At 36.6% G+C, this 72089-nt stretch overlaps 3 protein-coding genes across 3 annotated transcripts in view; 1 reads left to right on the top strand and 2 right to left on the bottom strand.

Moving 5' to 3' along the window:
- The first annotated feature begins 456 nt into the window (after positions 1-456).
- Positions 457-35781, top strand: top3b (DNA topoisomerase III beta). Its single transcript, XM_059337999.1, has 18 exons — positions 457-761; positions 9250-9381; positions 9885-9991; positions 10100-10174; positions 11348-11544; positions 14289-14445; positions 14774-14887; positions 16924-17014; positions 17919-18073; positions 19145-19250; positions 21219-21365; positions 23564-23737; positions 23883-24011; positions 25076-25225; positions 26221-26321; positions 31078-31279; positions 32616-32803; positions 34848-35781. Exons 1-18 carry the CDS (start codon positions 692-694, stop codon positions 35127-35129), a joined length of 2577 nt encoding a protein of 858 aa, XP_059193982.1. The 5' UTR covers positions 457-691; the 3' UTR covers positions 35130-35781.
- On the bottom strand, positions 3639-7283 carry LOC131975347 (interleukin-25-like). The gene is made up of 3 exons (XM_059338000.1): positions 7191-7283; positions 5484-5659; positions 3639-4065 (listed from the first exon to the last, which is right to left on the bottom strand). The coding sequence occupies exons 1-3, from the start codon at positions 7203-7205 to the stop codon at positions 3837-3839; spliced, it is 420 nt and encodes a 139-aa protein (XP_059193983.1). The 5' UTR covers positions 7206-7283; the 3' UTR covers positions 3639-3836.
- Positions 35782-43992: 8211 nt separating the features above from the next.
- LOC131974623 (endoplasmic reticulum mannosyl-oligosaccharide 1,2-alpha-mannosidase-like) overlaps positions 43993-72089 on the bottom strand; it is a 35175-nt gene continuing 7078 nt past the window's right edge. Inside the window, 13 exon segments of the mRNA XM_059337016.1 lie at positions 43993-45221; positions 47202-47333; positions 49627-49821; positions 51118-51238; positions 55503-55693; positions 62492-62590; positions 62592-62681; positions 64429-64577; positions 65325-65504; positions 66991-67100; positions 69205-69335; positions 70672-70790; positions 71612-71711. Of these exon segments, the coding sequence (XP_059192999.1) occupies positions 44991-45221; positions 47202-47333; positions 49627-49821; positions 51118-51238; positions 55503-55693; positions 62492-62590; positions 62592-62681; positions 64429-64577; positions 65325-65504; positions 66991-67100; positions 69205-69335; positions 70672-70790; positions 71612-71711 (1848 nt within the window). The 3' untranslated portion in view covers positions 43993-44990.

Genomic DNA, 72089 nt, shown 5'->3' on the forward strand with positions numbered 1-72089 from the left:
CTTCTTCTTCTTCGTCTTCTTCTTCTATTTACTGACAGGTTAGCCTACAGCATCACATTTCACTGCTTTCTTCTGACCAAAGAACATTTATTCAGCTTCATTTATTCGCTCTAAACCAATTGATGTAATGTCCCTAATTCACATTTTCTTTAATGTAATGTAATGTAACGTAACGTAAGACACTGTGGTAGACTTTGTCCAGAATGAATACAATATCCAGAGAAACCATATTTATCAGACAGTAAGCAAGGTAAAACACCATTACTTTATACTGTCAGGGCTTTTAATTAATAACATTAATATGTTTCTAAGAGAAACTGATCCAGCAAAAAATAATCAAAATAAAAAGTGTTTACTATTATTTTGTATTTTTTTCTGCATTTATCTCTGTTCCACACTCCCGTCCAGTTGGTGGCGCTAGAACACGAACAAGTTGGTTTGCCAACCGCCAATAAACACCAACGAAGAAGAAGAAGGAGGAAGTGGCGTCAACTGTCATGGCGGCTGTCGCGGTTGAACTAAAGCCTGTAAACAAGCAATTGTATGTCAAATTAACCGTTTTTTCTCCACTGTGGAATGTTTGTTGTTAGTAGTAACTGATCGGGTTTGAGATAACAGCAGCAACGTCACGTCTTCAGTGGTTTTATTACCTGAGAGCTGAGATAGCTTAGCTGTTAGCGCTTCATCCAGGATGAGGTGTGTGTTGATGGTGGCAGAGAAACCTTCCCTGGCTCAGTCCATCGCCAAGATCCTCTCTAAAGGTCGGTACCAGTCTGTTACTGTGTAATGTTATTTATACAGTCTATGTATTTAATATGAACCCAAGTAAGACAGTCAAAGACGAGCCAGGCTAACAGCAACAGAGCAGGGACGTTAACGTCATCATGTCGCTTTTTTGTTGAATGCAGTGCTGGTGTTGGGAACCAACTGGTCCCAGGACTGGTGTTGGGAACTAACTGGTCCCAGGACTGGTGTTGTGAACTAACTGGTCCCAGGACTGGTGTTGGGAACTAACTGGTCCCAGGACTGGTGTTGGGAACTAACTGGTCCCAGGACTGGTGTTGGGAACTAACTGGTCCCAGGACTGGTGTTGGGAACTAACTGGTCCCAGGACTGGTGTTGTGAACTAACTGGTCCCAGGACTGGTGTTGGGAACTAACTGGTCCCAGGACTGGTGTTGGGAACTAACTGGTCCCAGGACTGGTGTTGGGAACTAACTGGTCCCAGGACTGGTGTTGGGAACTAACTGGTCCCAGGACTGGTGTGTGCAGCTGTTTTCTGCCTCATTTAGCAGATTCGTCACATATCTAATAAACATATGGGTGGTTGACGTGAAAAACAGAATAATTCAAAAAATATATGTCAAATGACATATAATTATATTCCCTTATATGTGAATAATTCAAAACTGAATGTGTCCATTTCTAATTCTTCATATATTTAGCATATTATTAACTTTTGGTGTGGTAGTCCTAAAATGTGTCCACCGGTGCAACAAAATAAAGAATGTCATTATTTAATTCAGAGAATGTTGGACAGATAAGATGGATAAGCCCAAGGCATATTACTTATGAATATTTTTTTTTTATCAATTTACATTATTTTCAATGATCAATCAATGTAAATTGATAAAAATATTCAGATCAACACTTAAACTGCGTTGTACCAAAGGACTACCTTAAGACGACCAGTTCCAACACTGCACGGAAATAGTAATATTATGAAAATATTTGAGCCAGAAGTGATCTTGTGTCCAGAGATTCTTCTGTCCTTCCTGATTCTGGAAGGACCCCTCTCAGTAACGGGGTGGTCACATTAATGCCTGTTTTATATCGACATAATGGCGTTGCTCCAGGAGGACAAAATGTAATGTGTCATAATAACTCTACATAGGGACCTTAACACTTATATCCTCTAGATTCATTAAGTAAACACTCGTATGACATGCATTCAAGTATTTTAATGTATTTAGATTCATTTTTCATTAAATTACAGTTGTTTTAAGATAAGTAATGCTACCTAGGACAGTTGCACTGGTGGACAAATGTCATGTTCGAAACAGAATATTTGCATAGTTGAAGAACGATACTCATTGTTTGCAGATGGATTAGATGTAGAAGAATAAACTGCATGTTAAAACATTAATTTTAATGAAATATTATCAAATTTTAGTAATATTTGTCACTGGGAACACAAAAAGTGAGCGTCACGTCAACCACCCATATACAATCATGGAAAAAATGATTAAACTGCCCTTGTTTTCTCCTTGCTTTCTTGTTCATTTTAATGCCTGGTACAACTAAAGGTACATTTGTTTGGACAAATATAATGATAACAACAAACATAGCTAATAAGAGTTTAATTTAAGAGCTGATATCTAGACATTTAACATGGTTTTTTGATAATGATTTTGGTTATAATCAATAAAACATGGAAAATGTCTCGATATCAGCTCTTCAATTTAACTTTTATCAGCTATTTCTGTTGTTATTATATTTCTCCAAACAAATGGACCTTTAGTTGTAACAGGCATTAAAATGAATAAGAAATGGAAGAAAACAGGTGGTCTAATCATTTTTCCCACGACTGTTTGAGGCAAATACCTATACTGAGTTTAGAGGGAGAATTCACAGATCAATATGAGTTATTCTAACTAAATCCTGGATTTTAAGATTGTAAACATGAAAGGGGGGTTGAGATGTAATGTCAGTTAAAACTAAAAAAGTCGCCTGTTTAAAATATCTTTATATTTGGCTTAATTTGGCTTCTTGTACACCTCATGTTATGTTGACGATCTTCTTAAAAAGCTGAGAATGAAGTTTGGATCTTATTTCTATAGAAAGCCTCTGCTGCTCTTGTACCAGTTCTTCATGCCAGAGATCTGCTCTCTGTTGGTGCATGTAAGATACGGCGTCTCATATCAATCCTAATGTTTCCAACATGTTAATGCTGAACATGTTGACATGTTTTCTTGTACTTGTTGTTATCTGTATTTTTTAAACTCTTGGCCAGCTCTATCTACAAACAAAAAATCATTGACATCAATGGGACTTCCCTGGTGAAATATTGGTTAAATAAAAAAAACAAGAAGTAGGAACATTATTTTTACTTGAGTACAATATACTACTCTTCCCAACCTGCTGAACTGCACTGTCTACTACTGTAATGTGTTGTAGTGGACTTAAGACTTGAATGAATCCAACACAATAAAATAAGTGTTTGAAAATTTTACATTGTAATAACTTTTAATCCTTACTTCTGCTAACTTCTGCAATGTGCTGAATTGGCACGATTGTAACGCCGCTATGAAATGTCAGCTAATGTTGCGACCACAATTTTGAGTTAGCATTGATACGCTAATGGCTACTCTTGTAGCTGTAACAAGCAGCGTCGCTAGCATCAGTTAGCCGCTAGCATCAGTTAGCCGCTAGCAGCAGTTAGCCGCTAGCTTTCGCTAATGACCGAATTTCACCGAATTAGTCTGTTTTTAATTGACAGGCACTTCCTGTTAAGTTGTTATTAACTCAACTTGTAATGTAGTTGGATTCAATTAATAATATTACGTGCAATCTGTTGCCTCAATTTTATTGAGTAGCTATTGTTTATCTTTTTGGTAAACAAAAACAATGAGTGAAATGGACCTTGTTGTGATTTTTATTTGTTGTTTTAATGACTTTTTAACATCAGGCTGTGGGACAATCATACTGGTACATTTAGATATGGTGATCAATGTGCATCAATAAATCAAATAAATGAAATAAATTATGAATTATTAAAAAAAAAAAGAATCCCATCTGCATCAAGTGAACCACTTGTTGTTGAGCAGTCCGTCCTGTTCAGCTGTGTCTGGAGATGGCACATATACAGGCTATGGTGATGAGCTCAAACTCCAGAGAGTAGCTGGCTGTGGGGAAGCAGGCGGGGTTCTTCTTGAGGACGGGCATCCTGAGGGACACGGGGATGGTCTCTAGACCGAAAGCATTGTCCAGACCCCTGCAGGAGTGGCTGGTGTGGCAGCTGGCCTCATGGATGACCTGAGGCACCCGGTTCAAGTCGATGTTCTCCCTGAGGAGAGACGAGGAGAAGGGAGAGAAAGAGACGAGCTTTTTATTCACTCATTTGTTCATTTAGTGGGTCAGTGTGGTAAGCATGCAGTTGTATATAGAGTTGTTCCGATTCCGATACTACCATCCATCCATTTTCCTCCGATTATCCGGGGCCGGGTCGCGGGGGCAGCAGGCTAAGCAGGGCCTCCTACCGATACTGTTATTGGAGTAATTTCCAATACTGCCAAAAATGCTGGCATCGGTATCGGCGAGTACTGGAGTCCAGGCACAGATCCAATGCCACGTCATTTATTAAATGAGTAATATCTTTACTGGTTTGCTCTGTTAAGCTAATGTTGTGGCTGCAATTTAATTTAAATATATTCCTAGATTTATTTATTTCAGTTTCTGTTGCACAACAGTTTTGTATACTGTTTTGTTAAAAAATAAATGGCATGAATTTGCTATATTCATGTTTAACAAAGGGTTTAACATGAGCCAGGCCTCACCACAATGATAATCATATCACAGTCATGCAGGTGTAGTATGATATTTATTTATAACATACTGGTATCGGATCGGTACTCAGTATCGGCCGATACCCACAGCACAAGTATCGGAATGGGTATCAGGAGGAAAACAATGGTATCGGAACATCGCTAGTTGTATACTTTATGACTGTAGCATCTTTCTTTACCAAATAATTGTATAATCTTCCATAGGATATCCTCATCTAAAAGATTAATGACTAAATCTGGTCTATTAGATGAAGTGTGCACTGTCTGTCAAGAGACGTGTTCGGCCTTAAAGAGGGATTTCTTCTATTGGATTTTTTGCCGATATCCGATATGACCATTTTTTTTACAACTCATTTAGCCGATTACCGATACAGATATTTTTTCCCGCGCAACTAATACCCACAATTAAGGCAAATTTGGCCAATTTCCCAATTGACATAATAAGTAAACATAACCTGTGTTCACTGGGGACATGTGAAAAGTGCAACTGTACAGCAATTAAACCCAAATTGAATAAAACTACATGTATCTTACTGACTGCTGCTTAAATTCAAATTTAACTTAAAACAGGAGCCCAATATTTGATGACTCAATCTGCACTGTGCAAACAAAATCACAAAAAGTACAAAAAACATAAGCAGCTTCAGTCCCTAATCAGAAGTTTATCTGAGCAGATGGGCTCAGACTACACTGCACAATTCTATGAGCTATGAACAAGGTGCAACTTTTACAGACTCTTTCATGATTAATGAAATAGAACAATGATGCTATGGCAAGTGGGAGCCCCACTATCTGAGAGTGTTTACCAACAGCCCCAGAGAGCCTTAACAAAAGATCAGCTGACCTGACATAGAAGATGATAAACCCCCGTAGTTGAGACTGTAGGAGAGAATAAATGATCTGTTGGATGTGTACTCACACGTAGCTCCAAGTGGCGATGCTGCGTTCGTTGATGCGTCCCGGCAGGCTGACCAGCTGGCTGTAGTAGTCCTGCAGGCTGTATGTGCAGAGGGATTCGTCCATACACTGGGTGCCCAGTGGCAGCGCCAGGCACTGGTGGAGGGCCAGCAGGCACACCATGAAGACACGCAGCAGCTGCACACAGAGGAGACAGCTTAGTGTTCCTATGGACTCTTTTCTGTCAGTTATCTGGAGATATCTCATGTTTGAGAAAAACAATTGGGGTCGCGAGATGATTTCTGGGGGTCGCCAAATAATTTTGGAAGTCAGCTCATTTTGGTCATTTTGTTTATTTTTTTGGGTCATTTTGTGTCTTTTCTGATCATTTTGTGGTCAATGTGTGTCTTTTTTGGTCATTTTGTTTCCTTCTTTGTCATTCTGTGTCTTTTTTTAGTCATTTTGTGTCTTTTTTTGGTCATTTTGCTTCTTTTTTGGGCCATTTTGTTTATTTTTTGGGCCATTTTGTGTCATTTTTGGTCATTTTGTGTCTTTTTTTAGTCATTTTGTGTCTTTTTTTGGTCATTTTGTTTCTTTTTTGGGCCATTTTTGGTCATTTTGTTTATTTTTTTGGGCCATTTTGTGTCATTTTTGGTCATTTTGTGTCTTTTTTTTGGTCAATATCAAGGGATCTCACAGCTAGTATGGAGAGAAAAAATGATTATAACTATCCATATCTATTTCAGTGTGCTTATGGGTGATTAAGTATAGCATTAACATAGACTTAGCAAAATTTTCAATAAAACAATACTAGTGTAAAGCCCAGCAAATGGTTAAAAAATGCCAAAAACATACAACCATTTTGGTCATCCTTGTTTGAGTCCTTCACTAAGGCCCTTAATCATCCATGTAACCTGTTCACTGTGTTGTTTGGAGCGGCTAATCCAGATACTGTAAAAAGTAGTTATGAAGCTATTAAAGGCTATCTCCCTTTCAACATCGTTAGCCAGAAAGTTAATTCTACAGTCTTGTAAATCTGAAAGGGCTACAAGGCCTACATTTGAAATGTGGTTGAGAGAGCTGGGTACATAATATCTACTAAAGAGGATATCTTTTTTTAAATATTGCAACCTTTTCTTGATTTAATGTCTAAAAACTGAATTAGTGTTATTCTGTTGCTGTGCTATTTATGTTATACCCTTGTTTTGTATGTCTAATGTCAAAAACTCTGTCAAAAAAAACAAAAAAATAGTATTGTTTTTTATTTTTCAAATTTTTTTTAAAGAGATTTAAAGTGGCAAATCTGCGCGAAAAAAGTTGCAGATTTACGAGAAAAAAGTGTGAAAAAAAGCTACATTTTCTCCCAGATTGACCACTTTAACCCTTAATAGGGCACTCATTGAAATACTTGCAAATTCCAAAAATCAACCCTAGAGAATATTGGACGATATTACATACAGCCAGAATGTGTAAAAAAAAACATACGAAAATAATATTTTGAGAAAAAAGTTTACGAGATTAAAGTGGCAAATCTACGTGAACATGTATTATTCTGTGTAGCTCCACCAACTATCTCTAATTTGTATATATAATTTATATTTTTCTGTTATGAAAACAATAAAAATAATCATTCGAAATACAATAGGGACCTTACAGGTCGTTGCCTGCTCGGGCCCTAATAAATACACACACACAAAAAAAGCCAAAAACATAAATTTGTGTGTCTTACCGGGAGATGTTCCATTGCAGGTTCTGTCTGGAGGTGGATGTGATGGAGGCTCTGTCTTTCCCTTGGGGACGCTGAAATGTCATTTTGCTTGGAGGTTCCTCTATTTATATTTGGGGATGTGTTCGGGGGTTGTGACATATTAGTTTGTGTGGATATTCCTGTCATTAGCATTCAGCCTTGATGGAATAATTTTATTCATTTTATTCAAAGCTGACGTCAGCATGTTCTATTGAAGCCAGGTAACTAAGGGAGGACATCGCTATGTTAGGACTGATGTTAGGACTGATGTTCTTTCCTCCCACGCTGCCACTCTGACCTCAAACTGCACGTCTGACTCATCACATTGTGTAGTTTCTAGTTTTAGGAAGTTATAATATGAGCTCATTTTATGTATGCGTTTTTAAATGCATTTCAAAAGTACAACGAAATTAACGAGACATCTTTCCTGAGCACATTAGTAATGCATTATTTATTAACCCTCTGGGGCAGACCTGGGCAATGGGCGGCCCGCGGGCCACATCCGGCCCGTTGGCTGTCCTTGTCGTAACCGCAGTGCTTTTATTTTGAAAAAAAATAGCAAACATTATCATTAGCACTAGAGCTAACAAGCACTTTTACTATAGTTAAGACAACAAATATAGCCACTAATATATATGACAGAAGAAAATAAACTTTAACAAACCTTGTGTCCTGTCAGCCGCCATTATAGAAGCCTTTTGATACTTTATATCAACTTTATATGAATTACGACGCACTCGTCATTATTTACCGTTCGTTTTTTCATTTAACCGTTCTACCGGTTATTTCCTGTCACTACCTTTCAAAATTAAAGCACCCGTTTTACACTGGGCGGCACCTTTTCAAAATAAAATAAAATCACAACATTGTAAATTTTGGACACTTCCAAAATGATTTGGCGATCCCCAGAAATCTTCTCGCGACCCCAACTGGGGTCCCGACCCCAAGGTTGAGAATAGCTGGTCTAAACTGCTTCCCCGAAGGTAAAAGCTCAGATTGGCTGTACATGGGATGAGAGGAGTCATTAATTATCTTCTCAGCTTTACTTCGAATTAATTCATCATAAAGAACTCAAATGTTTCTGTGGCTTCTCGAGAATCTTAGAGGCCATGTTCACTGTTTTCTGCAGTTTGTTACTTCCTTTAATATTCAGGTTTCCGTACCACATGATCATATTAAATGATAAAATACTTTCCAACAGGCTCTTATACACTGTTTCTAAAATACTTTGACTCACTACTGTATGTACTGTTTTCTCCCTAGAAACTAGGGTTGTCAAAAGTATCAATACTCAAAAAAGTATTGATACTAAAACGTTGTATCCGGATACGATACTCATTTTCAAAAGTATTGATACCCCCAGTATACACAGTGTCAGTATACATAAGCATAGAGTTAATAAGTTTACATAAATGTTGGTGACTGAAAAGTGTTAGTTTCCCAGAATGAAACAGAGAAAAGTCGACCTGCAACCAAACAGCAACACACACAGCCAAAAATATTGTTCTAATTGTTATTGTTAATTGTATTTATTTATGTTTTGCACGACCTCAGACCTGAAGCTTGTTATCATAGTTGCAGTTTCTTTTTGCACAACTGTTTTTTATTTTAAGTATTTAACCTGTGGTTCTGTTCATTTTTACATGTTGCATTTTTCTTTTGGGGTCTTTGTTTTTACCCTTTTGGTATCGAAATTCATATCGAGTATCGAATATTTTCCTGAGTATCGGTATCGAGTTGAAAATGTCAGTATCGTGACAACCCTAGTAGAAACTTAAACGTTTCTTACATGAAAAGCTAACTTCCTCTTTTTGCAGCATTTTTTTCACCTTTCTAAACAAAATATTGCATAATTTCCAGTAAAAATGACAATGGAAAACAACATTTTGCTATTATTTTACATCATTGAGTTTGTATTTAAGCTTTAACATGGCCATTGAAATGTTCTGAATGTCCTAGGGGTCAGAGTCTTAAAAAATCCTCCACTCTTCAATGACTGTATTTACTGACTGCTACCTCATTTGTTCCTCTTGGTCTTAAGGAAACTGTACGAGTCGTAAGGGGCTGAATGGAGCGTGCTCAGTGCATGAATACCCCGGCAGCTTCCAGGGCCAGGCCGTACGCTTCAAGATGACTTCTGTTTGTGGACATGTGATGAGTCTGGATTTCATTGGTGGGTATCAGCTATATTATAACCCTCACTGGCAAATAGCAAACACCTTCTCCAGACCTTTGACTGACTGGTGGCTCCTTTTGGATGATTGATGAGGATTGGTAGATTATAATGTCAATCATTACTCTACAAAGTGGGTCACTTTGCGATAATGTTAGTCTACCAGTGGCCTGCTTTGTAGAGTAATGATTGACATTACAATCTACCAATCCTCATCCAATCATCCAAAAGGAGCCACCAGTCACGTCAAAGGTCTGGAGAAGGTGGGTAATTCTGAGGTTATTGAGGGAAAACTCTTAGTTAATGTCTTACTGGTTGTATCATAAGGCCATGCAGAATAAGGCATTAATAACTACTTAATAATGACTAATTGAGAGCCAATATGTTATGTTTGCATGCTAATAAGCAACTAATTAATGTTGAATATGTGTTCCCTAATCTAAAGTGTTACCGTTTCTTCTTAATTTCCTTCTAACCATTTAAGAGCTTGGTCCTTTTTCCAGGGAAGTACAACAACTGGGACAAAGTGGATCCTGCAGAACTGTTCAGCAAAGCTCCCACAGAGAAAAAGGAGGCCAACCCCAAACTCAACATGGTCAAGTTCCTCCAGGTCAGTAAGGTCGACCAACTAGTTGGTTTTCACAAGATATCAGCTGGATGTCAGTGTTTGGTGCCTAGTGTCTTGAGTCTTAACCTCTGATTTCTGGTGTCATGTCAGGTTGAAGCCAGAGGCTGTGACTACGTGGTTTTATGGTTGGACTGCGATAAAGAAGGCGAGAACATCTGTTTTGAGGTAATTAATACATTGCATTGTTATATTATTTTGTACATTTGTTCCCCAGTGAACCATCAACACCTACAATGTGCACAGAGATTTTTTTTTTACTTTATTGCCTTTATGCACATTTACAGACAATTAACATCACAAAGGAAAACAAATCAAAACATCTTGAGATTGGGTCTCATCTGTCACACAAATGGCACTGTAGAGGGTATTACACATATTTTATCTGGTTCTGTATTCCAAAAAATAATAATAAATAAATAAATAAAAAGGGCTAATTTAGATAATAATCGTGTACAAGAGTCTTAAGCAATATAGTCTGTAACTGGGCTCACCTCCTCATAAAAACAGGTACTTTTAGCTGTAATTGGGCCGTCATATATTCCATCATGTAGACATGTTTTATTTTCTGTAACCACTGAATGATCATGGGGAGGTCTTTCTTCATCCAATTTATAGTAATCATTTTTCTTGCAATCATCAACAAAATGTGTAATATACACTACCGGTCAAAAGTTTTATAACACCCCAATTTTTCCAGTTTTTTATTGAAATTCAAGCAGTTCAAGTCCAATGAACAGCTTGAAAGGGTGCAAAGGTAAATAAAAAAAGGTAAAAAATAATGTACATTTCAGAATTATACAAGTAGGCCTTTTTCAGGGAACAAGAAATGGGTTAACAACTTAACTCTATGGAGTCTTGGGCCATTTTGTCCATTTTTTAATTATTTCCATGTCTTTGTAAGTCATTTTGTGTCTTTTTTTTGTCATTTTGTGTCTTTTTTTTGTCATTTTGTGTCTTTTTTTTGTCATTTTGTGTCTTTTTTTTGTCATTTTGTGTCTTTTTTTTAGTCCTTTAGTCCAACATAAAATGTGATTTTGAATCTTTTTTTTACTTTCAAAACACTATCATGCTTAATAAAGAATTTTAAATGTTGCAAATGTGCATTCATTTCAGAGTACACTGAGACATTAAACTGCATCATTTTCAGTTCAATTCTGGGAAAGTTGGTGTGTTCTAAAACTTTTGACCAGTAGTGTATAACATTGTTCTGTGGTAAACAGGTGGTCAGGAAACACATCTAATAAAAATAACAAAGAGTCCATTGGAAGTTCTACTTCTGCTTTCACTTTTAATTTATATTGGCTTCACCGCTCAGTCACAATTTGTCTTGCTTCCCAGGTGCTTGATGCCATAGAGCCTGTGATGAACAAGGGGAACGGCAGGGAGCGGACCGTTTACCGGGCCAAGTTCAGCTCCATCACTGACACGGACATCTGGAACGCCATGAACTGCCTGGGAGAACCCAACCGCAACGAAGCCCTGTCAGTCGACGCACGGCAGGAGCTGGATCTGCGCATCGGCTGTGCTTTTACCCGGTACGCTGCATCAACTGGCCACATTGTGTTAGAACACACAACAGATTTGATGTTTTAGTCTAGACGGATTTCAGAATAAAGGCCTCCTATAAGAAGTGAGGAGCATTTATGGGTACAAGTCAGGAACCGGCCTACCTTACATATCTCAAGGGTGCTGAGTCCAAAAAAAATGGTTCCCAAGCGAAATTTTGAGTTTTTGACCTTCTCATTTGCATATCAAAATGGCCGCCAAATTGCCCATCTTGCTCAGTTGTTGGACCATTTCCCCTTAGTTTTTTTGTAAGTAGGCAATCAAGATGAGGAAATTAAGTTTCTGGATCTATAGTCTAGAGTCAGAGCAAGAATATAGTGGAGGCTCAGTGGCTTTTTTATGTATATATATATATATATATATATATATATATATATGCAAAATACCAACTTTTAAGGTGAGATTAAGCATTATTTGTCTCATTTTTTAAGGCTGACATAAATATTCAATCAATATCACTTTTAAATGTTCCAGTTGGTATTATGCATATATATATAAATATACATAAAAAAGACACTGAGCCTCCACTATATCCTTGCTCTGACCCTAGACTATAGATCCAGAAACTTAATTTTCTCATCTTTGATTGCCTACTTACAATAAAACTAAGGGGAAATGGTCCAACGACTGTGCAAGATGGGCAATTTGGTGGCCATTTGATATACAAATTAGAAGGTCAAAAACTCAAAATTTCGCTTGGGAACCATTTTTTTGGATTCTTCACCCTTGAAATATGTAAAGTAGGCCGGTTCCTGACTTGTACCCATAAATGCTCCTCACTTTCACTTTTTGGACCATTCCATCTAGACTATATGAGGGGCGATGACAACAAAGCTCAGGGGCCAGATTTCCATCAAAGACATTGTAATACATGATCCCATCCAACCCATTTTCTGTAATGGGTTGTCTTTACATTGGACAGCTCCCTGAGCTGTTGTTATCATTATGTATGTACATTTGACACCATCACATTTTTAATCAAAATGAAAGTATGTATATATATATATATATATATATATATATATATATATATATATATATATATATATATATATATATATATATATATATATATATATATATGTATCTATATTAGGATTTTTAGGATCCAAGGACTGTAGGTTGATTGGATGAGTTCTTGAGGATGCTGAAGGCAGCCATACTGTGGTTTTTGACAATGCTGACAACACTTCCAGGAAACATAAGCCGTGTTTCCACTAGGGGGGAAAAGTGGCCACTAAGAAAGTCTCAGGCCACGCCCTCTCAAATGTCCGCTCACTCTGCGTGTCTCCACTACAAGTTAGCCCCCAGAGGGATTTAGAGACTCTGGAGGTGACGTTTGGTTTTCACCGTCGCTAACTGTGCACAACGTCAGCAGCTGAAAGCAGCATGGCTAATTATGCACAGAGTCTCCTCTGATCATAAACATAGTGATTGTGAATTAACGGCATCACTAACTGTGCACAGAGTGTCTGGTGCTTGTTGTAAACAAACAGAGATCGCTAAGTGAACACCTCCTGCAGCAGCAGCACATACACACTGTACTGCTACAGAGCTAACTGTTAGCCTGTTAGCACATACACACTGTACTGCTGCAGAGCTAACTGTTAGCCTGTTAGCACATACACACTGTACTGCTGCAGAGCTAACTGTTAGCCTGTTAGCACATACACACTGTACTGCTGCAGAGCTAACTGTTAGCCTGTTAGCACATACACACTGTACTGCTGCAGAGCTAACTGTTAGCCTGTTAGCACATACACACTGTACTGCTGCAGAGCTAACTGTTAGCCTGTTAGCACATACACACTGTACTGCTGCAGAGCTAACTGTTAGCCTGTTAGCACATACACACTGTACTGCTGCAGAGCTAACTGTTAGCCTGTTAGCACATACACACTGTACTGCTACAGAGCTAACTGTTAGCCTATTAGCACATACACACTGTACTGCTACAGAGCTAACTGTTAGCCTGTTAGCACATACACACTGTACTGCTATAGAGCTAACTGTTAGCCTGTTAGCACATACACACTGTACTGCTACAGAGCTAACTGTAGCTAACTGCTGCTAACGGCGGCTCTTCTTAACAAGCCGGCCTCTGGCTCGTTAGCAGCACGTTAAGAAGAGTAAGAAGGAGTCGCTGGATTTGTCTCCAGTCGGTCTCTTGAAAAATAGTCTCTAAGGGGGTCTGAAAAGTCGCTAAATTTAGCAACAAAGTGGCTAAGTTGGGAACACTGCTTCACCGGCTTTTACAAATGGCGTGTGTTGTTGTCGTGTAGAGTACTACGTCACATCCTGCTTAGCGATCTATCCAATCAGCAACCAGGCTATTTCAGGAGAGAAAAAAGACCCTGCTCTTCTACAGGGACGAAAACAGTCCAGACAAAAGCCGGCTCCGGACTGCTCGTATTCAAATTAGGGGCGTTTTGCCCGGTAGTGGAAACAGCCCTATATTGCTCACCCTAGACCCAAACCCCCACACACTTAAAAAAACATAAGGGCACCAGAAATGATTATGATATAGTGTTACTTATGCAATACAGCATGTAAAGGTAACCACAGACTGTATGTTGGATTGTGATGAGCATCCAGTAATCAGAACTGAAAAGACACACGGTTGATTCTTTGCTTTACAAGTTTAATTTGAACCAATTGAAGGTATGAATGAATTGAATCTAAGCCTTTCTTTTGTTGGTCAAATGTTTTTCAGTTTCCAGACCAAGTATTTCCAGGGTAAGTACGGCAACCTGGACTCCTCTTTGATCTCATTTGGACCCTGCCAGACCCCAACACTAGGTTTCTGCGTGGAACGCCATGACAAAATCCAGTCCTTTAAACCAGAGACCTACTGGGTCATCCAGGCAAAGGTGAGTTTCATTCCTCCTGACACCGTGTCACTTAATGATTTTTTTGGTCATTTTTGTGTTTTTTTTTTTGTCATTTTGTGTCTTTTTTAGTCATTTTGTGTCTTTTTGGTCATTTTGTGTCTTTTTTTGTGTCTTTTTTGGTCTTTTTGTGTCTTTTTGGTCTGTTTGTGTCTTTTTTTGGGGTGTTTTTGTGTCTTTTTTGGACTTTCTGGGTCTTTTTGGTCTGTTTGTGTCTTTTTTTGGGGTCTTTTTGTGTCTTTTTTGGTCTTTTTGGTCAGTTTGTGTCCTTTTTTGGTCGTACTTGACCGACATGCTGTGTTTTGGTCAGGTGTTCAAAGGAAAGGACAGCCCACTGACCCTGGATTGGAACAGGATGAGGGTCTTTGACAGGGACGTGGGTCAGATGTTTGTCAACCTGGCCAAGACTTCCAGGGAGGCCAAGGTAAAAGCAAACTAAATATTTGTGATTATTTCATTTAATAACAATCTGTCTACAGTTTAAATATGTGAAATATAGCCTGGTGTGACTGACACTACTATAATTGTATCAATAGTTGATATATATTTAGAAAATTCCTAAATGCATTTCTCAAATTGTTGTTTTTAAATTAGTTTTGTTTGTCAATGCCGTAAAAAAGCTAATCTCACATTGGAAATAGTAGTTCAAGCCCTGCCCGTCAGCAGAAAGTTTAACCAGCATGTAGCAGCAGTTTATCTCCACATAATCCTCATATATTTCTCTGATTAAAAAATGTAAGGGAATCTAATCAGAAATTGTGATAACTGATGATGGGGTGATGAATAGATACATATTGGTGTCAAGTACAAATCAATTCACTAAGTCAAATATCATTATTGGTCTCAAAAATCCAGTACTGGTTAGGCCACTGTTTTTTATTTCCATTTTGCCTCTCATACTTTATGAAGGCATTTTTTTTGTATTATTACATAGCTAACTGCTTGGCTAAGTAGCTTGCTAAGCTAACTACTTAGCCAAGAAGTTAGTTAAGTAGTTAGCTTAGCAAGCTACTTAGCTAAATACTTAGCCAAGAAGTTAACTAAGAAGTTAGCTTAACAAACTACTGAGCTAAATACGTAGCCAAGAAGTTAGCTAAGTAGTTAGCTTAGCAAGCTACTTAGCTAAATACTTAGCCAAGAAGTTAGCTAAGTAGTTAGCTTAGCAAGCTACTTAGCTAAATACTTAGCCAAGAAGTTAACTAAGAAGTTAGCTTAACAAACTACTGAGCTAAATACGTAGCCAAGAAGTTAGCTAAGTAGTTAGCTTAGCAAGCTACTTAGCTAAATACGTAGCCAAGAAGTTAGCTTAGTAGTTAGCTTAGCAAGCTACTTAGCTAAATACTTAGCTAAGAAGTTAGCTGAGTAGTTAGCTTAGCAAGCTACTTAGCTAAAAAATGGATATGGGTCATTTTTCACCCATGTTGTGCATTAGAAGAGTAGTGGCACAAAAAGGGATTTTATTAAAAAATGAATAAAGGAAAACATAAAATTAGGATGTATGATGATCAAAAACAAACTAATTGAGGAAAACCTGGAATACTGAATGATGAAAATAATTTATTGCAAAGATATAGAACATAAAAACTCATACATATCAGGTCACTTTAGACCCATGTTGTGCATCAAAGGGTTAATATTATTGTTGAATGTTAAGACAGAAATGATAAGGAATGTTTTAACAGAAGAAAGGTTGAGTTGGGCTATAATCCTAAAAACGATCTAGGACATTTTGATTGTATAGACTAGAACAGGGGTGTCAAACTCAAATACACAATGGGCCAAAATTTAAAACTTGAATAAAATCGCGGGCCAACATTGAAGAAATAAACCTTTTAATATATACCAAACATGTTTTGCTTTAACATTAAATATGGAACCAGCAACGCTTATAAACATACAATATATAACTAAATAGTGCAGACATGCAAAATCAAATTTCAAAGAAAAAACACATCAATGTCATTAATTTATTAAATAAAAATAAATAAAAATTGTATGCCTCTTTTATATTTGCATCCTTCTGATTTAAATATCAAAATAAACTTTTTCAACAGGTTAATACATTTAAAAATAAAACAACAATAATAAATCTAGTTTTAGCGGTAAATGCGCCGTATAATACCGGCGGGTCAGCTTTTATAGTACAATAACAATATGATAATTTGATATTGGCTTGCGGGCAAATAAAATTACACTGCGGGCCAAATTTTGTCCCGCGGGCCAGAGTTTGACACCCCTGGACTAGAACATTAAAAATGATTTAAAATCAGCTTAGTCCTAGAATTTGTACCTTGGCACATTTCAAATATTAAGGAACCTTTAATAGCAAAACTTGGCTAGATAATTTGTATTAGTGGTGTGGAAGTTATCTTCCACTGCCTGATAACACAAAGGCCCATTCAACCAGAATAAACTCCCCTCTGATATAACTGTTCTGATCTGTTCCATCTCCTCATCCAGGTGGAGTCAGTGAGTAAGAAGGAGAAGGCGAAGCAGAGGCCCCAGGCTCTCAACACAGTGGAGATGTTGAGAGTGGCCAGCTCTTCCTTAGGTATGTTTAAATCAACATCAGCTGTCATCTCTTCTCTGGGTGCTGACTGAGTGAATATATGGGATAATGAGAATGAGTGTAAGCATGTAATAGTGTTTTGATATGCTGTCCCTGCTCTGTTTTAGGCCAAAAATGCATGCAACAACATGCATGTTGATGCCAAATACAAACACAATTCCTGTTACGAGGATCACCTCATTGTTGTTACTTTTTTTTATTCACAATAGAAAAAAGTGTAGACGAATCAGCCTTGTATTTAATATAAATAAAAAGACTTTCCATATATATATAAATATCACCCTAATTCAGACCAAGACCCAATAAGATCAAGTAAAAAGAACTAGTGCTACACTTTTATTGAGTGTGTAGGGAGAAGCAAGGTTATTATAGTTAACGAAAACTAACGAAATGTCGAAAACTTTAATTGAGAAAACCTTTTCATTAACTGATGTAAAAATAAAAGAATTTAAAAAAAAAAAACGATAAATAACTGAAACTGTATTATGTGGTTATAAAACTACCTAAAATTATAGTGGAAATATCCATTGTTTTTGTCTTTGTCAACTTTTTTCATACATAATCCTTTTGGTTGATATGACTTAATAACCTTATTGGGGCTGAGATGGATCAGACAAATGAAATAAAGGAAACATTTATTGTGACTTTTTTGAATCTGGCACCCAACAAATACCCCATTACAAAAAAACTAACACTAACACTAAACTAAGCATTTTCCCAAAAATAAAAACTAATTAAAACTAGCAAACTCACTCTAAAAACGAATTAAAACTAACTGAATTTGAAAACAAAAAATCACAACAAAATTAAAACTCAAACTAATGAAAAGTCCAAAACTATTACAACCTTGGGGAAAACAATCAAACAATCCTTGTGTGTGTTTCAGGCATGGGTCCCCAGCACACCATGCAGGTAGCAGAGCGCCTGTATACTCAGGGCTACATCAGCTACCCTCGTACTGAGACCACACACTACCCTGAGAACTTTGACCTGAAGGGGGCGCTGAAGCAGCAGACCACCAACCCCTGCTGGGCCGAGGAGGTGAGCTCCACTGGGACCAGTGATACTCTACATCAGCTGTTCTCAACCTTGGGGTCCCGACCCCAACTGGGGTCGTGAGATGATTTCTGGGGGTCGCCAAATCATTTTGGAAGTCAGCTCTGTGTTCATGTGTTAATGTGTTTTAGTCTTTTTTGTCATCTAATGTGTTTTTGGGGCATTTTTTGTCTTTTTATGGTCATTTTGTGTCTTTTTTGGTCATCTTGTGTCTTTTTTGGTCATTTTGTGTCTTTCTTTGTCTTTTTGTGTCTTTTTTTGTCTTTTTGTGTCTTTCTTTGTCTTTTTTGGTCTTTTTGTGTCTTTTTGGTCATTTTGTGTCTTTTTTGAGCATTTTGTATCTTTTTTTTTAGTCGTTTTGTGTCTTTTTTGATTATTTTGTGTCTTTTTGGTCATTTTGTGTCTTTTCTGGTCATTTTGTGTCTGTTTTTGGTCATTTTGTGGTTTTTTTTGGTCATTTTGTGTTTTTTTTTGGTCATTTTGTGTTTTTTTTTTTGGTCATTTTGTGTCTGTTTTTGGTCTTTTGTGTCTTTTTGGTCATTTTGTGTCTTTTTTTGGTCATTTTGTGTCTTTTTTGGGCATTTTATGTCTTTTTTGGTCATTTTGTGGCTTTTTGGTCATTTTGTGGCTTTTTTGGTCAATTTGTGTCTTTTTGTGGTCATTTTTTGTAATTTTGTGGTCAATGAGATTCTGAGATCTGAGAGAATGAGATCAACAACCATGTGTTATCCTGATCAATCAGAGAGTTCAAGGTTTTAAAGTTTTTTTAAGTTCAGTAGCCATATTCCACTGATTTCTTCACACATTTCCAGCTGCTAAATATTTGACACCAATAGTGTCAAAGTTTATCAATGTCAATGTAAAAGGAAATTAACAGTATATTTATACTTTGTTTGGCCACATACCTATTTACCATCTCACTCATTAATGCCTCACTCTTATGTCTGATGTGGCTGCAAGCAGCAAGGGACCAGGAGGGAGGTTAGATATGATGCTTGAAAGTTGATATGCATAAGTTACTCTAAAAAACAAAAAAATGTTTTCCCTCTCCACCAGGTTAAGGCTCTGCTTTCAGCTGGAATAAACCGACCCAGGAAAGGAGCCGATGCTGGAGATCATCCACCTATCACTCCCATGCGTTCTGCCTCAGAGGGGGAGCTGGGTGAGTCCTCTATCTTCTAATCCAGCTACATTTTAGAACCCCAACCAGCTGTTAGTGCTGTCTTCAACACTCCCCATTCATCCTGCAACACTTCACTTCAATTAATTATCTGTTCATGATTCTATTATATCATTTAAACCGATATCTACATCAATATCATACATACATATTTATTTATTGTAACAGTTTGTTTTACAAAGTTGGAAAAGCAATATTTAACTCAGCTCTGTCAGGTGAGTGTAGGGTAGGTTGGTTTTGTATGTAAATAGTTTTATGGCTACATGCTGTAATAGTGGGGCAGCTTAGCTAGAAATTATATAAGGATTGTGCATTTTATGATATAAGCGTCAAATTTGGTACATTTACACTAGCCAAAGACATATAGAACAAAATTAGATGTGGAGGCACGACGAATTTTCAATATGGCGGCCATCTTGAAAGTGGCGGCCATATTGAAAAGTCGTGACCGCCTGTTTTGAGATTAAATTTCACATTAACAATGGATAATAGGTGATAGAAACATGAAATTTGGTACAATTTTTGCCAGAGAAATGGGGAACATGTATAGGGATCAAGACTTTTCAATATGGCGGCCATCTTGAAAGTGGTCGCCATATTGAAAATTCGTGACCGTCTGTTTTGAGATTAAATTTCACATTAACAATGGATAAGAGGTGATAGAAACATGAAATTTGGTAACATTTTTTGCTTGAGAAATGGGGAACATGTAGAGGGATCAAGACTTTTCAATATGGTGGCCATTTTTCAAAATGGCCACCAGTGACAACTGTTTTTAGATAAAATTTCATATTAACAATAGATAATAAGAGATAGAAGCATCAAATTTGGTAGTTATGCTCAAAGACACAAAGGAAAAACAATACAGATATGGACCCATCATACATTTTTAATATGGCGACCATTTTGCAAAAGGCTGCCAGTGACAACTCTTTTTAGATCAATTTTCATAGTAATGATGGACACAAATGATATGAGGATATATGTTGGATTTACCTACTAAGCATAACATTTGGGAACCTTCATTTGAATTACTCATTTTTCAATATGGTGGCAAAGATGGCAGCCAACTACCAAAAATGTTCAAGATGGCTGGCATGCCTGGTCGCAATACAATACGATTGAATTTATCTTATTTGTATAAGTTTAGTTTACAACAAACAGACTGACCACTCCTACTCCAAAAAGCATTGACAGACCATATAATATGAGCTGAGACTAAATGAAAAGAGCTATAAACTTTCATTTAATCTATAATGGTCTTACTTAAATTGTGTCAGTATATATTACAAATGTCTGCAAACAGCCTCTACCATTGCTAGAAGAGAGAACCATGTCATGACAGGTGTGTTGTTCAAGGCCTGAGGATGAATAATATCACATGTGAAGTTGTTTGGCTGAACATTTCTGCAAAAAACTGCATATTGCACCTGCTCCAACAGGCACTGCTAATTAAATAATGAATAACTAGTGCAGTGCCCGTAGGAAGTATGTATTCGTATATTACATGCCACACTACAACGTCGTGTTGTCATGTTGTAACTGGCCCGAGCAGAGCGCACTGCAAATTATTTTTTTCTTACCAAAATAAAAAAAACTTTAGATTTAGAAGTGTTAGATAATTTATCTTGTTTTAACAGTTATTTCTTATTTTAAGCGTTCAACATGCTTATTTCTAGATTCAATAATCTTAATTTAAGAAATCTTTTCAAGGTAAATGATCTGTCCATGCAGCAAGATCATTTCCCTCAGATTTACTGTTTTAATCTTGTTTTTAGACACAGCTTTTTTACAGTGCAGTATGACAATAGTAAAGTCTAAAACACATAATTGTGGCTAAAGGCTATCTAGGTGGTCAGACAACAACACACCCCGACCCCCAAGTTCTTTGAGGGCCCCTCCATGTTCAGAGTATTCTAACCAGGTCCTTTCTCTTCCTCTCCTCCACAGGGAGCGATGGCTGGCGGCTCTACGACTACATCACACGCCATTTCATCGCCACTCTGAGTCAGGACTGCAAGTACCTCCAGACCACCATAGACTTCAGCATCGGCTCAGAGGCCTTCTCATGTACTGGCAAAACACTGATATCACCAGGTAAAGCCACATTCAGCTCACCTCTGGTACCAGGCTGCAGTTGGTGCTTTGTATTTGTATTTTTGTATTTATTTGTATTTATTTATTTGCACCATAGGAAAGGACAATTACAAAAAACAGGAATGAAACAAGAATAATAAGTGCGGGAGAGGTTAAAAAACCCTATATGGGCTTATAAAAAGCACCTCCCCAAGAAAGTATACAAAAATTAAAAAAATAAATCAACAACAACAATGAGAGAAAACAACAACAAATAACATAAAAAAAAGAAAGCAATACAAGTGCCGTTTTATAGCACACACACTAAAAAGTCAGAAATAAAAACATGTGTGTGTATAAAGGTAAAATAATTGTATTTGAGTGTATGAGCATGTATACGAGATAATAGTCAGGCGGCTTAGCTAAATGAAGGGGACACGTCAGACTAAAGCACAACTTTTTTTCCACATGCTCTCTTTCACTAAAGGTTTAAATTTTTGGTAGGAGCCACTTCATCAAGATTGCGGATTGGAGATGGCACCCATATAACGTCTATGAGAACCAATACATCTTTTTGAGTTTTCCTTGCTAGGCTAGCTTTCCATTCCATATCTCCTGAGATATTCTGACAAGATCATATTAATAAATGTTCATTATGACCTATTATTAATGTTGGTAGCCTTATTTAGTAGGGGTGTGCCATATCGTATCGTTCACGATAATATCGGTATATTTTTTTTATGGTTAAAAAAAAAGTGTGCATTCACACATTTATACAACTGAATACACCGAGCTGCCCTCCCCACTGCGCTTCAAAACAATTGAAGTCTGCGTGTGCGCACGAGCCGAATTAAATACTATGAACTAGTACGTGCATTATGCCGTTTGTTAGCCGCGAGCTAACATTAGCTAACAATTAAAGTTGTTTTAATCACAAAAAGCCACTTACTCCCTGTCGCTAAACACATGCAGCTTTCAAAATAAGAGCACAGTGTGTTAAGAGAATCCACCACAGAATTTACAAGAAGACTGTTAAAATAAGATGCCTTAAATAAAACATACAAGAACCTTTATTCTCCTTTACAAAATTATTAATCATTAAAATATGCCCCCGGAACCCCTAAATGGTTATTTTTATTATTTGCTCATACTCAAGAGTCAGGGGTAAATTATTTGTATTTGGCAACTGTTGAGATTTGCACTTCAAACTACATGTTAGATTTTTAATTATTTATACAGACTAAAAAAAATCATGTTTTCTATATCTTTTTAAGTATTTCCTAATATCGTCAAGAATATCGTTATTGCAAAAATAGCCTGAAATATCGTGATATTCTTTTAGGGCCATATCGCCCAGCCCTATTATTTAGACTTCATAGGCTGTTTTATCTTCATTCTAAGATTCAAAATAAGGTTTGCGGCTCCATTCTGACTGTGTTTCTCTTATTTTGGCCAACAATGGCTCTTCTGCTAGTAAAGGTTGCCGACCCCTGATCTGGATCTATCCATTGATTGATCCATCCCTCCACATCTCATTAACCTGATCTAATAAATCACTGGAGTTAGGAGAGACTTTATACATACACTACTGGTCAAAAGTTTTAGAACACACCAACTTTTCCAGAATTTAATTGAAAATGATGCAGTTTAATGTCTCAGTGTACTCTGAAATTAATGAATGCACATTTGCAACATTTAAAATTCTTAATTGAGCACGATAGTGTTTTGAAAGTAAAAAAAAGATTCAAAATCACATTTTATGTTGGACTAAAGGACAAAAAAAAGACACAAAATGACCAAAAAAAGACACCAAAAGACACAAAATGACTTAAAAAAGACACAAAATGACCAAAAAAAGACACAAAATGACTTACAAAGACATGAAAAGAATTCAAAAATGGACAAAATAGCCCAAGACTCCATAGAGTTAAGTTGTTAACCCATTTCTTGTTCCCTGAAAAAGGCCTACTTGTATAATTCTGAAATGTACATTATTTTTCAGTTTTGGTTAAGCTTACCTTTTTTTATTTACCTCTGGCAGTTCACCACTTACCTTTGTACCCTTTCAAGCTGTTCATTTGACTTGAACTGCTTGAATTTCAATAAAAAATGGAAAAAATTGGGGTGTTCTAAAACTTTTGACCGGTAGTGTACACTTGGTAATAGTTGTATTAATATGTTGCAACCTGATCCATGCTAAGTACCACTTCTCTTCCCAGGTTACACCACAGTGATGCCGTGGCAGGGCATCCCTCTGGAGGAGGCTCTGCCAGTCTGTGAGCGTGGAGACACTTTCACAGTAGACGAGATCAAGCTGGTGGAGAAGCAGACCAGCCCCCCAGACTACCTGACGGAGGCCGAGCTCATCACCCTCATGGAGAAACACGGCATCGGTACAACTCAGCAGAGCTTCTTTAACATAATTACACTTTATATTTGGTAACTGAAATTATTTGTAAGTGAGCAAGCAGTCTATTGAGAAAAATTGTGACCAGCTTTACAGATGTTTGCTCCTGACCTCTGACCTCTGCCCTCCAGGTACAGATGCTAGCATCCCCGTCCACATCAACAACATCTGCCAGAGGAACTATGTGACCATAGAGAACGGACGGAGGCTAAAGCCGACCAACCTGGGCATCGTCCTGGTCCACGGCTACTACAAGACAGGTCATTTACCTCATGTTATTCTACATCAGCTGACATGTATAATATATTGGTCAAGGTTATAATAGTTTGGGATTTTTTATTAGTCTCAGTTTTAATTTCATTGTGAATTTTTGTTTTCAAATTCAGTTAGTTTTAGTTAGTTTTTAGAGTGAGTTTGCTAGATTTAGTTCAGTTTTTATTTTGTGAAAATGCTTATAGTCTAGTCGTAATCCGCATAGGCCCAATAGCAAACCCAGAAATGTTGAGTACCCTAAAGTTTTATTGCAGAAATGTCATCTATAGGCCTAATGGATGGAATTTAACTTGGTTGCTAAAAGTTGCACTTTGGGCAATTTGCATTATTAGCATAATAAGACAATAATAATAAAGACACCACAGGTGAATAGGGTAAAAAATAATAATAATAGATATCACCATGAAACTTTCTCAGTTGATTACTTATGTTAAGAGGAGAAAAAAATGTATTGCATGTTTTTTGTATTTTAATGTTTACATATGCAAATGAGGCCATAACTCATCAAATATGCGCTCATTTGCATACAGACAAAATCAGATCGTTTGATTAAGTAATGCTCAAAATATTTTTTCCAAGAGTAAACATGTATACTTGGGGGTCTGAGTTGAGTCTGAGCTGGTGAAAACCTTTAGGGAACCTGGTCAGGAGGCAGTGTTGACCTATGGATGGACGGATTAAGAAATGAAGTGCCCCATGCAAAATAACTATATACAGCATGCACACACACACACACACAATAACTATATACAAGAACTATATACAATATGCAAAATAACTATATCCAGCATTATATTTAGTTTTTTTGTAATGGGGTATTTGTTGGGTGCCAGATTCAAAAAGGTCACAATAAATTTTGCCTTTATTTCCTTTGGTGTAGCTAGAAAATTGCTGAATCACCTTTGACACTATGTCTCATATACTCAACCCAGTTATTTAAAATCATGAGCCACATTATAAGTGACATTACCATTTATCTGTGTCTTTTTTAGAATGTTATTAAAATACTAATGATTGATTGTGTGTGTGTGTGTGTGTGTGTGTGTTGCAGATGCAGAGCTGGTGCTGCCCACCATCCGTAGTGCTCTGGAGAAGCAGCTGAACCTGATCTCTCTGGGGAAGGCGAACTACCAGCAGGTCCTGCAGCACACGCTGGATATCTTCAAGAGGAAGTTTCACTACTTTGTGGATTCTATCCCCAGTGAGTTCATTACAGCCACAGGAGCATCAAGTGCTTTAAGGGATTCTCTGCAAAAAGGGAAACATTATGTATATTAGAGTAACGGAGGGCAAAATCAATAAATAAATATATATATGTGTGTATGTATATGTATATGTGTATATATATAAATATATATATGTGTGTATGTATATATATGTATATATATGTGTGTATGTATATATGTATATATATATGTGTGTATGTGTATATATATGTATATATATGTGTGTATGTATATATATGTATATATGTGTGTATGTATATATATATGTATATATATGTGTGTATGTATATATATGTATATATGTGTGTATGTATATATATGTATATATATGTGTGTATGTATATATATATGTATATATATGTGTGTATGTATATATGTATGTATATATATGTATGTATATGTATATATGTATGTATATGTATATATATGTATGTATATATATGTATGTATGTATATATATATGTGTATATTTATGTATATATATGTATGTATATATATATGTATATGTATATATATATGTATGTATGAATATATATATATGTATGTATATATATGTGTGTGTGTGTGTGTATATATATGTGTGTGTGTATATGTATATGTGTGTGTATATATATATATATATGTATGTATATATATATATATGTATATATGTATATATTCTAGCTTCTTTGCAGCAACATCCATATTTGAAGCACTGCTATCATTATAGCTACATGTGAGTCTGAAAAAAGTGATATAAGCTGCAACTTGACTGTTTGGTGGAGGCAAACAACCACAAGGTGGTTGTTCTACTTTAATAAGGAGCCTCATACTTAGGTGTTGGTCTCTCTGGTAAAATGACAATAAAGTGAAACAGTAATGGGTTATTGTTTTAAAGAAGTGGGTAGCACAGGTGTAGTGCCAAGTAAACCAATAGAAACAGTTTTTCTCAGTCCTTCAGTCAATACCATGTGTCTGCTGTGTGTTCCAGGTATGGACGAGCTGATGGAGGTCTCCTTCTCCCCCATCGCTGCCTCGGGGAAGCCTCTGTCCCGCTGCGGCAAGTGCCACCGCTTCATGAAGTACATCCAGGTCAGAACAGTCAAAATACTGCTACTATTTGAAGAAAAGAATACTTTCAGATTTGATCATCATCTCTCTTTAAAGTGTGGGAACCAGCCCTTTGTAGATATAATCATAGGAGATGTTTGCTGCCACAGGCCATTATGGACCTGCACTTATATACACTTTATCAGTTCATGACCAGTCCTCACTACTACAGTTAACAGCCCAGTTAACAGCCCAGTTAACAGCCCAGTTAACAGCCCAGTTAACAGCCCAGGACAAGACCATGTGGTACCACTGCAATGGACAGCATGTGCATTCTCACTGTAAGAGTAACAGTATATGACTAATGTTAGGGTTTGCATAGGCCTCAGACCTGAGCACCACTTACATGGGTCTCAAGGTTCAAAAGTGTGTTAAAATGGCTATCAGAATGATAAATAATAATCACAAATAACTGTTAATTATATTACATGATATGACTTGGTTTACTCTAATTCACCTCTAGATGGGGCACCATTCTGTAAAACAGAGAAAAGACAGCCACTTTAACTAAATCAGTCTCATTAAATAATTACTACGCCTACTAAGATTACTAAACTATCAATTTGGAACTCTGATTAATAATTATAATCAATTTAGTGTTTGAGGGTTAGGGTTAGTTCTTTTCATAGAAGAGGTTGGCATCAATCATACATGTACAACATTAAATGACAGAGCAAAGACATTCAGCTGTCATTCTCTGAAAGAGAAACAATGCTGTTGCATTTAACATTAATTTTACAAATCAGTCCAATATGCACAAATCAAGGAAATCCATCTCACTTATGGTAAATTGACCTGCACTTATATAGCGCTTTTCTACTCACTTTGCGACCACTCAAAGCTCTTTACACTAAAGACAAAAAGCTACCATAAACGCCGCCACCTGCCACCATTGGGAATTCATTCTCACACTGATGAACGCAGCATTGGGAGCAATTTGGGGTTCAGTATCTTGCTCAAGGATACTTCAACATGTAGGCTGCCATGGTCGAGGATCGAACCACCAACCCTCTGATCAGACCGCTCTACCAACAGAGCCCCAGCACAAGGGCACTAGAGGCCCCTTGTTGAGTCTCTGTGACCTAATCTATCAATTGCAAAGAAAACACTTCTGCCTTAAGAGCCTATATAGTTGGCATAATAAAGCCCCTTGAGGTAAATGTGATATTAGGTTATATATAATTGACTTGGCTTGACACATGTTGCATACCCTGTCTTATGTAGCATTGTTCTCCAGCTAAAAAAGTAATTAGGTGGGATAAAAGGATAGGGGATATCTTGATGTTCTGCTTTTTTTATTTACTTGGCTTACACTCTGCTTAACAGGTTGGAAAGTAAGTTTTTGGCCTGGTGCAAGTGGTTTTAAAACATCTTAAAAATGAATTAGAAAAGATCCCTGATCAACTGTATCCACTAAGGCCGAGTGGGCATAATCCAAGGGGAAACCACCCTGCAAGTTTCATTTTTGTCCCTCTTTACACTGTGTTGATACACTTAAAGTCTCCATGAAATTAAATATACTTTTCCCCAGTCGTAATCCTGTAATCAAACAAGACTTTAGGTGCCTCGCTATCCGCACCAGTCATATAAAACAGCACTTCACTGTTTGTGTTAACAGCTAACAACGCAATACGGTGAAAGATGGGAAGATGTGTGGTTATCAGTAGGACAAAACAACTTTTTATAGAATCTGAGATAACAGTAAGAAACCAATATATTTGTTGCCACTTCACTTCCTCCTCTCGATCTATCAACAGTTGAGGAGCTCTGTGTGTGGAGCCATAGCTAAACTTTAAGCCTAAACTCTTTTTAGTGGTCTAATTAAATGCTAGGGATTGGATTTAAATCCCTCTTGTAACTGTACAACAAGGTTTTAATAGTTTTGGATTTTTCATTTGTTTTAGTTTTAATTTCGTTGTGAATTTTTGTTTTCAAATTCAGTTAGTTTTAATTAGTTTTTAGAGTGAGTTTGCTAGTTTTAGTTTTGTTTTTATTTTTTGAAAATTCTTGGTTTAATTTATTTTTTATTAGTTTTAGTGTTAGTTTTAGTTTTTTTGTAATGGGGTATGTGTTGGGTGCCAGATTCAAAGAGGTCATAATAAATGTTTCCTTTATTTCCTTTGGTTTATCATCTCAGCCCCAATAAGGTTATTAACTCTTACAGTTCTGGGTGTTTTGAATTTTGGTTCGAGTGTAGTCATCCTGGTATCAATAAATATATTTACCATGTGTTCCTGCATGTTCACTCTTTCTAATAGAAACACTGGATTATGTATGAAAAAAGTTGACAAAGATGGACATTTTCACTATAATTTTAGTTAGTTTTAGTTAGTTTTGTAACCACACAATACAGTTTCAGTAAATTGTTTTCTTAAAAACTCTAGTTTTTATTTCAGTTAATGAAAAGGTTTTTTCAATTCTAGTTTTCGTTATTTCGTTAGTTTTTGTTGACTATAATAACCTTGCTGTACAACCCTCAAATATTCAATTCCACTGTTTTGACGTCATTAAGTCACTAAGTCATTAAGTTTGTTTTTCTGTCTGGACGACATCATGTCTCTGGCCTTCACAGTTCCTCTCCAGAAAGAGCTTTAAAAGCTGAAGCTACCTGCTCCCTTTATTAGATCTTTCAACTGATGACTGGAACCACTTTAAAATCCATGAATGAATCATGAGGCTGCAGATCTTTTGCTCGTTGTTATTGTATGTGAATATGTGTGGAGCGTTGTGTGTGTGACTTTAAGTGGTGTACAAGGTCACTGTTGAGGTAAATTCACGTCACCTCTAGTGCTCCATGTGCTCTGACCATGGACATTTGGTCACATAACAGTTTCAAGGAACTTTGTCAGTGTCACTGTGTAAAACAGGCTAACGTACCACTAATGTTTGCTAGCTAGTTTCTTTACCTAATGGAAAACCTCATGAAAAACTGCCCTAAATTTTGCATTGAAATGAATGGGACGGCCGACAAAAAATGAGCGAAAAAGAACAATAATTGGAGATTTTTAAACGTCTACTTCTCCGGCATAATTTCACCTAGAGACTCCATTTAAACTTTAAACAGTAGACACAAGTCTTGTGTATCGGTGTATTAATCCACGTTTCGATAGGTCATATAGTTTTTTATCAATCCCTGTTCAATGACCATGATCATTTTTGGAGAAATTCTGAGATTATAATGGGTGTGTATTGCACGGAATGTTCATGTCACAGTGTGTGATGTCATCGCTCAGAGTGTAGAGCGAGAGAAAAAGGGCCACATGCTTGAATCTGGCTTGCTGCTCTTCTGTGTGGAGTTTGCATGTTCTCCACATGTTCTGATAAGCAATTCATTATGATGAATTAATTAATTAACCCATTAAGGCCTAAAACGCCTGGAAAACATGCCTGTAAAACCTCTGGGTTTTTTTCTGGAAGTTTTTCTGGAAATTCAACAGAAGATTTTTCAGCCTCTGTAGCAGATAGAAATGAAATTTGAGAGCTTTTACCCGTGGCTTTCATGAGTTTATTTGTCCAAACCTTCAATAAAGTTTTTTTTTTTTTAAATCAACAAACTCAGCAAATGTTACATTTGACTGAATAAAAAATCCTATGCATAATACTAATACATGCCACATACAAGTGTTTAACAACTCGATTCCAAGATTTGTGTATTTTAGACTTAGTATTATAAAGTAATGTTATATTTTAGTCTTAATATAATTTTATACCACTTTTTTACTTAATCACTATCTAGATAATAATTTCCCTTTCAAATAAACTTATGATTTCTATTATTTTTATGTTTAAATTAGTATATATATCCAAAGCAGACTGTGGTAAGTGCAATTACTGTTTGGTTTTGAGTTGGATTTTGTGGATTTTATATAATTATTTCTCTGAAATAAAGCAAAATTGAAATCTAAAACTTTGTCACAAGATAAAACAGTTTTCAACGAGTTCATTTTTAGTTATAACTCAATTTTCACCAAAAATGTAGTTACTGCAGTTAGACTTTGTAGGACAGTACAGCTCCAAACACACTGAAGCAGCCAGTTAAAGATCTGTGATGTCGGTTGGTGAGGACAGCCATTGTTGTTTCAACTGTCCACCAAGGTTATTATAGTTAACGAAAACTAACGAAATAACGAAAACTAGAATTGCAAACTGAAATAAAAATAAAAACTAGACTTTTTTAAAAAACAATAACTGTATTTTGTATTTTTTTTGTTGTATTTTGTGGTTACAAAACGAACTAAAATTATATGAAAATGTCCTTAGTTTTCGTTTTTGTCAACTTTTTTCATTCATAATTCAGTGTTTCTATTTGAACATGCAACACATGGTGAATATGTTTATTGAGACTGGGAACTAGAACCAAAATTCAAAACACCCAGAACTGTAAGAGTTAATAACCTTATTGGGGCTGAGATGAATAAACCAAAGGAAATGAAGGAAACATTTATTATGATTTATTTGAATCTGGCACCCGACATATAGCCCATTACAAAAAAACTAAAACTAATAAAAACTAAACTAAAACTAAGCATTTTCAAAAAATAAAAACTAAACCAAAACTAGCAAACTCACTCTAAAAACTAACTAAAACTAACTGAATTTGAAAACAAAAATTCACAACAAAATTAAAACTAAAACTAATGAAAAATCTAAAACTATTATAACCTTGCTGTCCACTGATGAAAAGTGAATGAAAGTGATTGATCCGTTCATCACATCAGATGTTAATGTTTCTCTGCAGGCCAAGCCCAGCAGGCTGCACTGCTCCCACTGTGACGAGACCTACAGTCTGCCCCAGAACGGAGCCATCAAGCTGTACAAGGAGCTGCGCTGTCCGCTGGACGACTTTGAGCTGGTGCTGTGGACGTCGGGGTCCCGGGGGAAGAGCTACCCGCTGTGCCTCTACTGCTTCAGCAACCCGCCTTTCAGGGACATGAAGAAAGGTAGGACACACGTCTTCACCTGCTGGACTCCTCATGTAGCAAAGAGTGCCTAGCTTTCATACTGAAAGATGGCGTACTCCCAAAACCAGAAAAGTACGTACGCAAACCAAGGTTATAATAGTTTTGGATTTTTCATTAGTTTTAGTTTTAATTTCGTTGTGAATTTTTGTTTTCAAATTCAGTTAGTTTTAGTTCGTTTTTAGAGTGAGTTTGCTAGTTTTAGTTTAGTTCTTATTTTTTGAAAATGCTTAGTTTTAGTTTAGTTTTTATTAGTTTTAGTGTTAGTTTTAGTTTTTTTGTAATGGGTATGTGCCTTTATTTCCTTTGGTTTATCCATCTCAGCCCCAATAAGGTTATTAACTCTTACAGTTCTGGGTGTTTTGAATTTTGGTTGGAGTGTAGACATCCCAGTGTCAGCAAACATATTTACCATGTGTTCCTGCATGTTGAAATAGAAACACTGAATTATGTATGAGAAAAGTTGACAAAGACGAAAACTAAGGACATTTTCACTATAGTTTTAGTTAGTTTTGTAACCACACAATACAGTTTCAGTTAGTTATTGTTTTAAAAAAAATCTTGTTTTTATTTTTATTTCAGTTAACAAAAAATGTTTTTTCAATTTTAGTTTTCGTTATTTTGTTAGTTTTCGTTAACTATAATAACCTTTACGCAAACTCACCAAGCCAGACTCAACTTGTTGTCCCAATTAAACATCACATTTTGGATCAAATATGCACCACACCTGACTCCAACAAGTTTTTTCTCCGGGGAGAGGGATCACTGTACACTGTATGTTTAAATTAGTATATATATCCAAATCAGACCGTGGTAAGTACAATTACTGTTTGGTTTTGAGTTGGATTTTGTTTTGTTATTTCTCTGAAATAAAGCAAAATTGAAATCTAAAACTTTGTTACAAGATAAAACAGACATCAAGGAGTTCATTTTTAGTTATAACTCAATTTTCACCAAAAATGTAGTTACTGCAGTTAGACTTAGTAGGACAGAATACATCAACCACAAAGTGCTTTAGGAAATCAGTAGACTGAATATTTTCATGGCCAGATACATTTCCTCTCTACTCCTGTTTTGAGGCCTTGTGTGTATTAGATTATTATCTCCTTACTTTTCATTCCCCATGAACATATTTAATGCATCGAGATATTTATATGGTAAAGACTGTATTTTTAGTAATAACAGATTTTCTGAGATGGAATTGACTCACAGTGTTTTCTACACATTTTTTTTTTTAGTTGATCTTTTAGTTTAGGTGATCTGATAGTAATGTCCTATCCTCCAGACGTCCTGAGCCTTCTGTCCTTCCTGTTTCCAGGTATGGGGTGTAATGAATGCACCCATCCGTCCTGTCAGCACTCTCTCAACTCTCTGGGCATCGGACAGTGTGTGGAGTGTGAAAGTGGTGTTCTGGTGCTGGATCCCATCTCTGGACCTAAATGGAGGATGGCCTGTAATAAATGCAACGTGGTGGTGCACTTCTTTGAACACGCACACAGAGTGCAGGTAATACTGCTACATGTTGTCTAATGTCAAGATCATTTAATCTATACAATGTCACATACAGAGTCTGAACAGGCCCAGAACAACATGCCTTTTATTGACTGATTGACTATATCTGGTGCTCTACTGAGCTTAGATGCAGCAGGATGGTGTGTGTATGTGGGATTAAGCCAAAGTTAGCGACAGTTTGTATAGGGCTGTTTCCACTACCGGGCAATACCCAGAATGAGGCGGGTCTCACTCGCTGAAACGCCCCTAATTTGAATACGAGCAGTCCAGAGCGGACTTTTGTCTGGACTTTTTTCGTCCCTGTAGTAGAGCAGGGTCTTTTTTCTCCCCTGAAAACAGCCTGGTTACTGATTGGATAGATCGCTAAGCAGGATGTGACGTAGTACTCTACGCCACAACAACACGCACCATTTGTAAAAAGCCGGCGAAGCAGTGTTGGCAACTTAGAGACTTTGTTGCTAAATTTAGCAACTTTTCAGACGCCCTTAGAGACTATTTTTCAAGAAAGCGACTGGAGACAAATCCAGCGACTCCTTCTTACTCTTCTCTAAGACTCTAAGAAGAGCCGCCCTTAGTGGCAGTTAGCTACAGTTAGCTCTGTAGCAGTACAGTGTGTATATGCTAACAGGCTAACAGTTAGCTCTGTAGCAGTACAGTGTATATGTGCTAACAGGCTAACAGTTAGCTCTGTAACAGTACAGTGTGTGTGTGCTAACAGGCTAACAGTTAGCTCTGTAGCAGTACAGTGTGTATGTGCTAACAGGCTAACAGTTAGCTCTGTAGCAGTACAGTGTGTATGTGCTAACAGGCTAACAGTTAGCTCTGTAGCAGTACAGTGTGTATGTGCTAACAGGCTAACAGTTAGCTCTGTAGCAGTACAGTGTGTATGTGCTAACAGGCTAACAGTTAGCTCTGTAGCAGTACAGTGTGTATGTGCTAACAGGCTCACAGTTAGCTCTGTAGCAGTACAGTGTGTATGTGCTAACAGGCTAACAGTTAGCTCTGTAGCAGTACAGTGTGTATGTGCTAACAGGCTAACAGTTAGCTCTGTAGCAGTACAGTGTGTATGTGCTAACAGGCTAACAGTTAGCTCTGTAGCAGTACAGTGTGTATGTGCTGCTGCTACAGGAGGTGTTCACTTAGCGATCTCTGTTTGTTTACAACAAGCACCACAGTTAGTGATGCCGTTAATTCACTATCACTATGTTTATGATCAGTGGAGACTCTGTGCATAATTAGCCATGCTGCTTTCAGCTGCTGACGGCAATGGTGAAAACCAAACGTCACCTCCAGAGTCTCTAAATCCCTCTGGGGGCTAACTGACTTTTTAGAGGGCGTGGCCTGAGACTTTCCCGGTGGACACTATCCCCCCTAGTGGAAACACAGCTTTTGACAGGGCCCAGATAAAATAGCTAGAGCGGCTCACATTCAAATTAGGGGCGTTTTGGCGAGGGAGACCCGGGTATTCAACCATAGTGGAGACTATTGATCTCATTGAAGTTTTTGGACAGCAGTGCAGCCTATTAGTCTAGATGGAATTGTCCAAAAAGTGAAAGCGAGGAGCATTTATGGGTACAAGTCAGGAACCGGCCTACTTTACATATTTACATATATATATATATATACATAAAAAAGCCACTGAGCCTCCACTATATCCTTGCTCTGACCCTAGACTATAGATCCAGAAACTTAATTTCCTCATCTTTGATTGCCTACTTACAAAAAAACTAAGGGGAAATGGTCCAATGACTGTGCAAGATGGGCAATTGGCCATTTGATATGCAAATTACAAGGTAAAAAACTCAAAATTTCACTTGGGAACCATTTTTTTGGACTCAGCACCCTTGAGGTATGTAAGGTAGGCCGGTTCCTGACTTGTACCCATAAATGCGCCTCACTTCTTATAGGACGCCTTTTTTCTGAAATCCGTCTAGACTATATGGCCTGGAGGAATAAAATATATGAGGCTTTGGATAAACACGCTCTTCCAGTTCCTCCTGGTCCTTTATTCTGCCTCTACGTCTCTTCTCTCTCTCAGGTTTCTCAGGAGAGCTGTGAGGTCTGTGATGCGTCTCTGGTCGCCGTCGACTTCAACAAGACTCGTACTCCACTTCCTGCCGGAGAGACTCAACACACCGGCTGTGTGTTCTGTGATCCGATCTTCCAGGACCTGGTGGAGCTCAAACACGCCACCATGAGGCACGCCATGTACCGCGGTGGGGGAGCGAGGCGAGGAGGACGCGGGCGGGGCAGGGGTCGCCGCGGCAACCTGAGAAAACCCAAAGACAAGATGGCTGCTCTGGCAGCTTACTTTGTATAGCGTCTCTGCTTCCTGTTATCTGCTCGTATCAGTTAATGGACTGTTTCATAACACTGAAATAAAATATGGACTTAAAATGTTTGTTCACCATCACGGACAAAGAGTTGATATTTATTATGTTGTCAGCTTTAAAAACTGTTTCAGAGACAAAAAAAGTCTAAATAGTTTTCTAACAGTTTGGCCTTTCATCTTAAATCCATAAATCCTTAAATCCTATGGCATGCAGTTATTGTGGTAACATTGACTTGTAACTTGTACAGCATGACACAATAAATGTACAATTTACCCAGATAACGTTTGGAAAGTTGATATGCTAACATGTTAGCAATAAGTTTGATTTTCCATAACTGATTTTAGTTTATATTTTCCTTTTTAATTTGCAGTAATGTTTCTCCATATCAAGCTTTTCATTTTCACTTTACATTTCCATATTTCCATTTTTCAATATTATTTGTCATACTTTGTAACAATAAATCGATAACTTGACTGGTCATTTGACCAAAAAACATGTGCAATCAATTCTGATTATTGATTGTTATGCAGAAATGCCATGCCACACATTGCCAAAATACACAGCTTTAAGGAAAGCATCAAATCTTTTTACATTTGAGAACCAGCCAACCAGTAGACTTGGCTTGGCTGACACTAGTGATGTGCCAATGAAGCCTCATGAACCTTTAACTTTATTTTCTGAGCTCACCAGATGCTTTATTTTTTTATTGATTTAGATGTGTTTTGTTGATCAGAGAGCTCCATCTAGTGGTCTCAGAAAATAAGGAAAATGGTTCATGAGGCTTCATTGGCACATCACTAGCTGACACACATCCCAGACCTGACCTCAGGTTTTCATTGAGAGGGCCTTTGAATCCTGACCACCAATAAACTCATTGAAATTTCATTCACAGGATGTATATAAGCAAAATTCAATTTTGGGGCCCTCTATTTCTGCCAATAATATTGATTGTTGATCATTCACACACCTACTATAAACTCATTGCAACAGTGTTGTTACATTATGCTATTGTCAGACTGATATGTCTTTACACATTTAAGGGGATGGCCCAGTTAATTACATAAATAATACCAATGAATGAATGAATCCAGGGTGTCACATAATATGGCTTTTAATCTCAAAATGTATCACATTCAACTACAAGAGTGAACTGGGGGATTTACATAACAATCCAAATGGTAAAGCATTGTATTTACTGTAAAAGTGTCATCTGGTTTATTATTTTTTACTTAAAAAAACGTGCAAACATACCTTTATCAAAGCATTTTTTCTCCTCTTCCTCTGTCTTTCCTCTGCTACTGAAGGAGATAATCTTTTTTGAAACATTGTTTTGCCTCCAACTACCTGCGCTTTGGATGAGCAGTGATGTTGTCTCACTGAACAGAATCTCACAGTTCAGATCAGACAAATTCAGTTGATACGACAAATTTTGGACAAATAATGAAGCAGACAACAACTAAAACATCTCTCTGACCAAAATGACCAAAAAATTACATAAATCAAGCAAGAAAGGAGTCTAATTGACCACAAAAAGACACAAATTGACCTAAAAAGAAACAAAATGACCAAAAAACACACAAATGACAAAAAAAGACACAAAATGACCAGACAATCCAAAAGGTAAAGCATTGTATTTACTGTAAAAGTGTCATCTGGTTTATTATTTTTTACTTAAAAAACGTGCAAACATACCTTTATCAAAGCATTTTTTCTCCTCTTCCTCTGTCTTTCCTCTGCTACTGAAGGAGATAATCTTTTTTAAAACATTAAATAGAGGCAGGAAGAATCACTAGGCCTACAGCAGCAGCAGCACTCTGTTGACATAAAACTGTGTTTTTGTACAATAATATATCTTTGATCAAATAGAAAGCATCACTCATACATGCAAAATATCAAACAAAATATATACATTTTTTTGTTAATTGCTCTTGTGGGCCCCCTAGTGGCCACGGGGCCCTAAGCAGTCGCTTAGTTTGCTTATGCCTTGGGCCGGCTCTGTTTATAGATCATGTAAACTTTACAGTATGAAGCTTAAAGCTGACCCAGGATGTTTACTATGTAGGTGCAGTGGGAACATTTTTTTGTACTAATATAATAAAGTGAATACAGTTCTCAGTTACTGTCCTAATACTGTGAGCTGTGCCCTGCTCAGAGCGACAGAAACTTGTTCATATTCATAATTATTTGCATGTGTATTTATCCTGATTATGACTTTTTTAATATATATTATATATATCTATTAAATGTCTTTTTTTTAATTTTCAAGTTACATTTTCCAGATACACACATTTCCGTTTTCTTTGGACCAATCACATGGTGTATACAGCCCAATATTCCTGTCTATGTACAAAATGAAATTTTTACATATATTCTACTTATCTTCTTTCTCTATTCAACCAGAATTTTGTAATGTTTTACATAACGATTTATTAATATATACATTTTTTACGTCAATTTAAATTTTTTTAGGTCAACACAAATGTATTATTTAATAGAATAAGATACCCTGGACATGCTGAACTTGCTTGGTAGCAGAGGACCAAATCTACTTCCATGACTAGATCACCAAACCTGCTTCATTTAATGAGTCAAAGATCAATGCAAATATAGTTTCTGTTCAATAAATTCTCTTTAATTTCTACATTTTTACAAAATTAAAGCCGATCCAGCATTTAATAATAATAAACACCATGGGACAATACATTTTGTATGTTTTAAATAAAAACAAGAAAAACAGAGGTGATTTTTCTGCAGTGAGACAGCAGGACTGCAACTAAAACAGAAGTGAATTAATCAACAGTTTAAAACCCACACTGGCAAAATTATTACCAAAAGCACAGAAAACATACCCTTTGTTATTTTTCCTGAAGGTGGCTTTGGAGAGATGGCTTAATTGTTTCAACCCCAAACTATATCAAACTACTGGGTTGATCATATTTCCAGTATATCTTTGGCTCAGGGATCCATAAATACACACACTGGTAGAGATCAGCGTTATGTAAACCTAATGACTGCTTTGTGAGGGAATGCTGGAAAAATATAAATTATTTTTTCAATTGTTCCATCGTAAAAATAGTCACATCTGCAGTGATCCCAATGACCATGTACTGTAGAAAACCAGCAACAAATGCACATGTAAGAAACAGGCTGAATGGATAGAAATGGACATTAAGAGCCAGTTAGTTGTTGTCTTTTGAATGCTGTCTGAAGCAACATTGAAGGCACATGTGAAAAAACACAGAGGAAACAATGCACAATATACAGGATGAGTTTGGTCTCAATACAAATTCATATGGTTCTTGAAATCAACAAACTGAGCTGTAAACAGGAATATATACAGGAATGACTGCAAGCTGCTCTCAAGCTGCTACAACTTAAAAATACACAAGGAGATTTACCTTTCAATATACACAACAAATCAAAGCATTTTCTCAGTTTCTATTTAAAATCGTACAATTCATTTCTCTCATTGGAAAGACAAACAGATGTACTCCACACCTTACTAAGGAATGAGACGAGAAATAAATGGGACATTCAGTGAAAAGAGCAGATGCAAGGGGGAAAAATACAACAAAGACCCATTGCTTTACTCATAAACAAAAGCTGCACAGTTCATAAATGAATGTGCTGCTTGGCAATGGGAATAGGACCAGAGTCAGGCCCCAGTAGAGACTGCTGCTGCATTCATGTCATATGGAATAAAACTGCAGGAAAGGTTGCCAGACCTGTTTGTTTGTGAAGGATTGTTTGTCGTTAACATATCATTTTCCATAGCCAACACCACCATGGGGTTCATGAACAATATTCAATAACAATATTCATTTTAAACTTTTTCACATTCACCAGTTTTATTAATTGAGTGTGCTTGCAAAAGCACATTACATCTTATTATTCTTCAGTTTTTTTCCCCGGTCAACTACTCCTCGCACAAACACTAAAAAGGTATCAAATCGACCGGCTCGGCCATGACAAGTGTGCTATGACTTTTCTAAGGGTTTCGACAAACGGTTTCTTAATTATTCGGCAAAAACACGCCCCAAAATCCCCCCAATGTAACCCTATGGAGAGGCTAGAGTGGATGACATCATCGCTTGAGAGCAGAGAGAGAGAAAAATTTTCGTTATTTTGACTATTCTCTCATTATTTTTGACTTGTTTCTCGTGACTTCTTCTTTTTTTCCCTCATTTTCATTTCTTTCCTTGACTTCGACATTTTTTTCTCATTTTGTCTTTTTTTTTCTCATTTTGACATCTTTTTCTCTCATAATTTCGACTTTTTTCTTGTTATCTCACACACAAACACACATACCTCCTCTTTTCCATTTTGAAAACAGTTCAAATTGTGATCTAATAATTTATGGCTGAGCGTCACGGTCCAGAGTCAAGCACACTCAAAATTTCTTTAGAAATTTTCTAGTTGAGATTTGTTCTCCATAACACTAAAGCACACTCATGTCAGTACTCAAATATGCAGAATAATTGGCAACTACGTTTTCTTCAAATATACAGTTATAAAGTATCATAGGGTTTAAATTACAGTAACAGTTTGTAGAATATATATTTTTGAGTGAAGCTTGTTTGGCATCTTTTTGACATTTAGAATTGTGTTTGGGCATCCCTGACTTGATTCTCTCCACCTTTTCAGTATCTGTGTGTGCACACGACCCCAAAGTTTAAAACCCTTTTATGGGTGTTGGCTAATTAGCTAGGCTAATTAGGAGCTAAAGGTTTCTGACGATAACAAACATAATTATAGCGGAGGAGATTATATAAGCAAGGCAACGTCGTGGACAGCTGACTGTGAGGTCATTAAATACGATGCGACAGGAACAGTTTTTTTCCAATGATACCTCCTCAAAAAGTTCCATTAGTACATAATGACGCATGTGGCACTATGTAGGGTAGCCTCGGCCCCCGTGTATGAATGAATGTGTGTGAATGGGTGAATGATCATCTGTAGTGTTAAAGCACTTTTGGTGGTCGCTATGACTAGAAAAGAGCTAAACATTTATTTGTTGCTGCCAGCTTTGACTGCACGACTCGTCAGTGTCACTCATTAAGCATTTTAAACACTCTCTACAGCAGTAGTTCTCAACCTTTTTGAGTCGTGACCCCCAATTTAACATGCATGTTGTCGGCGACCCCCGCTCACTGAACAGAATCTCACACGCACAGTTCAGATCACCCAAAAAAGAAACAAAATGACCAAAAAAGACACAAATTGACCACAAAATGATCAAAAAAGACACAAAATGACCAAAAAAGGAAACAAAACTACCAGAAAAGACACAAAATGACCAAAAAAGACACAAAATGACAAAAAAAAGAAACAAAATTACCAAAAAGACACAAAATGACTAAAAAAAGACACTAAATGAAAAAAAAAGGAAACAAAATGACTAAAAAAAGACACAAATTGACCACAAAATGATAAAAAAAACCACAAAAAGACAAAAAAAAAAAAAAAAGACATTAAGTGACCAAAAAGACTAAAACATTAACACATGAACACTTTAACACAGTGGAGACAGAGCTGACTTCCTAAATGATTTGGCGACCCCCAGAAATCATCTTGCGACCCCAATTGGGGTCCCGACCCCTAGGTTGAGAACAGCTGCTCTAAGTGATTGGCTAAGAGGTTTTCATGTAGAAGTCACATTTTACCGTATGACATGAATGCAGCATGTCAGGAGGCTTTATTTCCTGTGTTCAGGCAGAAGAGGGAAGGGCATCTGTGAAAAATTCTTGCCAGAGCACTTAAAGTAGCTCTTAAAGTATCTGTACATAGAATTCGGAGTATATCGGAGTATATATAGCTCTTAACGTGGTTGCTATGGTAACACCACCATGAACAGTCCTAAAAATGGCAACAGTGGCGACAGAGATAAGAATATAACCTGAGGGGAAACCGGTGGGAGGCTCAGCAAGAACTGCTATATGAGAGCTGCAGCAAGTGGGACACACGGCTACCACAACAACTTGTTGTTGTTGTTGTTGTTTGTTGTCAACAAGGAACAGAGAAGCTGGGACTAAAACAAGTGTGACTCCAGTCATAGTCTAGACGGAATTGTCCAAAAAGTGAAAGTGAGGAGCATTTATGGGTACAAGTCAGGAACCGGCCTACTTTACTTATTTCAAGGGTGCTGAATAAAAAATGGTTCCCAAGCAAAGTTTTTAGTTTTTGACCTTCTCATTTGCATATCAAAATGGCGGCCAAATTGCCCATCTTGCTCAGTTGTTGGACCATTTTCCCCCCCAAGTATTTTTGTAAGTAGGCAATCAAAGATGAGTAAATTAAGTTTCTGGATCTATAGTCTAGGGTCAGAGCAAGGATATAGTGGAGGCTCAGTGTCTTTTTTATGTATATTTAAATATATATGCAAAATACCAACTTTTAAGGTGAAATTAAGCATTATTTGTGTGTTTTTTTTTAAGGCTGACATAAATATTCAATCAATATCACTTTTAAATGTTCCAGTTGGTATTTTGCATACATATATATGCATAAAAAGGCACTGAGCCTCCACTATATTCTTGCTCTGACCCTAGACTATAGATCCAGAAACTTAATTTACTCATCTTTGATTGCCTACTTACAAAAAAACTAAGGGGAAATGGTCCAATGACGATGCAATGCAAGATGGGCAATTGGCCATTTGATACAAATTAGAAGGTCAAAAACTCAAAATTTCGCTTGGGAACGATTTTTTTGGACTCCCTTGAGGTATGTAAGGTAGGCCGGTTCCTGACTTGTACCCATAAATGCTCCTCACTTCTTATAGGAGGCCTTTATTCTGAAATCCGTCTAGACTATCAGTGGGAAGGACACCATTACTCCACTGTCTTTACATAGTAAATAGTAGTGATGGAATGATGATACCTCAAGGAGTGTATTGACACACTACACTGTATTGACACTGTGTTGGTCACTCAATAGTGCCCCCTGCAGTAGTTATAAAATCATTGCAGGTAAACAAAATGCTGCAAAACCAACATCAGCCTTTGAAATATTGAATCGCCGGTCCTTTACTTAAAATATGATCTCATCATTGTATAATTTAATTTGCTCACTTTGTTTGCTGAGTTAAGTTGTTCATGAGAAGAGTTTAAAATTTGCTTAAAACCTTGTTTGTGTTAATGCTAAACTGAGTTGGTATGTAAAATATAGCAAATTTGTCTGGAATAAAATTCTGAGTTAATTTTTTAAACTTCTGTATGGATTTTCGTTAACTTAAGTGTTAAATCATACGGAATAAAAGACTAAAAATTGATTTTTTTATGCATTTTTACTGAGGAACAAAAGTTTTTGAAGTGTCCGGCAGCAAAAAGTTTTGTAAGTGTCCGGCAGCAAAACTCCATCCAACAAACATGTCGATACAGTTTGTTCCCTTATTAACATACTTTGGGCGGCACTTCCAAACGACACACTTCCTGTATCGGTCACATGATTTTTTTCTTAAAGCGATACACGCACCAATACGGGGTTTCACTCTTGGGTGCTCGGCACAGTGCTGACGCACCAGTGTTGTTCGTCCCATCACTAGTAAATAGTTGCTTAGTGCTATATGAAGGTTCTGATTGTTGTCTACAGCCTGTTTAATGGCTGTTAATCACAGTGTGATGAGGAATTAGCTCCTTGTACAAACATGTGGAGCAGACAGGATTCATCTCAGCTCACACAGCTGCTAGCTGTGGTCAGGAAACGTTTTGCTACAAAAGCAACCAGCCGGCTGTCATTGACAGTCCTGTAGTGTGTCCACTACAGCAGCAGTTCTCAACCTTTTTGAGTCGCGACCCCCAATTTAACATGCATGTTGTCCACGACCCCCGCTAGCTGAACAGAATCTCACACGCACGGATCAGATCACCCAAAAAAGAAATGGCCACAAAAAGACACAAAATGACTAAAAAAAGAAACAAAATGACCAAAAAAAATACACAAAATGACTAAAAAAAGACACAAAATGACTTGAAGACACAATATGACTTAAAACAAGACACAATATTACCAAAAAAAATGACGCAAAATGACAAAAAAAGACAAAAAAACCCACAAAATGACCAAAAATGTTGTGTTCAAAATGATTTGGCGACCCCCCTTAATCATCTCGCGACCCCAATTGGGGTCCCGACCCCAAGGTTGAGAACAGCTGCACTACAGCAAATACTGGCTCTGTTTGATAAAAAACTGTAACAAACCTTCCCAATGCAATAAGAATGCAATGTGCCCTGCACACACAGGGGTAACTAAAACATAAAAGACTTAAAAGTGTCTCGGGAATTCAATTTGTTAGAAATAGAATGTTCACAGCTGGATGCAAAATATAAGCTATGAGCAGCTATATCAGCTTTAAGACACCTTTATTACCCCTTTTCCACCAAAGCAGTTCCAGGGCTGGTTGGAGCCGGTGCTAGTTATTAGTAGTTGGTTCAACCTGTGAACCAGAGTCTCTTCACCACTGTTCACGTCTGTATACGTCTCCGCCCTCTCAGCAAGTTTAATAACAACAAACCAAGGTTATTATAGTTTTGGATTTTTCATTAGTTTTAGTTTTAATTTCGTTGTCAATTTTTGTTTTCAAATTCAGTTAGTTTTAGTTAGTTTTTAGAGTGAGTTTGCTAGTTTTAATTATTTTTTATTTTTTGGAAAATGTCCAGTTTTAGTTTAGTTTTTATTAGTTGTAGTTGTTTTTCAATGGGGTATTTGTTGGGTCCAGATTCAATAAGGTCACAATAAAGTTTGTCACTTTTTTCTCGTAAATTTGAGAAGTTTTTCCTGTAAATTTGTCACTTTTTTTCTTGTAAATTCGTCACTTTTTTCTCGTAAATTCGTCACTTTTTTTCTCGTAAATTTGATACTTTTTGTTATTAGTTTTAGTTGTTTTGTAATGGGGTATTTGTTGGGTGCCAGATTCAATAAGGTCACAATAAATGTTTCCTTTATTTCCTTTGTCTGATCCATCTCAGCCCCAATAAGTTTATTAAGTCATAAAACCAGATAGATAAAATAGATTTCATATCAGCCAAAAAGGTTTACATGTGAAAAAAGTTGATGAAAACGAAGGACATTTTCACTATAATTTTAGTTAGTTTTGTAACCACAAAATACAGTTTCAGTTAATCGTTTTTTTAAAAACTCTCGTTTTTATTTTTATTTCAGTTAACGGAAATGTTTTTTCAATTCTAGTTTTCGTTATTTTGTTGGTTTTCGTTAACTATAATAACCTTGCATCAAACAGACGACATCATCTCCTAACAAATGTTGCTCTGAATTCAAACACGACATGTACAACACATTTGTGCTGCTCACCTTAATTGTTATGGACGGTGATTACATTCTTATTAACACTGAACGTCAGATATTAATGTTGGACTTGGTTGTAAGCTAACGCTAGCCCGCTAGCAGGAACCGGCTTGGTTGAAAAGGGGAACATCAGTCCAACAGGACTCTCCCTCTCATCATCTTAAAATGTGATGAGGACATCTTTGATTCAAGTCACAATCAGGCTTTTCTTCAACAGTTCTGGCTGGTCAGGATGGACAGAAGCTCCTCCAGAACGCTGCCACTACTAGAAATCCATTCACGAAAAAAAAAAAAAAAACAGTCAAATAAATAAATAAACAAGCCACAAACTGAACCAGTCGCTTGTTATTTTTTTTTTCCATGGCTATCAACACATAGCAAAAGAATTGATTCAATTAGTTAAAAGGAGGCTTTTTTCCATCTCTGGGCTGTTGCCATGACAACACTCACCAACAGAGACTCGAGACGAAGGAATTATCTTGGTGTTAGGTCGACCCTGAGATGTTTGTTTTGTTTATACGTGCAATTTTACCTGTCGTTCTGAACTACTGTGTGCTTGTGAGTAACACAGTGGAGTTGGAGGGCCAGATAGGCAGAGGATGAGCTTCAGTGTTGAAAACATACTGGTCCAGACTGATGAGGTCGGGGTTGTCTGAGAAGAGCAGGTAGAGATATTTCAGGGTCTCTCCCAGGAAGAAACTCTCCATCTTGTCTCGGGGGCTCGGGTAGTCGGGGTCACGCACATTATTGATGGAGGTGTAGCCGCCGGAGGAAACCTGAGGGACAACATACAGGATTTAATCTCACCGACAGCATCCACTCACTGGAGTTACCAACTAAATATAACCCTAATTACTAGGGCTGGGACTACATAAAAAAAATTATCTAATTAGTTAGAGCAGTAGTTTTCATCCTTTTTGGCCAATTGACCAAAATAAATGACCAAAAAAGGACACAAACTGACTTAAAAAAAGACACAAAATGACTAAAAAAAAAAGACACAAAATGACTTAAAGACACAAAATGACCAAAAAAAAGACACAAAATGACTAAAAAAAGGCACAAAATGACTTAAAGACACAAAATGACTTAAAAAGGCACAAAATGACTGAAAGACACAAAATGACTTAAAAAAGACACAAAATGACCAAAAAAGGAAACAAAATGACCAAAAAAATACACAAAATGACTTAAAAAAGACACAAAATGACTTTAAAAAAGACACAAAATGACTTAAAAAAGACACAAAATGACTTAAAAAAAAGACACAAAATGACAAAAAAAAGCAAATAGATTCTAAATTCATATGAAACAGTGACTTTAGATTGTATATGTTATAAAGGGTAAAATAAAATATGTATTCAATGCTCCTGGATTTTTGCTTTGAGCTGCACCATGTTCATGAGAATCACCCATTAGTGCTGCAAAAATGTTTGTTGAATACTGACAGTGAAGATGGAAATTGGAACAGCACCAATTGGTTGGCAGGGGCTGAGATTGGATCAGTTAAGGATCATTTAAATTGAAGCAGTTAAGGATAATGAATGCCATGAACCTGCTGGGAGCCATTAAAAACAGGAAATAAAAACACTTAACCCCTTGTTATGTCACCCATATTTTTTTGTAAGGGTGGGAGGATCTTTTGGGGGGTGAACAGTAGAATCCACATAGACGTGGTATTAGGGCTGGGCGATATAAAAGATACTTCGATATATTTTTAAATGTGATATGGAATTAGACCATATCGCATATATCGATATAGTTAAACATTTTCCCCTTCCTTTATATATAAATACTGCCCTTACTAGGGTTTGTCATTTTTAGTTCTTTTGTAATGTTCCTTATTATTTTCTCATATAAATATAAATATTTATGGCCATATTATGCTCCAATATGTTTCAACAGACTATAATTGACCCATTTTAAGCATGTTTTCTAGGCATAATAAAATTTGACCATTTTTGACAGAAATAGACAAATTATAGTATGAGTTTTTTTTCGGGGGAGTCATTTTTGGACATCCCATTATGTGGTAATTTGTTGCTATTTTTTGACAAATAGTTCTTGACCTGTGAGTCAGGGGATTCCAACCAGCGATCCCTGTGGTAACAAGCACATTTCCTACCCTCTAGGCCACAGACCACCCATATATAATAGTGTTTTTCAGCTACTTTAGGACAAAGTATACCACCATTGGCCTATTCTATTTCATAGGCTATTTTTATTGAAGATATTTTTTTTATTTAAATGTGCACTTTATGGAACTCTATTTTTTTTTTTTTTTAAAGGTACTCCTGTTGTTATACAGTATTTATTTTCACTTAAATAAACAGTTTCAATGTCATATTTGGCTTTGACTGAATATTTGCTCTCACTTTGCGATAAAAATATCAGGATATATATCGTATATCGATATTCAGCCTAAATATATCAGGATATGACTTTTGGTCCATATCGCCCAGCCCTACGTGGTATACACCATCTGGAAGCTGAAAGCTGAAGATTAATTTAAGATGCTGCTCAGCACTGTGTGTCGAGTTGTTCTCATCATTAATCTGTGATCAAATGTATTAATTTATCAACTTATTTATGAATCAAACTTGTGAAAGGTAACAGGGCTAATTGAAGTTTATGAAGGCTCTTCCTCATGATCTACTAAGTCTCATGAGTAGATCTTTGGGTTGATATCATTTATGACACAGATTTAGTGCTACATTTGACATTGTCCTCAATCCTTCATGCTTCATTTTACTGACCTTGGTGTATTTGTTAAAGTTCTGGAGGATCTCCCAGCCCCACTCCTGGTACTTGTGGTCCTTGGTGAACCTGTACAGGTAGAAGAGACTCTCCACCGTCTCTGGTCGGAGCAGGTTGTGCCTGTCTGCAAGCTAATATCACAGAAAATACAAAAGGGGACAAAAACAGTAAATTAACATCCACAACTCAGTTTAAACAAACATTTCACATTTTTGATTTCCTGCTTTTCTAATCAACAACATTTCCCCTAAAACTTCCCATTTTTTCTATTTGGACAGGAATCAAATGTATGCATATTAACTAATTTAAATACATGCAAATTGTGAGGATGAGGACCTTGGGACAACACTGGTTTGGCTGAAAATGATTCCGGCCAGAGAATTGGTTCAGAGAGGATTCTTTATTTATTATTATATTATTTTATTTTTAGATTAGGGAGGTTACAAAAGTGAATGTGTGGTTCTGAAAATGCAACAAACAAAAAGCTTAAATCACTTTCTTCCAAACAACCTGGTGATACATTCATACTTTCATAGAACTAAAGTTATTAACTAGAAAATTTCCTCTGGGGAAATTCTGAAAGGGCCACGGGGGCTACTGCCGGTGTGTGTACACTATGATGAGATTCTTCAGAGATTTCAAACTATGCCCTTTGACCTCAAAATATATGTGTGTGTGTGTATGTGTGTGTGTGTGTGTGTGTGTGTGTGTGTTTGAAGCACGTGTATGCATGTGTGAGGAGTGTGCGTGCTTACGCGCATGTGTGTGTGTGTATCTGTAACTGTAATCACATCAAAGATCAAAGCAATCAACAGAATTAACTGGCACCTGTTAATGAAAGAGTGACAGCAGCCAGAGGTGGACTGGAATTTCTGGCCTCGAACAGAAAGCATTTTTGGCAAAACCATAATACCTATCATTGATCCGACTTCACTTTGAGTGTCCTGAGTTCTTCCTGAACTTCTTTTTTTTAAAGAAAAATGAAAAACTAGCTTTGTTAGAGCGATCTAAAAAAACTTTTTTTTCAGAAGTCTTTTTGCGTTTTTAATATGGGAGCCAATGAGGCTGTTGGTGCGTGTTGGTGGCGCATCTGTGCGTCCTGCGCCCAAACTATAACTCTGACAGCTTTACCAGAGGATTGTGAGTGAGAAGACAAATTTTCCTACGTTTCTATGTATAAATTATTTCTGTAGAGTGGAATTTGCGGCCTGGAGCGCAGTTTTAAAATTTATTTTTTGACAATTTCTTCTCTCCCTCTACACTCTGGCGATGATGTCACACACTGTGACACGAACATTCCGTGCAATACACACCCATTATAATCTCAGAATTTCTCCAAAAATGATCATGGTCATTGAACAGGGATTGATAAAAAACTATAAGACCTATCGAAATGTGGATTAATACACCGATACACAAGACTTGTGTCTACTGTTTAAAGTTTAAATGGAGTCTCTAGGTGAAATTATGCCGGAGAAGTAGACGTTTAAAAATCTCCAATTATTGTTCTTTTTCGCTCATTTTTTGTCGGCCGTCCCATTCATTTCAATGCAAAATTTGGGGCAGTTTTTCGCGACTTACGTTGCGAAAAAATTTATATTCTGTAGAGAAAAGTAATAGCACACCGATCCCGATCAAACCGCACGTTTTAATATATAATTTGTCCTGCAACTCTTCAAGTTGTAGGACTAGTAGCGGGACGAAATTGCGTCCGGAAGAGGAAGAAGAAGAAATCCACAGTATAACAGTAGTGCAGCACTGGTCCCTACAGCTATTGCTAATAAGTAACCTGCACCATCACATAACTTGTAGAAACGTAGACAGATCCTCGCCTGATCCACTCACACACACAATCACAAAGGCTTCCATACACAAATACACTACAAAAAAAGTGTGTCTATAAACAAGATAAAACACTAAATCTGAGGGAAATTATCTTGCTGCATGGACAGATGGACAAGATTTCTTAAATTAAGATTGCCAAATCTAGAAATAAGCATGTTGTGCACTAAAAACAAGAAATTAACTCTTACAAAAGGGGTGAATTATCTAACTCTTCTAAATCTAAAGATTTTTTTATCTTGGTGAGAAACAAATAATTTGCAGTACACTATGCTCGGCCCGAGCAGATTATTATGCTTATATATATTATTATATTGCAAATTATTATTTGTTTCACCGCTGCTTACAGCTTTATCTTGTTTTAAGAGTTAATTTCTTATTTTAAGCGTACAACATACTTATTTACAATTAATTATCTGAATTTAAGAAATCTTGTCAAGTGAAATTATCTGTCCATGCAGCAAGATCATTTCCCTCAGATTTGGTGTTTTTTGTTTTTAGACACCTTTTTTGCAGTGTAGAGCTAGAGCACCGAGACGAAATTTCCCCTCACTGTATTCACTTTAGGAGCCCTGTCTTTACCTTTACTTCGATGTCTCGGGTGCTGCCCTGATGCATGTTGAAGTGGACGATCTCTGGACTGAGGCCCGTCTCCATGGCGACGTACATCTGGTAGCAGGTCTCCATCAGCTGCTTGGCCAGCTCCATGTGGTCAGCAGGCAGGCCGTGGTGGGCACCGAGAGCCAGAGTGCCTGGCAGAAAACACACTAGATGGTCCTTAAAAAAAACACATGTACCCAAGCATTAACATATACATTCAGGTCCCCCTTACTGCCCTACAAAGCAAAAAGGCAGTAACTCCATTTTTGGTCAAAAATTAGTTATTGTCATTTTCATGACATTCAAGTCATCCTTTGTTATGTGACAAAGCATCTTATCTCAAATGTCTGTCGTTTTGGAGAAAAATGGTTTGTACAGTAACTGCAAAAAGCCCTCGTGAAACAAAGCAAGAGTACAGTAACATCCATTACTGTATTCTTGTTATGTTTTACCTAACAAAAAAAAATTACCATGTTGCTGCGCACTGAAGTTACTGTTTCCATTGTGTTCAACAAGAAAATATACTAGTTTGTCTTTTACTTTCCCTTTCTGACAAATGTTACAATCAACACCCAGACTGGAAGAGACTCTGACCAACTTGGTCAACAGGTGGGAAGATTAAAATTGAATAGCATTGTACAGACCAGGGATGGGCAACTTAAATGCTGGAGGGGGCCACAAATTTTCATCAACACTACCACAGGGCCACATATAGGACCGTGTACTTAACCAGATATGATGAAACTGCAATTTTATATACACTACTGGTCAAAAGTTTTAGAACACACCAACTTTTCCAGAATTTAATTGAAAATGATGCAGTTTAATGTCTCAGTGTACTCTGAAATTAACAACATTTAAAATTCTTTATTGAGCATGATAGTGTTTTGAAAGTAAAAAAAAAAGATTCAAAATCACATTTTATGTTGGACTAAAGGACTAAAAAAAGACACAAAATGACTTAAAAAAGACACAAAAAGATACCAAATGACTTACAAAGACATGAAAAGAATTCAAAAATGGACAAAATAGCCCAAGACTCCATAGAGTTAAGTTGTTAACCCATTTCTTGTTCCCTGAAAAAGGCCTTCTTGTATAATTCTGAAATGTACATTATCTTTCAGTTTTGGTTAAGCTTACCTTTTTTTATTGACCTCTGGCAGTTCACCACTTACCTTTGTACCCTTTCAAGCTGTTCATTTGACTTGAACTGCTTGAATTTCAATAAAAAACTGGAAAAATTGGGGTGTTCTAAAACTTTTGACCGGTAGTGTATGCATTAATTGCAAGAAGTAATTTTGTGCATTTTTACACAGAACTTTTAAGATTTCATGCTCAAATATATGTAGTTGTACTGAGGGCCACTTCAAGTGAGGGGGCGGGCCGTATGTGGCCCCCAGGCCACCAGTTGCCCATCCCTGGTACAGACAGAGCAGCAGGAGAACTTTAAGGATAGTTTTGAATATTACTGACCATTTTCGGGCTGAACTGTCCATGTGAGAGCTCTCCAACAAAGGTGAGGCCGTTAGGTGAAGACTTCTGCAACAGGTTCTTCTTGACACCGTCTATTGCCTGGAGATAGTCTTCTAAGAGCCTAAAAACACAAAGAGACAATGAATGAAACTTCAGGAGCAACAATCTGTTTCTGTCTGCATTTACACCAAATCAGGCCTTGCAGCGATTAACGCAGGGTGGTGCGGTAGTGTCGCTTGTAAGGCCAGTTTAGCTAACATTAGCAGTGCTGCTAGGAACACAGTATGCAGAAATACAGTACAGGCCAAAAGTTTGGACACACCTTCTCATTCAATGCGTTTTCTTTATTTTCATCACTATTTACATTGTAGATTCTCACTGAAGGCATCAAAACTATGAATGAACACATATGGAATTATGTACTTAACAAAAAAGTGTGAAATAACTGAAAACATGTCTTGTATTTTAGATTCCTCAAAGTAACCACAAAATGACCCAAAAAAGAATCAAATTGACCAAAAAATTACATAACATTAAGCAACTCAAATTGACCACAAAAAGACACAAAATGGCCCAAAAAGGAAACAAAATGACCAAAAAAAGACACAAAAATGACAAAAAAAGACACAAAATAACCCAAAAAAAGACACAAAATGACCACAAAATGATCAGAAAAAGACACAAAGTGACCAAAAAAGACACAAAATGACCCAAAAAAGAATCAAAGTGACCCAAAAAAGAATCAAAGTGACCAAAAAATTACATAACAATAAGCAACTCAAATTGACCACAAAAAGACACAAATTGACCAGAAAAGACACAAAATGGCCCAAAAAAGAAATAAAATGACCAAAAAAGACATTGTAGATTCTCACTGAAGGCATCAAAACTATGAATGAACACATATGGAATTATGTACTTAACAAAAAAAGTGTGAAATAACTGAAAACATGTCTTGTATTTTAGATTCCTCAAAGTAACCACCCTTTGCTTACTAGAATATAAGACATGTTTTCAGTTATTTTACACTTTTTTGTTAAGTACATAATTCCACATGTGTTCATTAATAGTTTTGATGAATCTACAATGTAAATAGTCATGAAAATAAAGGAAACGCATTGAATGAGAAGGTGTGTCCAAACTTTTGGCCTGTACTGTATAATATATATAGCAGGTGAAAATCACACATTTGTAATGCATAGAAATACGGCGTGATTTATCAATTTCAGCTAAGATTTCTATACAATCTCCCACAGGAAACTGACCAGCAAGATCTGAAATCCTATTTTCCAGAGTTTCTCTTCAGGCTAATGTTGCAGAAAGCCGATCGCTTGTCAGAAAACACAATTTCTGCCACCTTCTGCACGCATGTTTAACAAACCCACAGTCAGAGTAGGGCTGGGCGATATTCCTCTAAAAGAATATAACGATATTTCAGGCTATTTTTGCGATAACGATATTCTTGACGATATTAGGAAATACTTATAGAAGATATAGAAAACATAATTTTTTTTAGTCTGTATAAATAATTAAAAATCTAAAATGTAGTGTGAAGTGCAAATCTCAACAAATACAAAAAAAATTTACTCTTGACTCTTGAGTATGAGCAAATAATAAAAATAACCATTTAAGGGTTCCGGGGGCATAATTAATGACATTTTGTAAAGGAGAATAAAGGTTCTTGTATGTTTTATTTAAGGCATCTTATTTTGACAGTCTCCTTGTAAGTTCTGTGGTGGATTCTCTTAACACACTGTGCTCTTATTTTGAAAGCTGCATGTGTTTAGCGACAGGGAGTAAGTAGCTTTTTGTGATTAAAACAACTTTAACCACGACATCAAGAAGTAGGAACGTTTCCAATATCATGATATGCATTTTTTTAAACCATAAAAAAAATATACAGATATTATTGTGAGCGATACGATATGCCACACCCCACAGTCAGAGTGTGGCTTTCACAGCTGCTGATCTCTCGGCTAGGCTAAAAACAGACTGCTGTTTCCTAATACCTCAACAATTATTTTATCTTCTCTGTTCTCAGTTGCCCTTTCAAATTCTTATATTTTTCGGCATGATGCCGATAGTGACAATAGATGTTATATTCCTTGAGCTCCCCCCAGTGGACAAAATGAGAATAGTGCATGCCACTGAAAAACTGTAATTAATGACTTTTCCAATAATTTGTACACATTGTAAAGTCGTCCATTGGACTGGACCCTTCCCTTTCACCATCATGACATATTTACAACCACCCTTTACGTTTAGTAGGGCCGGGACTTTAACACGTAAAAAAATTGACGCATTTTAATGGCACTTATTTTTGCACCGTGGAACGTTTCTCGCTGGATGAGTTTCAGGAGGACCGATTATACTGGAGCACCAACTAGCGTTGATGAGTTGAGACAACAACAAACCACAGTGAACATGAAGGAAGAAGCTGATGAGACCTTTGGTTGGCCCCGTGGATGATGGGACATTTAGTTACTAAAAACCAACGGATGGAAGCGTCCATAAGAGCATGGTTGTGTTGCTAGGCAACAAGGAATTCACATATCACCATAGCAGCACATCCAGCCTCAAGTATCACCTCAATGCTAAACATATAGCAGCTAGCGTGGATGCTAATGTGGTATTCAATGGTATACTAAAAATCCATGTGAAAAAAATTACCTCTCACTGTTCTCAGGTCAAATATTTATATGCGATTAAAATGCGATTAATTAATTACAAAGCCTCTAATTAATTAGATTTTTTATTTATTTATTTTTTTAAATAGAGTCCCGGCCCTATTTTTTATGTTTTGTAATACAAGACGTGTTTAGACAAGGATTTTACCTTGTCATATTTAAGGAGAGGGGCTGGGAGTTTATAAGTTTTACTTCTTCTCACTCCTTTTCGAATATGTATTCTACATGTCATGTTAAATGTTTTGTCTGACTCTTTTTTTTTATTATTTTGTTTTCATATTCAAAATGAACTTAAATCAATCAAACAATCAAACCAGTAAGGCAGAAAAAAAGACTATTAGAAAGGACATCTCCTCTTGCATGAATTTGAAAACGGCTGTCAGTAATTCAGGTTTCAGGCCCATAGGATTTATGTATCTGGTCCTTTAAGCCAGCTGTTCTCAACCTTGGGGTCGGGACCCCAATTGGGGTCACGAGATGATTTCTGGGGGTCGCCAAATCATTTTGGAAGTCAGCTCTGTCTCCACTGTGTTAAAGTGTTCATGTGTTTTAGTCTTTTTGGTCATTTAATGTCTTTTTTTGGTCATTTTGTGTCTTTTTAGGTAATTGTGTCTTTTTTTTAGTCATTTTGTGTCTTTTTAGGTCATTTTGTGTCTTTATTTTGTCATTTTGTGTCTTTTTTTGTCATTTTGTGTCTTTTTTTGGTAATTTTGTGTCTTTTTTTGGTAATTTTGTTTCTTTTTTGGGTAATTTTGTGTCTTTTTTGTCATTTTGTGTCTTTTTTGTCATTTTGTGTCTTTTTTTAGTAATTTTGTGTCTTTTTTGGGTAATTTTGTTTCTTTTTTGGGTCATTTTGTGTCTTTTTTGGGTCATTTTGTGTCTTTTTTTTGGTCGTTTTGTGCCTTGTTTTTGTCATTTTGTGTCTTTTTTTTGGTAATTTTGTTTCTTTTTTGGGTCATTTTGTGTCTTTTTTGGTCATTTTGTGTCTTTTTAGGTCATTTTGTGTCTTTTTTTAGTCATTTTGTTTCTTTTTTGGGTCATTTTGTGTCTTTTTTGGGTAATTTTGTGTCTTTTTTTTGGTCATTTTGTGCCTTGTTTTTGTCATTTTGTGTCTTTTTTTTGGTAATTTTGTTTCTTTTTTGGGTCATTTTGTGTCTTTTTTGGTCATTTTGTGTCTTTTTAGGTCATTTTGTGTCTTTTTTTAGTCATTTTGTGTCTTTTTTGGGTCATTTTGTGTCTTTTTTGGGTCATTTTGTGTCTTTTTTTGTCATTTTGTGTCTTTTTTTGGTAATTTTGTTTCTTTTTTCGGTCATTTTGTCTTTTTTTGTCATTTTGTGTCTTTTCTGGTCATTTTGTTTCTTTTTTGGTAATTTTGTTCCTTTTTGGGGTCATTTTGGGTCTTCTTTGGTCTTTTCGGGTCTTTTCTGGCCATTGTGTGTCTTTTTTAGTCATTTTGTGTCTTTTTTTGGTAATTTTGTGTCTTTTTTTGGTCATTTTGTTTCCTTTTTTTGGGTCATTTTGTTTCTTTTTTGGGTGATCTGAACTGTGCGTGTGAGACTGTGTTCAGTGAGCGGGGGTCGCGGACAACATGCATGTTAAATTGTGGGTCGCGACTCAAAAAGGTTGAGAACTACTGCTTTAAGCTGTGAGCTTTCATTCGTGTCAGTGTGAACACTGGCTATCTTTGGTCTGACTCACTGGTTCTCCTTCTTGCCTCCCTGGATCCACTGCTTCAGCAGGTATTCATAGTAGCTGTCTGCTCTGGCTCCTAGTGTGTAGATTCCCTGATGGCTGAACTGCCCGGTGTTTGTGTTGATGAACATGGGCACAAGACCGTCCAGCTTGCCCTCCAGCTTGTGGACCTGTTTCATAACCTCAGCCACCGCAGCCTGGAAAATCAAATCAGAGGTCAGTTGAATTCAACTTTGGGGATTTTTGTGACAAAATTGATGAATAAAAAAATGAAAAATTCTAAATGTTGGCCCACACTGACCTGCAGATTTAACTACACTGTAAAAAATGTCTGTAGATTTTAAGGTGAAAAACTGATAAACCATGACAGTAAAATGATAAATGGGTTAATTCAGTTTCAGTAACAATGAAACACTGTAAATGTATATATCAGCCAAAACAGTATTTTTTTTACTTTTTTTTGTTGTTGAAAAATACATTACTCCACTATAAAATACTCTGGCACCGTGTTTGTTACAAAAATATACTGTAATATATATACAAGCCATCACTGTAATTTTTGCATTTATTTTTTGTAAAACTATTTTTTCTCACTGTTTAATGTTTTATACACCATATATCTAACAAAAATATACTGTAATATTTAATGGTAAAATCTTTAATTTATGCAGCATTAATAAAGTATTTTCTTATCAATTATATTGCAGAACAGCGTTTCTTTTGATGGAAAAACGTTTTTATATATATGGTAAAAAATTTAATAAAATGGCAATCTTAAACGTCAAATCAACAGTGTCAATATCATTTTACCGTAATATTAAAAAAAGTTCTACCGTATTTATTACGGTAAAGTTCTGGCAACCACAGCTGCCGTTTTTTAACCGTAAAAAACAACAGTTGTTTTTTTACAGTGTAACTATTTTCTGTAATATAGATTCAAAAATTCCAGTGGACAATGGGAGTACAACATCTACAAATACTGATACGAGTTTTTTATTGTGAATTTCATAGCACAAGAAATAGTTTTATGTTTCATATTTTTATAATGAAAATGGTTCACCAAAATTGCTGGTGGGAAGCATGTTACCTTTTTTTTTTGCCTGTCTTAGGGACTTTTACTACTGTCTGTTCAAAATAAAAACACAGAAACATTTCCTTGGCTCTGCATTGGCTTTGACCTTGCTCCTGTGAGCAAAGTCCCCATGCGTGAACTGTTCAACCATGCTTGCAGAGGCTCAATGATGCAAAGTCAACACATTCTAGATACCATGCTAAATATCTGGATCTGTTGGTCAGTCTGTCAGGGAACAACCGCTAATGAGAGCACAATACACGGGTAGAGACAAGGCAGTGTTTCCCACACATAGACCATTCTGTGGCGCACCCCCACATAATGGAGACTGACCGCCACAAAATGGCTCAGTTGGTAGAGTTGGTTGGCCCCCAACCGAAGGGTTGGTGGTTCGATCCCTGACCGTCGCAGCCTACATGAGCAAGATACTGAACCCCAAATTGCTCCAATTGCAGCTGATGCTGTGTTCAGTGAAATGTGAATGTTCAGTGAATGTGTGTGTGAAAGGGTGAATGAGTGCAGTCTGTAGTTTAAAGAGCTTTGAGTGGTCGCAAAGCGACTAGAAAAGCGATATACAAGTGCAGGTCCATTTACCATTTATTTTTTTCCCCCTCTCTAGGACATTAAAAAAATTGTAACGTCTGTAACGTTAGCCTACGCACAGAAAACACCGCATTCACATCAATAAATAAATGTTTCACAATGAACCGGGCCGGTCTCAGAGCTGTCAAGACTCTCCGGTAACGTTAAGGCATATTGAATGGTTGCCGCAAATGCCATTAACGGGACGAGAGCAGTCCAAACAGCTGCTTCAAGCTAGCTACATCAAGTGTAGGTTCACTTCCTGTTTTCAAAGTAAAAGCACAAATTCTATAGTTATAAAGGGTTTTATTTTTGTAAATGTAAGCGGAAGTGCGTTGCTCACGACGGCTAGCTTGAGTAGCGCCGAATTCGTCCGAACAAAAGTGTAAACAGCTGGTATTTAGACAAGTTAACGACGCACTGGGGATCTAAGTGGCTACTTTCTCGCCTAAAAATGTTTGAAATGTCAATAAAGTAATATATTTAAAGAATTTAGGACTTTACTGGTGTCAGTGGAGCACCACAAATTGCTATCTGGTCTGTGGGAAACACTGCAAGGGATAATGAGGCTGAGACTCTGTGTGTGTCTGGGAGAGGAAATAAGGCTGCAGCAATGTGTTTGTTTGAAAGAGAGAGAAAAAACAGTAAGAAGGTGGAAGAAGGACGAATCTACACAATGTTTCTGCAGAAGACCTGATTAATAATTCATGTGGAATGCTCCTTTGTCACTTTCTGACCCACCAGCCTGCCCAAACCACTGTTTTTTTTTCTTGCAAGCTGGAACCACAGACTCTCTAAAGCTCAGAGCTGTCTGACCCAGAGGTCAACCAACGTCCCACTGGTTGATCCACTCATCACCATAAATTCTAATCAGCATTTCCTCCTGGTGGAGGATATTTAGGTGTGTAACCCCGTCGCTGGTCAGTCAAGTAGTGTGAAAACTACTTGCAAATTTAGCCAAACCCAGCATTATTAACCTCAGTTTGAAATTCTGACAATTTTTTTTGCAATATTCCAAAAGAGTTAAGCCGAGTCAAATGAACAGCTGGCAGCAGCCAGAAATAAATCCTAGCTGCAGCACCTCCAGGTGGGTTTTACACTCCTAGTGAGAGATCAGATCATCTCCTCTGTGACGGGTTGAGAGTGAAGCCCTGTGCATTTAACTCTCCTGCATGAAACTCCACACTCAAAGGTGAAAAGAAGCAACTACAGAATGGACATATATTGCAGCACACAGTAAAATGCACCAGTGTTTTCTGGGCTTCAGTAATCCAACAAAACTAGGCCACAAGGTCTGTGACCAGATTAAAGATGAAAGGTGATTGGGCTCTGACCAGATTATAGTTTACAGGCAGTGTATTTGAAATCCTTTTTGCCCAGAGAACCTCATGCCAACAGAATGAGTGTTTTTTTTCTGTGTCTTCTCAAACTTTGCTTTAAAAAGGGAAATCCTTGTGGCTCTGTGGTCCGAGGCACGTACCATGTTAAAAAGCCTTCTTGGGTTCGTATGTAGCTCATCTCTTACGGCCCAGGATATTATCAGCCTGTAGCTGACAGCTAGCCACAGTCCAATGGGAGAGATGGCCAACGCTGCTGCAAATCAACGAAGGCAGCAGCTGATATCAAACCCAATTAGACATTTAGTCATTTAGCAGACGCTTTTATCCAAAGTGACTTACAGGAAGAGTTAGTATCAGTTAGGGGTGTGACGAGATCTCGAGATTAAACTCGACAAAATTTCTTGTCGAGTTAAAAGTCTGTCTCTCGAGATTTGTGAGCTATCCAAACTTCTATTTGTGACCTGTGGAGGCAGTAAAGGAAAAGAAGAAGAAGAGGAGGAGGAGGAGGAGGAGGAGGAGGAGGAGAGGAAGCAGCAAGCAGCCAGAATGACATCACAGAGGCCGGCGGCTCGTTAAGAAGAGTAAAAACAAATCGAAGCGGCACAGTCCTCCTGCAGCAGTCTTTCCCAGCTGCAGAGCAGGAGTCTGCAAATTGCTAACAGGCTAACAGTTAGCTCTGTAGCAGTACAGTGTGTATGAGCTAACAGGCTAACAGTTAGCTCTGTAGCAGTACAGTGTGTATGTGCTAACAGGCTAACAGTTAGCTCTGTAGCAGTACAGTGTGTATGTGCTAACAGGCTAACAGTTAGCTCTGTAGCAGTACAGTGTGTATGTGCTAACAGGCTAACAGTTAGCTCTGTAGCAGTACAGTGTGTATGAGCTAACAGGCTAACAGTTAGCTCTGTAGCAGTACAGTGTGTATGTGCTAACAGGCTAACAGTTAGCTCTGTAGCAGTACAGTGTGTATGTGCTAACAGGCTAACAGTTAGCTCTGTAGCAGTACAGTGTGTATGTGCTAACAGGCTAACAGCTAGCTCTGTAGCAGTACAGTGTGTATGTGCTAATAGGCTAACAGTTAGCTCTGTAGCAGTACATTGTGTATGTGCTAACAGGCTAACAGTTAGCTCTGTAGCAGTACAGTGTGTATGTGCTAACAGGCTAACAGTTAGCTCTGTAGCAGTACAGTGTGTATGTGCTAACAGGCTAACAGTTAGCTCTGTAGCAGTACAGTGTGTATGTGCTAACAGGCTAACAGTTAGCTCTGTAGCAGTACAGTGTGTATGTGCTGCTGCTGCAGGAGGTGTTCACTTAGCAATCTCTGTTTGTTTACAACACGCATCAGACACTCTGTGCACAGTTAGCAATGTCGGTTAATTAAAGATGGCTATGTTTATGATCACTGGAGATGCTGTGCATAATTAGCCATGCTGCTTTGTTTTCATCAGCTGCTGACGTTGTGCACAGTCAGTTAGCGACGTCGGCCACAGTTGCTTCTCTTATGTTTAATCCATCGCTTATGTGATCACAGTTGACACTAAGCAATTATGAAAATCGAAAAAAAAAACATACGTCACCTCCAGAGTCTCTAAATCCCTCTGGAAGAAGTTTATGAAAAGCTCATGCTTACAACATGCATGTAAAGAGTTATAATGATGAAACATACAAAATGCATGTGCAACTCGGTTAAATAAAAGTCTGTTGGTCCAGTCATATATTGTGTCATTGTAGTTTTCTTAAAATCTCGTCTCGTGAGCTGAGTGAATCATCACACCCCTAATATCAATGCATACAAAATCAAACTAGAAAAAAAAAAACCACACCTGATATCCACGAGAAGTTATCCAATTTAGTAGCCACACTAGCAGCTCTGTGAGGTTGTAATGTTATTGACGTACCAGAAAACAAAACCACTGCATAGATAAACAACGGTGACAGACTTTAGCTATTCCTAGGTCCTAACACAGAGGGCGCCAGAGCTAAATCTAAGCTGTTCTTTCTTATATTAAAGTGGCAATAGACAAGATTGGTTTTGTTTTAACGTATAATAATGAAGTATTGATTGGACAATTTACACATTTGGACTGGTTCCCTATGAGCCTTGCTTTCACTATGGAAGTCTGTGTGCCACACAGGAAGAGGGCCGCCATTAGTTTGTACCTGTATTTATACAGCTCATTAAAAAATAACAAAGCAGCTCCATAGTCTGAACAAAGACAAACTCTTTATTGCCAGTTATTGCGGCTTTCCTGTTCCTTAAAAAGTCTCTTGTGAGGCAGAGAAAGGGTCCTGTATATTTGTTTGATGTGCTGCTGCTGCTCCCAGGAAACACCCTGAGTCCAGAGAAGTTTTAGGGGTTTTAATTATAATCAGCGGCTCTACACGCACGGATGATGTTGATGTTTACACTTACTGGCGAACGTGTATCAAAGCAGATTACAAAGGCGGTCAACAAAAATTACAGCTACCTAGACTCGCTGCTCCATCCTCCCGTACAGGTGAAGCACACTCTGATATAACTTACCTGTGAGCTGTCAACTACGGTGCTCACGTGACCCGAAACCAAGACAAACAAATTAAACACAAAATAATCAATCAAGAAAGCAATATATGGCTCCTACTAGGGGTGCACCGATTGCAATTTTCTGGCCGTTCACCAATCACCGATTTTTAAAAAGCCTGACCTGCCGATTCCGATTTTTTTATAACTCACAGCATGCACCTTCAATGTTTGAATCTTATTATATTGAAAAAATAATAACACAGCAGCATTTTTCTTTAACAAATAAAGGAAATCACAATGTCTGAGGTAGTTAATAAAATATTGAACTTAAAATAAATAGCAACAATTTACAGGACAAACTAACAAAAGAACTGCAACCATGAATAAAGTGGTTTTTGTTCTGTACAACATACAGACAACTAGGGAGGGCATCGATTTTCGAATATTCAAATTCATTAAATCATAAAAAAAATCGAATAGTTCATCATATCTGGAAGAAAAAAAAGTTGTATTACTGGTGTCTTCCACACGGGGGCAGCGTAGCATTTTATGATACAGTGTGGCGGCTAGATGCCAAACTGTAGAAGAAGAAACAAACTGTAGAAGAAGAAACTAACTGTAGAAGAAGAAACAAACTGTAGAAGAAGAAACAAACTGTAGAAGAAGAAACTAACTGTAGAAGAAGAAACAAACTGTAGAAGAAGAAACTAACTGTAGAAGAAAAAACAAACTGTAGAAGAAGAAACTAACTGTAGAAGAAGAAACAAACTGTAGAAGAAGAAACAAACTGTAGAAGAAAAAACAAACTGTAGAAGAAGAAACTAACTGTAGAAGAAAAAACAAACTGTAGAAGAAGAAACTAACTGTAGAAGAAGAAACAAACTGTAGAAGAAGAAACTAACTGTAGAAGAAAAACAAACTGTAGAAGAAGAAACTAACTGTAGAAGAAGAAACTAACTGTAGAAGAAGAAACTAACTGTAGAAGAAAAAACAAACTGTAGAAGAAGAAACTAACTGTAGAAGAAGAAACAAACTGTAGAAGAAGAAACTAACTGTAGAAGAAAAAACAAACTGTAGAAGAAGAAACTAACTGTAGAAGAAGAAACAAACTGTAGAAGAAGAAACTAACTGTAGAAGAAGAAACTAACTGTAGAAGAAGAAACTAACTGTAGAAGAAGAAACAAACTGTAGAAGAAGAAACTAACTGTAGAAGAAGAAACTAACTGTAGAAGAAGAAACTAACTGTAGAAGAAGAAACAAACTGTAGAAGAAGAAACTAACTGTAGAAGAAGAAACAAACTGTAGAAGAAGAAACTAACTGTAGAAGAAGAAACAAACTGTAGAAGAAGAAACAAACCGGGGAGAGGGCGCCGGCCGATCGATCGGTGCACCTCTAGCTCCTACACCATTTATGACCTTCCACCTTTCACAATAAAAGCACACTATCACTGCTTAGATTAAGGTGTGTGACCCTGGATCATGGTGTCTCCTGGTCCGGTACCTGGTACTGAGGCTCCTGGGTGAGGCGGCTGAGCTCTCTGAACTCCAGCTGGATGCTGGTCACCTCGGCCACGGTGCTGTCGGAGGTCCAGCGGGGGGGGGTGGGCGGTGCCTTTCCCAATGTTCACATCAGAGTAGGGGATCTTGGACGGGGTGTTAAAGGCTGGCATCAGCCTGGAGCCAATGTCTTTCTGCAGAGAGATCATTTTGCAGTTGAAAAACACAAATGAAGAGTCATCGCAACTGAATTTTACTTGATTTTTTAATATACCATGGGTGGTAAAAATCTTGAGAATCTTAAACTGATATTAGTTTAGCATTACATTGCTACGTACGCATCTGCGTCTTTTTATTCAATTTTTATCCCACGATTTTGTTGGGTGCGAGATTCAAAAAAATCACAATAAATGTTTCCTTTATTTCCTTTGTCTGATCCATCTCAGCCCCAATAAGTTTATTAAGTCATAAAACCAGATAGATGAAATAGATTTCATATCAACCAAAAAGGTTTACGTATGAAAAAAGTTGACAAAGACGAAAACGAAGGACATTTTCACTATAATTTTAGTTAGTTTTGTAACCACATAATACAGTTTAAGTTAGTTATCGGTTTTTTAAAAACTCTCGATTTTATTTTTATTTCAGTTAACGAAAATGTAATTTCAATTCTAGTTTTCGTTATTTCGTTAGTACATTAACTACAATAACCAATTGGAGCACCCTTAGCTAAAGCATTTAGGTTTTAGGTTTTATTTATTTGCACAGTTAGAATTACATAAAATGACAAAAATAACATATAATGTAAAGTGCAGGAAGAGGCAGAAAACCCAGATGGGCTTATTTATTTAAAGCCTCCACCTAAAATCTCATAGTTATTAGAAAGTAATAAACTGATAATAGAAAAAACAAATGTATAACATCAACAAGTTATAATGACAATAACAAAAACAATAAAAAACAAAAATAAACATGTTAAAAAAGTGTATTTGTGTGTGAATTAGAATTTTAAAACAGCAGTTAAATGAGCTTTCAGACATCTTTTGAAGCATTTTACAGAGATGGAGTCCTTTGCCAGATGAGAAAAGGTTTTTATCCATAATTTGGTCCCCATTTGTAAGGTAAAAAACAATTTTTTGGTCATTTTGTGTCTTTTTTTAAAGGAATTTAGCTTTTTTTTTTTCTTTCATTTTGTGTCTTTTAAAAAAAAGTAATTTAGCTTTTTTGGTCATTTTGTGTCTTTTTTTTTTTTTAAAGGAATTTAGCTTTTTTTCTGTCATTTTGTATCTTTTTTTTTATTTTGTGTCTTTTTTTTATTTTGTGTCTTTTTTTGTAATTTTGTGTCTTTTTTCTGTCATTTTGTATCTTTTTTTTTAATTTTGTGTCTTTTAAAAAAAAATTAATTTAGCTTTTTTGGTCATTTTGTGTCTTTTTTTTTTTTTAAAGGAATTTAGCTTTTTTTCTGTCATTTTGTATCTTTTTTTTTATTTTGTGTCTTTTTTTTATTTTGTGTCTTTTTTTGTAATTTTGTGTCTTTTTTCTGTCATTTTGTATCTTTTTTTTTAATTTTGTGTCTTTTAAAAAAAAGTAATTTAGCTTTTTCTGTCATTTTGTGTCTTTTTTCTGTCATTTTGTATCTTTTTTTTATTTTGTGTCTTTTTTTTATTTTGTGTCTTTTTTTGTAATTTTGTGTCTTTTTTTGGTCATTTTGTGTCTTTTTTCTGTCATTTTGTATCTTTTTTTTTAATTTTGTGTCTTTTTTTGGTCATTTTGTGTCAGAGATGGAGACCTTTGCCAGATGGGAAAAGGTATTTATCCATAATTTGGTCCCGATTTGTAACATACAGCTCTGTTTGTACATTTATGTGCTGTTACTTACATTGTTAACTGACTTAACATGAGCTTGCAGTGTGTGAATGCAGTGCAGGTGTGTTGACTCACAGCTTTGTCCAGGAACAGAGCGTCTCCAGTCAGGTGGTAGGTGCTCAGCAGGCCTCCCAGGATGCGGATGGTGCTTTCAAACAGGTTGACGTCTACATTCTTACTAAACGTGAGCTCTGTGGCCACCCACTTCTTTGCTTCTTCAAATTCTGTAACAAAATAATACAACCATTTGAGAATAAATAGTCAACTGGTTTATTGGTTTATCTAAAAACTTTTCTTTTTAGAGCGTGCTGCCCCTTGAGTGTCAGGAGTTGTTCACATGTCGCTGCTGCACTGTTTTGTTCCTGCAGGCTTACAATTCAATTCAATTCAATTCAATTGGTTTTATTGGCATGACGTAACAATGTATATATTGCCAAAGCAAGCATCAGAAAAAGAAGATAACAAGATAAGGAAAGCAATATTTACAATAGATTATTATAATTCTGTTATTCATTTTAAAAGAAAAGAAAAACTTACAGGAGTTCATTTTCACACAATCTTCATTTTTCTTCCTGCTGTACTTAGAAGGGACATAAGTCTGTAAGTATTGTTGATGTGTAACTTACTTGTTATGGTGTCCCGTTTATTATAATTTGTCCGATGCTAATGCGCTAGCCGGTCAATTGGATTTTCCATTGTATGTTAGCATTGAGCTAAGCGCTAACTTGGTGTATATTTATGAATGTATGTGAAATAGAAAAAACAGAAGTCTGACATACCTTTTTTATTTGTGTATTGCAGTTGTACAGCTATTCTCAGTAAAGCATCAAAAACCTGAAGACTCTGTGGTGTTTTATTGAGGAACTGTTTATCTATCTGCCAAGTTAGAAGTCGGCCATTCTTGCAAGGGCAAAATATAGAGCAATGACCGATTCAAGAGGTTAAAGTTCAAATATAAAAGGTCAGTCTACCTTCTTTAAGCCCCATAATCCACATGGTGTCCAGGGAATCAATAAGCGTCAAACCCAGGCCGAACCACTCGCTGTAGGACTTGGAGAGGGGCCGGAGCTCATCGTGGCCCCAAGCAAAGTCTTTATAGCCCTTCCACGCATGTCTGAAGGCTTCCTGCACCGCCTCCGGCCAGCTGACTGCTGCAACACAACAAACACACAAGAAGCCTGTTATTAGTCCGTCTACAGACAGTGATTCATTCAGAAACAAGGGAATAAAATACCGTATTTCCTCAGTTTAAAGCCGGGCCCCTATTAATGAGCGGCCTCATTTAGTAACCGGGTGTAAAAACTATTTTTAGTAAATAAAAGCCGGCCTCTTTTATAAGCCGGGTGTCTTACCGGTGTTAAAGTCTGTCCCCCGTCGATATGTGTCCCCCTTACCTTAACCTGCACCAACCTGACCCCTGACCCCAACCAGTCCTCATTTCTCTGGCTTTTTCTTTCATTTTGTGTCTTTTTTTTTTTAAAGGAATTTAGCTTTTTTTTCTTTCATTTTGTGTCTTTTTTTTTTAATTTTGTGTCTTTTTTTGGTAATTTTGTGTCTTTGTTTTAAATTTTGTGTCTTTTTTTATAATTTTGTGTCTTTTTTTATAATTTTGTGTCTTTTTTTTTTTAAAGGAATTTAGCTTTTTTTTCTTTCATTTTGTGTCTTTTTTTTTGTAATTTTGTGTCTTTTTTTGTTCATTTTGTGTCTTTAAAAAAAAAATGTGTGTCTTTTTTTGTAATTTTGTGTCTTTTTTTGTTCATTTTGTGTCTTTAAAAAAAAAAATTTGTGTCTTTTTTTGTAATTTTGTGTCTTTTTTTGTTCATTTTGTGTCTTTAAAAAAAAAAATTTGTGTCTTTTTTTGTAATTTTGTGTCTTTTTTTGTTCATTTTGTGTATTTTAAAAAAAAAAAGTAATTTAGCTTTTTTGGTCATTTTTTGTCTTTTTTTTAAAAAGAAATTTAGCTTTTTTTCTGTCATTTTGTGACTTTTTTCTGTCATTTTGTGACTTTTTTTGCACCCAACCTGACCCCAACCAGTCCTCCTTTAAGTTGTTAACATGAGCCCAAGTTGACCTGAACCCCAAACAGTTCTCTCTACAAGGCCTAACCTTAAACTGAAATCCTAACTCCAACCAGGAGGTGATGCTACGGAGAACACCGTTCAGGAAACATCATCTGACGCTAACAGATTTCTGTATTTAGAAGTTTGTCCCCACGAGTTAGTGCTGTAGGTAAATATGGTTGTTTCTCTGCTGTCCTAGTCATTCTCTGTAAAGTCCAGCCGTTTACACACGTTCTTCTGGGCTTTTTACTGGTTTAGACATTTTAAATCCTGCTTCAAATGAACATTCAGCTGTTCATTGTTTGTTTACATCCCAGTACTTCCAATATGGCCGACATCCGGGTAACTGGCTACAATGCGCTGTGTAAAACACTCTAAAAAGTGCCGGTCAGAGCTGCTCTGATTTTCTTTTATTAATAAAAGCCTCCTTCAAATAATAGCCTGCCCCGATTATTAGCCGGGTCCCAAACTGATTTTTTATTAATAGGAGCCCCGGATACTATTTGAGGAAATACGGTACTCAAAATATTTTTAGGTTATGATGCTTAAACTTATTAAGAAATCAAAAAGCAGCTACCTGACTCAGTTGGTGATTTGTCTTTATGGTTGGAAGGTGAATCCTCCTTATTTTCCCCGTCCTTGGTGCCTTCTGTGGCCTGCTCAGTGTCGATCACTGCCCCATGCCAGCTGGAAGAAGAAATCAGTCGTTTATACATGTGAACAAAACAGATTTAAGTTGTGATCACACTAGGGCTGGGCCATATGGACCAAAAGTCATATCCTGATATATATTTAGACTGAATATCTATATACGATATACACTACCGGTCAAAAGTTTTAGAACACCCCAATTTTTTAATTTTTCTATTGAAAATCAAGCAGTTCAAGTCAAATGAACAGCTTGAAAGGGTACAAAGGTAAGTGGTGAACTGCCAGAGGTAAATAAAAAAGGTAAGCTTAACCAAAACTGAAAGATAATGTACATTTCAGAATTATACAAGTAGGCCTTTTTCAGGGAACAAGAAATGTGTTAACAACTTAACTCTATGGAGTCTTGGGCTATTTTGTCCATTTTTTAACTGTTTTCAAGTCTTTGTAAGTCATTTTGTGTCTTTTTGGTCATTTTGTGTCTTTTTTTAGTCCTTTAGTCCAACATAAAATGTGATTTTGAATCTTTTTTTTACTTTCAAAACACTATCATGCTCAATAAATAATTTTAAATGTTGCAAATGTGCATTCATTTCAGAGTTAAACTGCCTCGTTTTCAATTAAATTCTGGAAAAGTTGGAGTGTTCTAAAACTTTTGACCAGTAGTGTATATCCCAATATTTTTATTGCAAAGTGAGAGAATATGTTCATTCAAAGTCAAATATGACATGTAACAAGTAGTTTTATTAAAACTGTTTATTTAAGTGAACATAAATACTGTATAACAACAGGAGTAACTTTTGAACTATTGAAATCAAAGCTCCATAAAGTGCACATTTAAACATAAAAAATATCTTAAATAAAAGCTGCAGCTTGCCTGGAGCAAGGATCACACTGCATATTTGAAATATATCAATATATGCGATATGGTCTAATTCCATATCACATTTAAAAATATATATATTTTTTATTTTAATTTTATTAATTCTTCTTTTGGAACCGAAAAAAAATAAACAACATAAACTACAACAGCGTAGGCTAGATGCATATACATGTTCATACACATACTCACATAGACACCATTAAACAGATAAACATTTACACACATACAGTATATAAAGCCCTATACATACACTACTGGTCAAAAGTTTTAGAACACACCAACTTTTCCAGAATTTAATTGAAAATGGTGCAGTTTAATGTCTCAGTGTACTCTGAAATTAATGCACATTTGCAACATTTAAAATTCTTTATTGAGCATGATAGTGTTTTGAAAGTAAAAAAAAAGATTCAAAATCACATTTTATGTTGGACTAAAGGACTAAAAAAAGACACAAAATGACAAAAAAAAAGACACAAAATGACTAAAAAAAAAGACACAAAATGACAAAAAAAAGACACAAAATGACAAAAAAAAGACACAAAATGACAAAAAAAAGACACCAAAAGACACAAAATGACTAAAAAAAAAGACACAAAATGACCAAAAAAAGACACAAAATGACAAAAAAAAGACACAAAATGACTTACAAAGACATGAAAAGAATTCAAAAATGGACAAAATAGCCCAAGACTCCATAGAGTTAAGTTGTTAACCCATTTCTTGTTCCCTGAAAAAGGCCTACTTGTATAATTCTGAAATGTACATTATCTTTCAGTTTTGGTTAAGCTTACCTTTTTTTATTTACCTCTGGCAGTTCACCACTTACCTTTGTACCCTTTCAAGCTGTTCATTTGACTTGAACTGCTTGAATTTCAATAAAAAACTGGAAAAATTGGGGTGTTCTAAAACTTTTGACCTGTAGTGTATACATGCATCTGCCCCGTTTAAGTAATAAGATAGAAATAAGAACCAGTTAACTTAATATTCAATATGCATTTCCTTATATCATTTTGGTTAAAAAAAAAGGGAGTAGGCTGAAGTATAAAATACTTATCTCGGCCTCTCCCCTGATACTCAACACTTCAAAAATAAGAAATTGTATCTCTATATAAAGCCACTTAATGTTAAATAAATATGCATTACTATTAGTATTATCATTACTTATTTACTTATTTTCTTATTAGTCAACCATAGTATGGATATGGATATATCTTTTATATGGATATATGGCCCAGCCCTAGATCAAACTGTAAATCTCACCTGATGACTCCCCCCTCCTCTCCTTCCTTCTTCCTCTCAGCAGCTTTGCCCACCAGCACAGTATCTGAAGCGTTTCCTTTTCTCTGAATACGTCCCTGGAAAGGCGGTCCTCTCTTATTGGATAATTTCTTCTGTGACAAATAGGTGACATAAACAACATTTTACTGATTAACTCTTCACTTGATATGAGCAAGTTGGTAAGAAAGAAAAAAATATCAGAAGCAAATTTACCCATTATAAAATCATACATAGATATTACTATACTCCTATGAAGCTTTTTAGAATGCGTCTAGTAGAAGACAGAAGATGTTGGAAGTGTACGGGAGAAGATGGTACATTTTTGCATGCCTTTTGGGAATGTCCAGTGGTATTACCTTTCTGGAGGAAAGTATTAAGGAAACAGAGAGATTGGCTGGGACGAAGATTACCGGAATCTCCACTGTTTTGTCTCCTGGGAGATAGTACACTTTTGCCACTAGATGTCAACAAAGGGCAGCATGCTCTAATAACTGCAGGCCTCGTTACCGCAGCAAGGCTGATACTGAGGACCTGGAAGAGCATGTGCATGCTTGCAGAGTGGACCCAACTGATGACAGAGACTGCATCATTTGAATATATGATGGCCAGGAAAAACAATGTTAAAGGGAATTTCCATTTAGTATGGGATTATTTTGTTCAACACATTAAGGACTTGTCACAGTAAGTGTATGTTGTTGTCCTCGTTTTAGGTTGACTGCCTGTTTTTTTGTTTTTGTTTTTTTAATTTAATTTAATTTAATTTAAATTTATTTTATTTATTTATTTATTTTTTAATTAAAAAAAAAAAAAAAAAAAATGTTTCCTGTCTGTTTTTGGTGTCTGTCTCGGTTGTTTGTAAGTGTTTGTATTTTATGTTGAAAAATTTAAAATTAAATAAATACTTTAATAAAAAAAAATAAAAAAAGTTAGTAAGAAAGAATAGCAGACTGATCCATATAACAGATAAATAAATGATAAACACACATTTCAAATCTTCTGATACAACAGCTACGTCTATTTCAAAAGGGATATTATTAGTAAAACACCCTATAAACTTTGGTTTGTTTTGACAGACTATGCTCTGAATACATAGAATCAGATTTTCGGACCACTTATAAACATTCTTGCCAACATTGCTAGATCATTGTGTTTCCGACCCTCCAACTCTAATAATTGATTAAGACTAACTCTAATATCTACAAAGCTGTTTTATCACCAGAAATTATATATTTTTGTGACACTACAGTCACGTTATAGGATGTTCATTATCAATTAATCAATTAATCAGACTTTATTTATATAGCACTTTTCATACAAGAGAGACGTTACACAAAGTGCTTTACATAAAAAAGGAGAAAGTAATGATAATAATAATAATAATAATAATAAAAATAAATGGCTTTTGAAACCGTGTTCTTCCCTTCAAAGAAGAGAAGCAGACTTAGTTACCGGGTAGGTTTCCTCTGGCAGTGGTGGTTGGCCCTGTTTGATTGGCTCAGGCAGCACGTTGGGGATGTCAGGCAGCAGGACAATGTTATTGTCTGAGTCTTGTTCTCCATCTGTAAGGCCTCAACACACAGACAGACACACAAACAGGTTGAACATGAAGGTATTAACATGGTGCAGTAACATAGTGTAAGAGTGAAGGGCCACCCAGTGACTACTGGAGGTCAGAACCCAACAGGAGACCCCATCAAACTGATGATCACTATTATTAAGGGTTTTATTATGATTTTCGAATTATCATTATTATCTTTATCTTATTTTTTTCTGATTTTCAAGTTGCCTATCAATTTAGGTAGGTCATTTTGTGTCTTTTTTTGAAAAAAAGTAACAAAAGTTTTTTTGCTCATTTTGTGTCTTTTTTAAAGGAATTTAGCTTTTGTTTCTTTCATTTTGTGTCAGTTTTTTTGTAATTTTGTGTCTTTTAAAAAAAGAAAAGTAATTTAGCTTTTTTTGGTCATTTTGTGTCTTTTTAAAAAAAAAAGGAATTTAGCTTTTTTTCTGTCATTTTGTGACTTTTTTTTGCACCCAACCTGACCCCTGACCCCAACCAGTCCTCCTTTCTTTGTCTTTTTTGCTGATTTTGTGTCTTTTTTTTAAAGGAATTTAGCTTTTTTTTCTTTCATTTTGTGTCTGTTTTTTTTTTAATTCTGTGTCTTTTTTTTGTATAATGTAAGGGTGATGGGCCACCCAGTGACTACTGAAGATCAGAACCCAACAGGAGACCCGATCAAACTGAGGAATGATCAACGTGCTTATTTGCTTGAACATCACCTTTAACAAAGATAAAACAATATTCTGTGCTGTTGATATTCAACAGCCCCCAAGGATCACAGTAACTGAGACTGATGGATATAATGTAGATGTTTAATAATAAGAGCCTTACCTCTCAGGTGTTCAGTAACAGCAGGATAGGAAGCTATTCCACAAATAAACAGCAGGACAAGGATCAGGCTCCGCTGCAGCCGAGACAGCTGCTTCCATTTCTGCAGACACACAAAACAGATCGAGATAAATCCAACTTCTATCATGAATCTTTTTTTTGGTCCTGATCAGAGCACCCTTATTGATGTAAACCACCAGAGAACTATCAATGAGGCCAGCAGCATCTTTGCTTTGAAAAAGTTTCACCTTACGTTATTTGAACATTGGATGAAATAATGTACAGGTGCATCTCAATAAATAAGAATATGATGGAAACGTCCATTTCCAGTAGTTCAAGTCAAACAGCCCCAACCAAGTATTGAGTCATAAAGATGGACAAACATTTCTATAATAAACACACTTTTTAAAATTGGTCTCTTTTAATCTTAAAAATAATCATTATAATTAGAAGAAATTAAATAACTGAAGACATGAAAAAA

The sequence above is a fragment of the Centropristis striata genome, chromosome 7 (assembly GCF_030273125.1).
Source record: "Centropristis striata isolate RG_2023a ecotype Rhode Island chromosome 7, C.striata_1.0, whole genome shotgun sequence".
NCBI classification, from domain to species: Eukaryota; Metazoa; Chordata; class Actinopteri; order Perciformes; family Serranidae; genus Centropristis; species Centropristis striata.

Bases quoted from the DNA above. Each gene is read 5' to 3' on its own strand.
- top3b (XM_059337999.1), top strand. From the start codon at position 692: ATGAGGTGTGTGTTGATGGTGGCAGAGAAACCTTCCCTGGCTCAGTCC. The intron at 9,992-10,099 runs GTCAGTAAGGTC...GTGTCATGTCAG, and splicing joins ACATGGTCAAGTTCCTCCAG to GTTGAAGCCAGAGGCTGTGA. The intron at 24,012-25,075 runs GTCATTTACCTC...TGTGTGTTGCAG, and splicing joins CCACGGCTACTACAAGACAG to ATGCAGAGCTGGTGCTGCCC.
- LOC131975347 (XM_059338000.1), bottom strand. The intron at 4,066-5,483 runs GTGAGTACACAT...GTCTCTCCTCAG, and splicing joins ATCGCCACTTGGAGCTACGT to GGAGAACATCGACTTGAACC.